General features: G+C 41.0%; 2 protein-coding genes across 2 annotated transcripts in view; both read left to right on the top strand.

Moving 5' to 3' along the window:
- Positions 1 to 3,418, top strand: part of LOC307119371 (putative ferric-chelate reductase 1) — a 23,569-nt gene extending 20,151 nt beyond the window's left edge. The window contains exons 15-16 of the mRNA XM_079805605.1: positions 2,314 to 2,339; positions 2,460 to 3,418. Coding sequence (XP_079661731.1) covers positions 2,314 to 2,339; positions 2,460 to 2,549 — 116 coding nt within the window. The 3' untranslated portion in view covers positions 2,550 to 3,418. The remainder of the gene's footprint in view (positions 1 to 2,313; positions 2,340 to 2,459) is intronic.
- Positions 3,419 to 20,413: 16,995 nt separating this feature from the next.
- LOC307119367 (putative ferric-chelate reductase 1) lies at positions 20,414 to 51,082 on the top strand. The gene is made up of 16 exons (XM_079805600.1): positions 20,414 to 20,543; positions 20,660 to 20,837; positions 37,811 to 37,947; positions 38,094 to 38,191; positions 38,298 to 38,397; positions 39,046 to 39,237; positions 39,660 to 39,761; positions 39,857 to 40,001; positions 42,742 to 42,855; positions 42,945 to 43,060; positions 44,722 to 44,808; positions 46,732 to 46,823; positions 46,903 to 46,961; positions 47,045 to 47,185; positions 49,887 to 49,912; positions 50,019 to 51,082. Exons 2-16 carry the CDS (start codon positions 20,660 to 20,662, stop codon positions 50,106 to 50,108), a joined length of 1,677 nt encoding a protein of 558 aa, XP_079661726.1. The 5' UTR covers positions 20,414 to 20,543; the 3' UTR covers positions 50,109 to 51,082.
- Positions 51,083 to 72,089: the final 21,007 nt, after the last annotated feature.

The raw sequence follows: 72,089 nt of genomic DNA, 5'->3' as shown, positions 1-72,089 counted from the left end.
CAAATGTGGTAGAGCAAATGCTTCATTCAAGCGACTGGTTATTGTGGCTACTTCTTGAACAACTGGACAAACTGTCCAAGAACAGACAGAAACCCGGTCTGAAAGTCTGCTTTCTTCCGCTTCTGACTGGTGGAATGCCAACTCTTGCCTCCTCATCTCTCCTCGGCCTGGCTATCCAGTAACAGCTGAATATATTGGTCAGTTCTTGTCCATGCTGCAGGGTTAGCATCCTCCATGTCCCTCAGTGCATCAAGAAAGTCACAGTCCCTTTTCCTTTTCTCCAAGTAGAAAAATTGCACAGAAACACATGGAAATTAATACACAAGGCAACCATGAAACAATAGAAACCATCAATTAATTATTTAAAGTGTTTTCACTACAAATAATGAACAATTGTTTGCCCAGCTTGAACAATGCCCAGTGTGCAATTTGTATCATGGGCAATGTAAGTTTACAATTAAAAACAACAAAACCATTAAGGATTACACATCAGTTTTTAAATATATACACATTTTTGTCAGCTTTATAACGTACTGGTGACCGCGGGGGAAAACACGCTGGTCTCCGTTGCCTGCGATTCATCAGGGCCACTCGTTACGTCTGGAAAAGCACGTAGAAAAAAGTTACTGCAACGTGTTTAAACACTGCAACGAGTTTAATAGATGATACCAAGATGATATATTTACCTTCAACCCACTCGGATTCCTGGATGGTTTCCAACAACGCACTAGCCGAGTCTTTCGTTACCGCTGCGCCAGAAAAGGACGGTCTGTGTCCCAGCAACGCGTCCATACCACTTGTTGATACGCCGGTCGGAACCGCTCCGGTTGTTATGATCCTTTAATTTCTTGTAATCTTGTCTAATTTCTTCAACTTCTCTCTGCACTGTTTTCCAGTGTGACTGGAACCGAGTCGATATCTTCAGTTATACCTTTTCATTACGGGTCGCCGTTTCCAGTTCCCGCTGGATGTTCTCCTCCGCATATATGCTCAATAAAGCCTGAACCTCGTCGTCGGTCCATCGGTCGAATTTTTTGTTGAACTCCATTGTTGCAAAAAAAATATTTACTGAACGCAAAACCCACGGAACCCACCTCGCAAAAGACTTGTAAATATGGCGGTGGAAAAAAAATAGCTGCGAGAGCTCAACCAATCAGCATGTTCAGCGCCCAAGTCCCACCCCCGAAAGTTCGGGAACTTTTGAAAAGTCCCACCTCGCAAGCAGGGCCGTTTGGAGGGGGAAATATTTACCCGGAACTTCATTTAGACCCTGGTTCCTGCGGTCGAAACACACCGAGTTCCCCCCCAAAGTTCCTGGTTCCGGGGTAAAGTTCCTGCGGTGGAAACGCGGCTTTAGTATGATGTTCCTAATAATCCTTTAGGTGAGTGTATATAGCTTAACTACTGAATTTAGTGGGCCCCCCTGGGCAGTGGGGGCCCCTATAATTGTCACCACCTTTCACCCCACTAGCGACGGGCGCGCCGATTGCCAACAACACACAAACATTAGATGCAGTTTCAAACAAGCGCTTGCAGAACTCCATTGCTGCTCTGGAAAAACAAACTGCATCCACTGTTTCCTTAATGCTGGGTTATTTGGGAAGCTGAATAAGGTTATCTTTCCCTCAACCAGAAACACACTTCTTTAGTGACATTGTTGATTTCGTGGTTTTAAAACAAAATGACAGAGCTGGCGACGGCTTCCATAACCCGAACGAAGCTCGTTGATGGACGCGCTCTTGCTCTCGCTCTGGTTGATGTGCGCACGCACGCGCTCATCCGGGAGAAGTGCCCATACAAGGAATTCTGCCCTTTATGAAGTCATACAAGGCCATACTCAAAAAAAAAAAGATAAAAAGAAAAACCGTATTTGAATCCTGAAGGAGTGTATTTGGCACAGAAATACTCATACGTCATACGTCCAATTCGTTTTTTGAAATTTTGGCCATGTTTAGCATGAGAAACTCTTTAGCAGTGTAAATAAGTCAGAATGCATGAAATATCATTAGACCCCCACTTTAATAAACATTTCTTATTATCAATGTTGAAAACAGTCTTTGAAAGTTCAAAAGAACTGACATCTTGACATTTGTAACATTATAAATGTTTATTCTGCCACTTTTGATCACTTTAATGTGTCTTACTGACCCCAAACTTTTGAACAGTAGTGTATATTTATATTTGTATATCATATTATTATTGATTTCTACTTTTTCTAGGAATTCCGATTTTGGGAAATTATTATCTGAAAATGTATTATTCAAACAATTGAATGCATAAAATATTTATAACACCCTTGTCGTTTTATTTTAGATTCTGAGATTTTCAGTTGTGGATTGGTAAGTCCAAAGTTAAGACATATGGCCTTAATCTCCTAGATAATTTAGTAGGCTACATTTAAATAAAAGGTGATCTTGTAAATTTCATGTTTTAAAGTATAATGTTTTATTTTTTGTTAGATGAAACCTGAAGCAATCCTGCTCTTGGTGTTTGTGTTGGGAAACCTGGCCTTCTTGATAGCACTTCTTTTTGGAATAGGCACAACTTAAGTACACCCAATATGCATCAGCCTTCCTCACTGGTTGAGGCCATTTTTTGACACTTTCGTTTCATGAGTATAAGTATAGTTTTTTATATATGTATAATATATGATCATATGATCCTCTACACAATTTTTTGTTCATTTTTTTTAAGTTAATATAGCATTTTTCTGTGCTAAAACCAATTAGAGATTCACCATTGTGCCTTTGAGTGTAAGAAGTGTAAGTGCGAGTTGCTATTAGGAAACTGTTCTTTACTGTACTGTAAGTTGCTCATTGAGATGGAAGAACAATAGTGAAATCATCTCGGTCTCTAATTACAGAGGTCAAAATTTTTTTATTGTTATTTGTTATAATTGTTATTCAATTGTATTTTATTTTAAAACTGAAGTAATGTTAATTTAATCATTTAAGAAGAATATTTTAACTTTTATACTTATTTTTATATAATTGTATGTATATAGACATTATATTATGATTGTAAATGAAGTGTACAAGTCAAACAGCCTTCAACCACTAAATGGCAGTGTCACCACAGGTATTTAAACAACTGTGTAACATTTTGCACATTTCCAAGGGATATGAACTCTGACATTTATTCAGATTAATAAATGGAACATTTTGTTTACATTTTGGATTAATAATTGCTGAATTGGACATGCTAAGATGTATGAATGATTTTTTTTTTAAATTGCTTAACTTAGTTTGATTTGTTAATGCAATGTAAAAACTTGTTGTCATAACTGATATGAATGATAAACTCACATGTATGATAGAAATCAGGAAAAAAAATATGTTTTATAAGCATTGACTGTCAGGGTTTGTTGAAGGGATGAGGCGAGGACTCAGATGCAGAGAAAATATGGGCTTTTAATGATAAAAATAAAACAAAAAACAAGACAAAACAAACTACCCCGAGGGGGAAAAACAGACTTGACTAGGCTTGACTTGAAGGGAGCAGGGAAACAGGAGGTACATACGACGACGATTCAGCACTGGACTGCAAACACAAGGAGATTAAATAGGGAACAAACAAAGGAGGGTAACGAGGGAAGACAGGTGGGGCAAATTAACCAATAATCAGGAAACAAGGTGGGCGGGGTTAGACAATGGACACGAGCACATGGCACAAAGAAAAACTTAACAAGACACGTGCTCACACCAAACATGACATGAACATGCAGCTAATGAGAACTCACCAGCTGCATGTTCACACAAAACATGACAACATGACGTAGCACGTAGCCAGTGAAAAACACCAACCACGTGCTACACAACATAAGACAAAACATGAAAGCACACGGCCGATGTAAACATGAACCGTGTGCTACACAGAACACACAGACAGAAGAGCACACGCTCACATGACAAAACAAACACGCGGAGCATGAATGTCCGAATCCCAACACAAAACTGAAACCCAAACTAGACCGAAGTGCTGGGATCCGAACACCACGCCCGCACACAAAACACAAGGACAGAAGAGCACGCAGCTTGAGCATGCTCAAAGCTGCGCGCTCACACAAGACAAGACAAACAATACAGGAGTGTCAGGGCTCTGTCACAAAACCATGAATAAACTAGACAGAAGTGACAGAACCCTGACACTACCCCCCATCAAAAGGGACGCCACCTGGCGTCCCTAACGAGGGACACCAAAAACAAGACAGGAACAAGATAACACGACAGATACACAGACGAAACACAAGACAGGAAAATCAAAACACAGAGACAAAGAGGGGAGGGAGGGGAGCCAAGTCAGAGCCAGCAGGACAGTCCAGAGAGTCTCCAGCGTGGACCAGGGAGGGACGGGTGGGTTGAGCCAGGGAGGCTCAGGCAGGCCTGGAACCCCAGCAGAAGACCAGGGCGGAGCTGGAGGGACAGACCAGGGTGGCTCCGGCCAATCAAGAGCCCCTGCAGACAACCAGGGTGGTGCTGGAAGGACGGACCAGGCAGGCTCCGGCGGGTCAAGAATCCTGGCAGAGGGCCAGGGTGGGTTTGGATGCTTGATTAGGGCCAGCTGAGCAGGAGACTTGAACGAGACCGGCAACACAGGAAACTTGAGCAAGATCAGCAGAGCAGGAGAACTATGTGGGGTTGGCAGGACAGGCAGATCAGACCAGACTGGAATCAGGGTGAGGAAGGGAAAGCTCACAAAGACGAAAGCTCCAAGGGAAGCATGGCCAATGCAGTGGGCACAGGGAAAAGTGTTCTCTGGGACAGCAGTCTCTGGTACGGCCTCTGTGGCTGAGAGAATAAGCGGCTCTGGGGGGACCTCCTTGGCCAAGGCTGGCTCTGGGGACTTGGGTGCTTGAGCTGATGAAGTCAGAAGGGATATTTGTGTGGCCCAGACACACAGAAGGGCAAAGGCATAACAGGACAGAGTGGCTTCAACAGCCTCCGTCGCCATATCACGGAGAGCGGGTTGCTTGGCGACAGCCTCTATGACCATATCAGGGAGAGCAGGCTGCTCGGTGCCGGCCTCCAGGCAGGCAGTGGGCTCTGGGTGGCAGACTGATCCAGAGTCAAGAGAATCCCTGTGCTTATTCCAGGCCCGCAGGACAGCCAAAGCATAAAAGGCAAACACCGCCCTCTTGGCCATGGCAGGACTGACAGGGAAAGTTTCTGTGGCTGTGACAGGGAGAGTGTGTGGCTCAGACATGACCTCTGTGGCTTTGACAGGGGAAGCGGGCAGCTCTGGGACCCCTGGGCTTGGGAGCTCAGTCGTGTCCTCCTGGACCACCAGACTTGAGACCACCAAAGTCAGGTCCTCCTGGACCACTGGACATGGGACCACTGAAGTCGGGTCCTCCTGGACCACCGGACTTGGGAGCTTAGGACTTGAGTCCTTGAGAGCCATTGAAATTGGCTGAGCGACAGGAGCCCTCCTTCTCCTGCGCTTACGAGGGTGAGGCGATGTGGGGACAACCGCCTCTGGGGAAACTACAGCATCCTTCGCCACCTCTGGGGGAGCTGCAGCCTCTTTAGCCGCCTCTGGGGGAGCTGCAGTGCTGGCGGCTGCATCTGGGGGTGCTGCAGCCTCTTTGGCCGCCTCTGGGGGAGCTGCAGCGATCACAGACACCTCTGCAGGAAAGACTGCAGTTTGTTCAACCACCTCTGGGTAGGGGGCAGGTGAGGTGGACCCGTTCTTCCTCCTCCCTCTCCCCGAAGGGGTCATCGGAGGACTGGGGACATGACCATTTGTGAGGAAAAGTGGGGAAGGACCAAGAGGTGGAAGGCCACCCTCTTCTCCACGGTGGTATACATACCCCACAAACTGCCAGAAAGACAATATCCCCAGCATTGCCATCTCCCAGGCTTTGACAGGCTCATTAAGGCTGCTGTTAAAAATGTCCTTGAGCACTGCATCACCGATGTTGAGCCCCTCCGCTGCAAACACGAACTGGTAAGCAAACTCCTTCACGCTGGCTCCCCCTTGCCGAAGAGAGTGGAGTTTGCTACATTGGTCTGCCATCTGATGAGCGGAAGGGCAGGGAGATGGGAAAAGGAAGATACCCATTTCTCTGCTGAGTCCTCTTTTGGCTGAATCGTTCTGTCAGGGTTTGTTGAAGGGATGAGGCGAGGACTCAGATGCAGAGAAAATATGGGCTTTTAATGATAAAAATAAAACAAAAAACAAGACAAAACAAACTACCCCGAGGGGGAAAAACAGACTTGACTAGGCTTGGCTTGACTTGAAGGGAGCAGGGAAACAGGAGGTACATACGACGACGATTCAGCACTGGACTGCAAACACAAGGAGATTAAATAGGGAACAAACAAAGGAGGGTAACGAGGGAAGACAGGTGGGGCAAATTAACCAATAATCAGGAAACAAGGTGGGCGGGGTTAGACAATGGACACGAGCACATGGCACAAAGAAAAACTTAACAAGACACGTGCTCACACCAAACATGACATGAACATGCAGCTAATGAGAACTCACCAGCTGCATGTTCACACAAAACATGACAACATGACGTAGCACGTAGCCAGTGAAAAACACCAACCACGTGCTACACAACATAAGACAAAACATGAAAGCACACGGCCGATGTAAACATGAACCGTGTGCTACACAGAACACAACACAGACAGAAGAGCACACGCTCACATGACAAAACAAACACGCGGAGCATGAATGTCCGAATCCCAACACAAAACTGAAACCCAAACTAGACCGAAGTGCTGGGATCCGAACACCACGCCCGCACACAAAACACAAGGACAGAAGAGCACGCAGCTTGAGCATGCTCAAAGCTGCGCGCTCACACAAGACAAGACAAACAATACAGGAGTGTCAGGGCTCTGTCACAAAACCATGAATAAACTAGACAGAAGTGACAGAACCCTGACATTGACAAGTCTTTTTATTGTTTTCCCATGTGTTTAAATAAAACGAATTATCTAAAGAGTACTACAAATGCTATGTGATTTTAGTCAATATGTAACTGTGTTCGCATCCATTTTGCCTCTAGTGACATATTTCTGAGTAAAACAGGATATTCGGCAAGAAATTGGAAAATAATTGATTGTTAATAGTGTTCTAAGAGGACTTGATGTCAGCAAAAATAAATATTGTTTGCATTAAAGGAACACGCCGACCTTTTGGGATTTTAGCTTATTCACCGTATCCCCCAGAGTTAGATAAGTCCATACATGCCATTCTCATCTCTGTGTGTGCGTAGCCTAGCTTAGGGTGACCAAACGTCCTGTTTTCCCAGGACATGTCCTGTCCTGGCCCTAATATAGCAATTTTCTATCCATACAGAGGGGGCATACTTTAAATGTATTGAAATGAATAAGGAATCTTTGAGTAAACTTCGAATATCATTTGAGTATCTCATTGCCGGGCCGAGTGTCCTGGTTTTCGGAATCAAAATATGGTCACCCTATCCTAGATTAGCACAAAGACTGGAGGTAAATGGCTCCAGCTAGCCTACTGCTCAATAAGTGACAAAATAACGCCAACATTTTCCTATTTACATGTTGTGATGTGTATAGTTACATTGTGTACTAAGACCGACTAAGACCTGAAAATAGGCTAACTTCCGTCAACGTGACAACCTGCTTGACTATTTTCAGGCGCTGCGTAATATCATTGCGCCGCTGCACCCATGGTACGGCGGCAAAGTTCCTTTCATTACGCAGGAATGAGAGTATAGTTCCTAGCCATATCTGCCTAGAAAATCGCAACTTTACATTTTCCGTCGGTCTTAGTACACAATGTAACTTTACACATCACAACATGTAAATTAGGAAAATGTTGGCGTTATTTTGTCACTTATTGAGCAGCAGGCTAGCTGGAGCCATTTACCTCCAGTCTTTGTACTAAGCTAGGCTAGCGGTGGGTGCGTCAGACAGAGTTATGGCACGCACGGAGATGAGAATGGTATGTATGAACTTATCTAACTCTGGGCGATATGGTGAATAAGCTAAAGTCCCAAAAAGTCGGCGTGTTCCTTTAAGACCAGGAATGTGTGTGTTGTAAACCTTAAACAAACTCCATTTTGAACAATTTATGCCTTCACTTTACCTCCCTGTCTTGATGAAACATTGCACAAAGAAGGGGAAAGAAAACTCCTAGCTACAAGTATATTATGGGTTGATGATGTTCACAATAGTCTTTAGGAACGCAGCTCTCACTGCGGTGCTCTGGTGGTGATTTAGCAGCTTGTGTGAAGTCAGCTGGTTGGCTTTCATCTTTTACAGTGTTGTGCCTCACGGTTCTTGCTGTTTCAGCACAGGCCTCCTGGTGTTTGGCTGGTAAACGTGGAGGGCAGTCGTGGCAGCTCTGAGGAAACAGGAAAAAAACACAATACTTGCACTCTGCTGTGTGCCCGATTCACAGGCCGACTGTGTCGGGTCAGGGGCCGTCCTTTCAACTTGCTTTGAATCAGAGTCGCTGCTTTCAAATTCACCACAGCAATAATATTTCATATTGGTCATCTCTGAGTTGCAAAAAAGACTATTTTATGACAGTTTTGTCCAAATCAGGAAGTGATATTTTTTGCTTTTGAATTATTGTCATTTTCAGGTGGGATTTAGTTTTAGTTTAGTGTCATTCACACCAATGTTATTTTACTGTTATTTATATACTATTATATTTTTATTAATATCTTAGCTTTTATATTTGTTTTAATTTTAATTTGTTTAATGTTTAATATTTGTTTTTGTCATTTTAACAATATTACTATTTAGGTTTCATTTTTCGTTCAGTGTTTTTCTCCAGTTAGTAGCCTAATTTTAGTGCTTCAACAAACTTACTTTTTTCATCTAATATTTATATTTTATTTTATTTCAGAGTTGATTTAATTAAAAACTACAATATTGACCTCTAGTGGTTAAAAAATGTAATTGCATGTGTCTTGCTGAAGATCATTGCTTTGGTTGTGCAGTGGCTATGATCCTCTGCGTGGAACAATGTAGTTCTAGGCACTGGTAAGTAATATGAAATTCAGCCAAAGTTAAAGGTGCAGTATGTACCCCCCAGTGGCGGCTGGTCAATAGAGGGCGCTGGGGCGCCGCCCCCATCAAAATTCCAGAAATATACATGTATACAAAAATGATATAAAAATGAAATAAAAATAAAATAGTTTACTCATAGGATGTGCCGGCTGTTAGTAAGAGCCTCAGCATTTAATAAAAACTGTCTTTGATCGGTTAACTATTTTATATGTTCTTCAATATGTTTCATGCGGTTTCATGGGCGAGGGACACCGGACAAATGGTTGTCTGAGTACAAAAATCTACGGACAGCATGTGACCTGAAGCTGGTCTCTAATTGGTTTCTTAAAGATCCTCCTCCGGACGCAGGTCGCTGCGTCCCTGGCGAATCAGAATTGGATGCGTGTTATTTTATCCAATCTGATTGGTTCTCGTCACCTGTCATTCAACTTTCCGTTCTTGGCCACTAAAGCGAATGTGCGCGGGCGACACAGTCACTCCGACTCCACCAAAACCTTGTTAGGATGATAGAGATGGTAGCAGTTAAACCAAATTCTTTCTCAAGGCGTTCGCTGGAAGAAAAAAAAAGGATAAAGGATCTCTGACCAACGCGATTTACAAATCCAGCAGCAGGCCCGTGACAGAGGATGAAGCTGCAATCGGAGCTCCACACGCTTGTTATGAAAAACGTAGGTGGCTGGCTGGATGTTTTGTTAGCAATGCCCTTTATTGCTTTCCCTGTCTTTTAAGTTTTGTGGACAACAACAGGGGTAAGAGACCTCAAATATCTGACTGACAAATGCAAACGTCATGACACTACTGAGATGACTGACTTTGATCAGAGAGTCATTGAGAAATTTGCTGGCCAGAAAGAAAGGAGAGCAAAATGTATGTTCAAGTAGTCAACATGCTATTCTGTTGTTGCTGTTATCTTTTGTTTTTCCTTTCCTCATTCAATTATATGTTGGAAATGAATGTGTAAAAAGACACAAGTGAAGACACTGTTTTCTCTTTAATGCTTGAATTTAGTCAACATGCATCTTGATACCCCGCAGAAAAAAAAACGCCCCCCCCCCCCCCAAAAAAATATTTATCACCAGCCGCCACTGGTACCCCCTAAAAAATAAGAAAAAAGAAGAACCAAAAAGGGTTTTTCACTTCAATACTGTTGCCGTGGGCTGTTTTTCAGGTCCGCGGGATGAAGCAACCCCAATTATGTGGTATTTAGCCCCAGGAATGCGAATTTTACCAGGTAACCCTGCTAAAAAAACATATTTTACCCCCCAAACGCGATTTTTACCGGAGAACCTCACCACAATGTAAGTTGCTGAGTTGATTTATCCGCGTTTTAATATGCTCTCGTTCATAGAGATTTTTAGATGGATGCTGAGGCTTTTTAGGTCAGGTAGAATCTACGATCGCTCACCCAGTTTGTTTGCTTGTGTGCTGGCTTCCATGGCAGCAATGTGCTGTTTTCCACCAACTGGCAACCTGTGGTGTCGAAATACTATTGGGTAAACTGCTAATTGTGCGCACGATTTACTCATTCGCTCCCTCGATTTGCTAAATCGTGCGCACAATTTATAAATCAAGGGAACGAATTAGTAAATCGCGTGAACGGTTTAGCAAGTCGAGGGAACGAATTAACTTTTTTTTTCTTGCAAGTCATGTGCGGGGCTCCGCACATTTCAAAGTAGAATAACTGGCTGTAGCGTTGTTTTTCTGAGAAACAAGTAGGTGCACCTTTCACACGTTTTCTACATATTTGCAAGCACATTATGGTATTTTATGCTTTAGTAAAGTGAAAAAATTACATACAGCACCTTTAAATAGGCCTATAGTTTAGGGGGGGAGGAAACACATTTTGCTCGTTTGAATCTACAAAGTGTTAATGTCAATGTTTATAACATGTCGCCTGTCCGACTTCTTGACAATTGGGTTGGTTAGATTTCCGCTTGTTATTTAACCATTTTCGACGCATGCGTGTGATGCTGACACAGGAGCTGGCCAATGTAAACTAATGAGTCACATGGACTATTTTAATGATGCTTTACTACCTTTCTGGACCTTGAAAATGTTTATTAAATAGCTGTCTATGGAGGTAGGCTACTCATCACTGGACTGCTATTTTCCTCCTGGTCGGCAGGTGGCGCCTCTCACCAGGCTCCTGCTGAACACCTGTGTTTTGCCCTATTTAAGTGGGTTTGTGCCATGCGTTAATGTTCAGTCTTGAGCCTATGCTACCTGTTGTCAGCCGCAAGCTAAGTCTGTATTGGTTTATGTTTTTGGATCATTGTGTCTGTTTTGTTTTTCTCTGTTTCTTGGAAGCCCGGCTTCCTTTGTTTTGTTGTAGTTTTTTTAAGTAAAGATTGTCTTTTGTTGAAGATCAACGACTCCTTGCTTTTTGTCACCTCTGCCCTTGGATTCATTAACTGGGGACTTGGCTCAATCAGTAAGCTCAGTGACTTTGAACATTAGGAGCGTCCCCACCTAGAACAGGCCTGTTACAGGAGGGGTCAGAGAGCTCTCAGATTTAATAAAAAATATCTTCATTTGTGTTCCGAAGATGGTTGGGACTGACATGAGGGTGAGTAATTACAGAATTTTCTAAATGAAAATTAGCCCATGATTTACTCACCCTCATGTCATCCTAGGTGTATATGACTTTCTTCTTTCAGACGAATAAAATCGGAGTTGTATTTAAAATGTCCTGGCTCTTCCCAGCTTTATAATGGCATTGACTTGTTGGTTTGTTTTTGAAGTCCATAAAAGTGCATCTATCCATCATGCTCCACACTGCTCCGGGGAGTTAATAAAGGCCTTCTGAAGCAAAGTGGCATGTTTGTGTAAGAAAAATATCCATATTTAAAACTTTATAGACTAAAATAACTTGCTTCCGGCAGTCAGTGGTACGCAAGTCGACTTGCACTAAAAGAGTAACCCGGCCTAGACTATAGGATAGGAGCATTGCAAGCTTTGACGCCTTCTGCTGATGAGGACAAACTGCTTACCATATGTTTTCTTATAAAGAAAAACAAATTAAGACATAAAACACAACGTCTGTTTTTGGACAAGACCTAATAGACAAGACACTTAAAACACTGTTGTCACAGTATTGGTGTGGACAGAATTAAAAAGGCATGAATCATTCCTGTACCTTTCACCTAAATGACTTATCAAATGTAATTAATTTTAACTGTTGTTTAGAGACATGCACAAAAGAAAGGTGTATCTATGACTGCTGTGAAATCCACAGCTTTAAGTTAGAAAATGTTGAAGTGCATTTAGTTTTGTAGTTGGGGTAAGACTCACTTTTCAGGTTGAGGCGTCATGTCCACATCATAGACTAACCAGAAAGGTCGTTTGAATCTACAAATTGGTAATGTCAATTGGGTTGTTTTAAGCAAACATTTAACCCAACCGCTGGGTTAAAATGACCCATTCACTGGGTTAAAACAACCCAACTGCTGGGTTAGTCCATTTTCAACCCAACTTGGGTTGTGTTTTACCCAGCATTTTTTTGGTGTACACAAAACGTACCAGGTGTGCAGCATTTGTACTCTAAACGGCTCTCCAAACAAGTGGAGATTGAGTACATTTTCCAGAATAGTTGTTTGTAGTGCGAAGACTTATTTTTCCAACATGCAACACCTGAGAAATGCCTGTTATGATTCATAACGCTCCGAAGCTTCATAAAGCAGTGTTTTGAAATCGGCCATCACTATATAAGTCGTTATTTAGTTGTTGTTTTTTGCGCACCAAAAATATTCTTGTCGCTTTTATAATATTATTATTGAACCACTGTACTCACATGAACTGATTTAAATATGTTTTTAGTACATTAATGAATCTTGAGAGAGGAAATTTCATTGCTGGCTATACAGGCATCACTGAGTCTTCGGATTTCAACAAAAATCTTCTTCTTACGGGTGTGGAACGGCATGAGGGTGAGTAATAAATTACATTATTTACATTTTTGGTTGATCTAACCCTTTAAGTAAAAGTAGGCTACAAATAACCAGAGACATATTTACTTCAGTAAAAGTAGAAGTACCACAAATAAAAAAAATTAACTGATTTTAAATGTACTTTAAGTAGCCTATTATAAATAAAAGTACTTGCATAACAATTTATTCTCTTAATGTCTGTTTTCCTAATAATAATAAAAACAGTATGGGCTGTGGCATTTTAATTAAGTTAGTTTTGGGTTAATGTATTTTTGCTTACCATCTGTGGCCCACTTTGCTTAGAAAGAGTACTATTTCCTCCAGAGTGGAGAGCGCCTTTCTGAAGATTCCATTCATTTCTGAAGCTCATTCCGTTCAGCGCCGCGCGCTCAACCCAGAATGCCCTTTGAGACATAGGCTGGTTTGAATATGGGCCTATCCGAAATAAGTTGCTAGGGCTGCCCCCAACTAAAGTTTTTTTTCCCTCTAGTAGTTGTTTGTTTAAGATGTTGTTCACGCGGCGCTGGTGTCTCCATGCCATTGTCTGCTATATATTTTTTTTATTATTTATTAAATCCAGGCAATTGATTGATAAAACAACGACGCAACGACGCCGACCCATGCTGGCCTTCTGTGACAGGTCCTGAACGTCACTCACAGGAACAGGCAGATGATCGCATCTCTCTTTGGGCCTGGCATCCAGGGGAACGCCTGTAAACTGAGAAGCCAGAAGCTCCTGCAAGTTTTATCATGTCATGGGCTTGTCCTGTGATATGGCACACAGCTCTTTGTGTAAAATGAAGCTGTTGGTCACTGCGATATCCAGGAAGTGCTGAAAAATGGTCATGTACCACTTCAGGGTTTTACAGTGCACCGACTTTGTTCCCAGCATCTGGTCAGAGGTTTCAGCCCCCACCATACTGTACTGTTGAACTGCTGTTGGCCTGGGAACAGGGACCCTCTGTTTTAAGAGTCTGAGGTGGTGAAATTTCAAACATAATCGGGAGCTTTGGCTTTACATCGCATGCGATCTACTCGTACAGTGTGAGTAGGTAACCTTGCTGAAATTGTACAGTGTATGCCCAGCTTAAGATGTGTCGCCGACGACACATCCGGTTTATTAAAAGGGTTAATAAAAACATTCCCCTGATCTTATGTATGTCACTGTTCTTCCAACACAACGTCTCCCATTTTAAAAGTTTAAAGCACATCGTTTTTGATTATTCTTTGGTCGTTTTCTAACCTTTTCACTTCAAAAACTCAAAGTCCCAAACAGTCATGAATTCCTTTGAATGGGGGGATAGTGTGGGAGGATGATAAACAGATGGCCAAAACAGGTGTCCAGGGGCCTGTACCATGAAGCCGGTTTAGCTGTCTAGCCAGATATGTTCAAGCTTAGTTTGTGCCAATCCTGGGTTTTAGGTACCATTAAAGTGGTTTGGCTTTTAGCAGTGTTCATCTCCATATTAACTTGTGCTCCACAGCTAACCTGCTCCAGGGCAGGTTATGTTCTGGATTAGAGATCTCAAACTGAAATTGGACCAATCAGCTGTGAGCAAAGTGACACACCTTTGATGCAATAAAGTCACTCCCCTGTTTCTACTCCAAATTAAAGGTCACTAGCAAACGGTTTTTAAAGACTAAAGCGTCTGGCTCTTAACAATGCTTGTTTCTAATAAAAAATAATTTTGAATGATTTAGATATAATTTATTTATTTATTATACCCTTAATCAATTACACATGTATCATTTTAATGAAATCATTAATAGGCACTTTGTTAAAATTAATATAAATAGCCCATATAAAGGTCATACAAATAAGCTTTAAAATCAATAAATAAAGCTATAAAAATTACTACATGTGAGCTTAAATATTCAGTTCTCTCTATATATCAACTAAACTAACATCATAACTTTTACTTGTATTGATGTATAAGATTTTATTTTAAGTTGTCCTCTTTCATAGACATCTATTTTGTTCTTCCTGTGTAAATGTGTTTAAATTCTTAATATTTTTCAATCATGTAATATTCTGCAAAAGACAGAATTGAATCTCAGTTTGACTGATCCACAGCGTGTGATTGGCTGTTCACTACTGATGTCACAGCTAAATTCCTAAACTCCGGATCAAAGCCAGAGTTGACAGAGAAAGCTGATGATCAGCATCATGGGACCAACAAAGCCTGAATAGATTGGTTTGGTTTTGTCAACTCTAAAGTAATCCTGTAACCCTGAGTTTGTTAAACTACCATCATGGTACAGGCCCCGGGTGTTTATGAGGGCCATCAATCAATCAATCACATTTTGACACATGGTGCCATTTATTCTCTCTCTAACATTCCTTTCATTCTTTAAATTCATATAAACATACTCTTTGACCTCTTTGACCTAAACTCTTTGACCGGCAATATGGGCGGTCTTTCCACAGGGCAATAAAAGCTTGTTTTTCTGCTTTCATGAACACAACAAACTACGCATCATATGATGCTATACATATTTTAGTCTGTCATCCGTCACAGAGTAGATGCACCACAATTTCATGAGTTATTTTTAATCTCAGCTTTATAGAAGAGCTTAATAAAACAATCCATGCTACATACAAGATGTTCAGTGTAAATGAAACTCTCTATGGTGCAGTGTTGGCTTTGTCACCTTGATTTTCATTCCCTTTCTTGTTATTGAGAAGAAGAAAACATTTTATTGTAAGAAAATGCTGATTTAGAAATCCAAAAATTCCTATACATTTCTTCTGCATTTGATTTCCCTACGTCTTAGACATTGAAAGATCAACTTTGTCTAACCTACAGTCGTTTTACAGAAAATTGAGAAAACATTAACATTGCAACTATATACATTATTTACGCTACATTGGAATTACAGTAATGTGATTTCTCACTGGCAATTTTTATTGATTATAATAGCATCAGTTATATTATTGAGGTTAAACTGATGCTATGTTTATTAGAAAGGACAAAAAGAAGTGCATCATTCACTATGGCAGTGAGGATGGTCACTTTTTTTTAGAACAATACTGAAGAATAAGTAATTATTTAACTTTTAGAAGTTCCAAATTAATCTTCACAAGACAATTTAACTTAAATAGATGTGAAATTGGCCATTAAGTAGATAAATGAGTACAATTTCTCAAACAGTTTCCCTCTTTTTGTTTTATAAACTTGTTTTCTGTTGAAAATATTGCCCTCCCCTCTCAAAGGTGGTTACAAAATGTCTTACAAAAATGTAAATTCATTTTATTAATGCATCTTTTTTTTTAAATCATATCTTCATATGTATTTTTTACGTTGTGCAGCCTTAGCAAACAAATCATCAATTGTCAGCAAATCTAAAACACTTATAGACAAATTTTGTTTACCATGTCTTCAAAGGTTAGACAAATTCTGTATCTGAACTTAAGAACTTAAGAAAACAACCTAGTTATGGATTTTGTTAAGAATCTTAAGATTAGCAATTTTAATGTAGGCTATGTGCTGGTACACGGTAATATGATATATATCACAATAATGAACATGAAGTGTTATGGGCACTTCAAAATACCTTCTTTTTTATTATTACGAATTATTCTGATTTTTAGAATGCATTTTAAGATAACTTTACCCATCAACCGTTTAAAATTGTGCACCAATAAAATACTTAATCTGGACAACAAGCCCTAGATATCGTTTGAATATGTTCTGATTGTTTATTATTCAGTCACACTTTAAGGCTCCACTATTTAACTATTTAACAGCTCATTTCGGCCGCCTGTATCCGGGATCTTGTCCTTTCGGTCATGACCCAAAGCTCATGACCATAGGTGAGAGTAGAAACGTAGATTGACAGGTAAATCGAGAGCTTCGCCTTACGGCTTAGCTCTTTCTTCTCCACAACAGACCGGTACATCGACCGCAATACTGCAGAAGCTGCACCGATCCGTCTGTCAATCTCCCGTTCCCTCCTCCCCTCACTCGTGAACAAGACCCCTAGATACTTGAACTCCTCCACTTGAGGCAGGAACTCTCCACCAACCTGAAGTGGACAAACCACCCTTTTCCGACTGAGGACCATGGCCTCGGATTTGGAGGAGCTGATCCTCATCCCAGCCGCTTCACACTCAGCTGCAAACCGTCCCAGTGCATGCTGAAGGTCCTGGTTAGAAGGGGCCAACATGACAACGTCATCCGCAAAGAGCAGAGACGAAACCGCGTGGTCCCTAACTAGAAATTCTGTCCATAAAAATTATGAACAGAACCAGCGACAAAGGGCAGCCCTGCCGGAGTCCAACATGCATCGGGAACAAGTCTGACTTACTGCCGGCAATGCGGACCAAACTCCTGCTTCGGTCGTACAGGGACCGGACAGCCCTTAGCAAAGGACCCCGGACCCCATACTCCCCGAGCACCCTCCACAGGATGCCGCGAGGGACACAGTCGAATGCCTTCTTCAAATCCACAAAACACATGTGGACTGGTTGGGCAAACTCCCATGAACCCTCCAGCAACCTGTAGAGGGTATAGAGCTGGTCCAGTGTACCACGGCCCGGACGAAAACCAGACTGTTCCTCCTGAATCCAAGGTTCTACTATCGGCCGTATTCTCCTCTCCAGTACCCTGGCATAGACTTTCCCGGGGAGGCTGAGAAGTGTGATCCCCCTGTAGTTGGAACACACCCTCCGGTCCCCCTTCTTAAAAAGAGGGACCACCACCCCGGTCTGCCATCCCAGAGGCACTGTCCCCGACCGCCACGCGATGCTGCAGAAGCGTGTCAGCCAAGACAGCCCCACAACATCCAGAGACTTGAGGTACTCAGGGCGGATCTCATCCACCCCCGGTGCCTTGCCACCGAGGAGTTTCTTGACCACCTCAGTGACTTCAGCCCGGGTGATGGACGAGTCCTCCTCTGAGCCCCCAGCCTCTGCTTCCTCAATGGAAGATGGGATGGCGGGATTGAGGAGATCCTCGAAGTATTCCTTCCACGGTCCGACGACATCCCCAGTTGAGGTCAACAGCCGCCCATCGCCACTGTAAACAGCGTTGGTAGGGCACTGCTTCCCCCTCCTGAGGCGCCGGACGGTTTGCCAGAATCTCTTCGAGGCCAGCCGATAGTCCTTTTCCATGGCTGAACATGGTGTTCGTTATGGACAAACCGTAACTAGCACAAAAGTCCAATAGCTGAACACCACTCGGGTTCAGATCAGGGGGGCCGTTCCTCCCAATCACGCCCCTCCAGGTGTCACTGTCATTGCCCACGTGGGCGTTGAAGTCCCCCAGTAGAACGACGGAGTCCCCAGTCGGAGCACTTTCCAGCACCCCTCCCAGGGACACCAAGAAGGCCGGGTACTCTGCACTGCCGTTCGGCCCGTAGGGACAAACAACAGTGAGAGACCTATCCCTGAGCCGAAGCCGCAGGGAAACGACCCTTTCATTCACCGGGGTAAACTCCCAACACATGGTGGCAGAGCGGGGGGGCTATAAGCAAACCCACACCAGCCCGCCGCCTCTCACCATGGGCAACTCCGGAGTGGTGAAGAGTCCATCCTCTGTCGAGGAGTGTGGTTCCAGAGCCCAAGCCGTGCGTGGAGGTGATTCCGACTATCTCTAGTCGGAACCTCTCAACCTCACGCACAATCTCAGGCTCCTTCCCCGCCAGTGAGGTGACATTCCATGTCCCAAGAGCCAGTTTCCGTGTCCAGGGATCGGGTTGTCTAGGCTCCTGCCTTCGACTGCTGCCCGATTTTCTCTGCACCGGCCCCTTACGGTCCCTCCTGTGAGTGGTGGGCCCACGGGAAGGTGTCCCCATGTCGCTCCTTTGGGCTGAGCCCGGCCGGACCCCCCGGCCACTATGCGCTCGCATACGAGCCCCAACCCCAGGCCTGGCTCCAGGGTCTCGGTCCTCCTTTTTTTTGTCATCATTAGGGGTTTTTGAACTGCTCTTAGTCTGACCCGTCACCTAGGACCTGTTTGCCTTGGGAGACCCTACCAGGGGCATATAGCCCCGGACAACGTAGCTCCAAGGTTCATTCGGGTACTCAAACCCCTCCACCACGTTAAGGTGGCAGTTCAAGGAGGAGCTATTTAACATTAGTTAAGTTAATTCATTAGTTAACATAAACTGACACAAAAGAAAATTGCAACATGAAAATGTAATACCATTACATGCCTATAGCAGGCCCACATTCTGTTCATTAGGAATCTGGAAGCAAACTTGTGCGTTTATCGATTCAGCAAAACTAGCCTACAATAACAGGTATGTCTATTGAGTGAGTTTACAATGGGTAAACGCTTTTTGACTTTCTCAGTTTGTGTAAATCCACTTGGGGTTCAGAGTATTTATTTTTTCCCACATTGCACACAAGTCTAGTACAATTATGTGGTTTTGTTTCAGTGTACACTTTTTTTCTTGATTTACCCAGAAAGAATGTAAGTGAAATGTGACAACATGCCCCATAGGTGGGGTACATTGTAAACTGAACTTATGGCAACTTAAAATGTTATCTGATATATTAAAAAAATATCTATGACAAACTAAAATATTTTGTCAATAAAATACAATTATTAACTTTTTAGAATAATAATAATGGCATTAAACTGGCATTTAATCAGTAAAAATAAACACATTTCTGAGTTTGACAACACACACTGCAAAACAGCTAAAAACATAATAATAATTAAGCATTTCTGAACATTGACTTAGTCTTTATTGACATTTTTCTCATGATTTCTCAATAGAATTCATAAAAGTATAGAATATATAATAGCGTAGTTCTAATAGGGGCTCATTGTAAAGCAGTGTTACAACACACCCCACCTGCGCAACTGGGATTTAACCCCGGCTCATGTCTTCTGCTGGTTAGATCAGCATTTAAGAACTATCTCAACTGTTAAATAACAGATATAGCCTAAGATTACAATAATATCAGATTGGTCTTATTTTAGCCTAAATAAACACAAAAAACAGAGATGAAAAATTAACACAAGTAAGAAATGTACTTTTGCTATTGTTAAATAATTAAAAAAAATAATAATTCTCTATATAGTGTTGATATGGCAACTAGTAAATACACTAAGTTTCGTCATCATGGCATGTGTGGAAAGTGTTAAACCATGCGTGTTAGGCTACAACTAATCCCCCGCTATGTCACATCAGTTCATGAGAAACTCAGCATCGACCGCCCACTGTTATGGCAAGCCGTTTTAACTTTTATTCATTCACAGGAATTCTTGATATCAACAATTCAATTTTCACTAGTTAAAATGCTAATTATTGATTATCAGTAATTATATTTTCACTAGTGAAATGTCACCATGGGCTGCCATTCATTTTCAATTGTTGATATCAACAATTGAATTCTTGATATCTAGAATTTAATTGTTGATATCAAGAATTCAAATCCTGTGAATTAATAAAAGTCAAAACGGCTTGCCATACACCGTTGCATTACAGCATCTACCTATACAGGTAAGCCCTGCCCACAATGACTATAGCCTATTTGCAGAGAAGAGGAGACTGGATTCTTGAGCCCGCACGCACACACACGCGCGCGCGGTTTCAGCCAAAACAAAGACGAGGACAACAATATCATCAGATTCCTCACCCACCAAATTGCCCAAAGGTTGTTGTTTTAATCCATTTCTTTTATTTTTCTCTTCTCTTCCCCGCCGCTGTTCATTGATACTCTCGACGAAGACTTTATTACTTAGCCTATAGTGAGTTTATAAATCTCCTCAGATGTTCCTGTGTGTTCTCCTGGCGTGTGTTGGGATCGTCCAGTGTTATTCTAGTGGACAAGTCGCCGGAGCGTGTGGATCTTTGATGCCTAGTCACGGCGTTACCGCTCAGACCAGCCCTTCTCCGTTCAACGTCGCTACTAGCAAGACCACCTTTAAAGAGGGAGATGAAATCACAGGTGAGGCTGTTCTTCTGCAACTGTTTTGTAGGACATACTTTGCATTTACAAACTTACAGCTGTTTAGGGTATTCATATGTTGAGTGTTAATGAATGTTTTATTTTATTTTGTAAAGCCTAGCCTACCGTAAATATTTTAAATTTAGTAGAAAATTATAGGATGCTCGTTTTTTCAAAACTTAATTGGTGGGGGCCTATACTTCCAATTATGCTATGCCAGTTTTGATGACTGTATTATTATTATTATTATTATTATTATTATTATTTGTAAATTAGTGCTATCAATCGATTAAAAAAAAAATAATAAAAAAATGAATAGCGATTTCACAGTTACTCTCCAAATTAATGTAGAAACAACTTGACACAAATGATAAACATTCAACATAATTGAAATACAGCATAATTGAAAGCTATCGATTGCAACATTTATTAGGCTTAAAAAATAACTTTTTATTTAAGTGAACTTAAAACAATGTTCACATAAACCGTTTATAATAAATGTCATATTTGGGTCAATGACGTGACGCCTACATTTTCTGTCCGATTGCATTTTTTTTTTTCAGTTAAAAACTGGTTTAAATGCATAAAAAGATACCATATATATGTAGTAGCTCTCCGATATGTATGTACTCACTTTCATTTGTCAAAAGACATTAGTTATTTGTAATTTTTCTGTTATTTAAAGTGTCAAAATATCATTTGGTGTGACCGTCTGGCCATAACATTTTTTTTATTTTCTACACTATTTGGCATTATTTCCAAAGTGTTTTGTAGTCCTGTAAAAAATTGCAAAGCATTTGTTTTTTTATTTCTTTCATAATATACAAACAAACGTTGTCCGATGATGTCCATTTTATGAAATATCATGTGGTGCGACCATCAAGAAACTACCAATTTTTGGACTTTTATGTTGAAATCCAATTAAAGATAGGAAGTTGCATCATATACCAATTTGGGCGAGTCATCGGTGGATTTTGAGAGTTTGTTTGAAGAGCAGTTTTGTTTTGTTGTTTATTTTGTTTGTTTTTGTTTTTTGAATGACTCTGAGTTTGACTGGATTAGCAACAACTGTACCGTGGATGCAACAATTATGGGCGAAAGTACGGATGGAGATAGTGAAGGTATGTCTTGGCAGGATGTAACTAGAAAGAGGAAAGATAGGAGTAATAGCTCTGGAAGTTGAACTTTAGGTTTAGAGGTGGATGACATGAATAAAAAAACAAAGGCTGCAAAGTCAAGTGTGAGGAAAGAGGATGAAGAAACGGAATGGAAAGTAATGGTAACATTTAAAAAAGAAGGGGTACATTTTCACCTATTTAAGCTGACGAAAGCTATTGAAAAAGAAATGGGGTAAATTAAGTTTGCCAAATACTTAAGCAACAGGAGGTTCTCTTTTATCATCCGTACCTGACCTCTGCAGAAGCATCTAATTGCACCAAGTCTGACAAGACAGGCAGGAGCGCGCAGCCAATGCCCGGTAAGGCCCCACCCCTTACCTACGGGCATATATAGCCTGCATGCGCTACTGTACATCAGTTGACATTCGCTTCTCGCGATCTCTGCACTGACACAGCTGGGTCGAATTTGCTCTGCTCACTTATTGTCTGCAGGAGGAAGTATCTTAAGATCAGCCAGTTTCTATGTTTCTGCTCTCTGAGCCGCCCGCTCGTCTTTCGTGTTCCACGGCTGCCGCCACCAGTTTTTTGCCGGTATGTCGCTCTCTATTTCTGCTTCTTCCGGCAATAGCTTATCACAGGCCTGCCCGGCCGCATTTGTGGTGCTCTTATCGCAGCTAAGTATCTTCACCCTTTCTGCGTGGTTTGTTTGGGCCTCAAGCACACGGAAGAGGCCATAGAGAATCTGGAGAACTGCAGTCACTGCCTGGTGCTTAAGAAACTCCTGCGACGCCGCCTTAAAGTTGCTGCTACCCAGTGCGGCGAGCTCGACTTTTCGGACTCGGATGTGACAACAGCGCGGTGACGACAGCGCGCCACAGGGGACCTCCCGGGGCAAGACTACTCTTGTCTGGGCTGACCAGCCAAATCCTGAGTTCCCCGAAAAGAACATCTTCGCAGGCAACCCCCTGCTCATTGACGATCCGGGCGGGTCCGGTGATGACGACGACGCGGGCCTTCTCGGGGTCTCAGAGGACAAGGAGGCCATCCTGCCCTCTGGTATTCCCCAGGCTAGCGCCCCCGCGGCCTTGCCTCAGTCCATCCTCCTGGACGTGTGCAGAGTTTTTCCTTGGTCAAAAATGGTCTTCTGTGGTGACAGACATGGTCATCCATACACACACACACGCACAGTAAAAAAGTACCCTACCCATGTGATCTGCAAGCGCAATACTGACAATACATTTTTAATAAATTCAAAGAAAGTTTGTAATTTTTTTAATCTTATTTTGATACCTTGATGTTTGTTTTTGTTCCTCATTTTTACACTATTTACAGATAATTGTTTTGGTATATAATCATATCAATATTAAAAAGTAGTATAACATTTTTTTTTCTGCCATATACAATTTCATAAAATTATCAGCTAGCTAATAACAACTTTGTTCTGGGTTCACCTCACTCCAGTCTAAACTAAATGATTTATAGGCTATTTATTTTACTTCACATTGTGAACATAAATAAGCTGAAAGACTGTGGGTAATTAAAACTAACTCTTACACCCACTCTTGCTAAATTGGGTAAGCACACTTTGTTCTCATTTCAGAAGTGTTCAGAGTAAATGATTAAACTGAATCGTGAGTTCAGTGTTGGACAGATCAGTTGTTCTAACCAGTCGTTAAAATGATTCGGTTCCAAGGAGTCATTAGGTCGCGAATTGGACATTAGCAGACGCGAATCCCGTGTGTGCGAATCCCGTCTGTTAGAACATCGCGAAATATTTGTCAACACACAGAAAACACTTCATAACTGGACAGGATTTGTTTCCCGTTTATTGAAAGTATGGTTTATGTCAACTGGTCATAGAAGAGTCAACGTTTTTTGAGCGCAATTCACACCCAGCGGTAATTAAAGGAAAACATCGTCTGATAGCGCCACGTGCAACATGAACTCGGTCTTCCAACCTTTTGATTTTGATTAACGTAATATGTGAAATATTACAAACCTAAGAATGCTTGTTTTGAAGACAGAGAGCGTGTGAGCGGGGGAGGAGCTCTCTGATCGTTCTCTCTGTCACTCAGTTAACTCAAGCGCAGCAGTCATCTACTACATCAATCATAAATCACAATAACTGATCAAATAAGGCTTTGGTGGGACAAAAATTTGTTTTGGCGGCTGCCAAAAAAATTTTCATGTAGGAAAAACCCTGCGTGTGTCAGCGAGCGGCTGCTCATCTCAACATCGAGTGGCCAGCTCCACAGAGCGCCACTGATCAGGAGAGGGATTATTATGACGGCAAAGTGCTGGGAGCTCCCCCCGGCCCGAGGAAACAACTCTTTCCCGTTCTTCCAGTGTGCGCTAAGCACATGAAGCACTACTGGAGCGACCCGCTCGACTTTAAACATGGTCTTGCGAGTCTGGAGGTTAAGGATATGGCGGCTCTCGGCATGGGTGAACCGCCTGCTATTGAGCCCTCGATCGCCAGGCACCCCAACCCAGTCCAGGGAGGGCTGCTCACCCGCCCTAAGCCGGTCCTTCCAAACAAGATGGGCTGTTTTTCTGCCTCGGTGCACCAGGCCGCTTATAAATCCTCTGCCTTGGCTGTTAGGGTTCCCATGATCTAGATGAGATTCGGACAGACGTCTCTGAACCCATGCATGCCGTCCCTAGTTTCACCACGTCATTGCATCACAAATAAGCCAGCTGGGCCTGCACGAAGCCTGCACAGCTCTGGTGAGTACACTCGCGAGCGTGTCTGCTTGGCAAAATGTTGCACCCGAATGGGTGATGCGCACAATATGGGGTTATCGTTTGCAGTTTGCTATGAAACCCCCACGTTTCAGCAGCGTTCTCTTTTCACACACAGAAGAGAGCTCAGCCCACGTTCTGAAGGATGAAATCTCCTCCCAAAAGGTGCTATTCAGGTGGAACCCCCTGTAACAAATTAGCTCTGAGGGGAAATATGAATAATTATTCATAATTCATTATGATTATTAATTATGATTAATTATGAATATTTGAATCAGTTAATTAGATTAACTTGATGTAGCTACATTTACATTACAATGATTCATCGGACATAATAGATACATAACACGATACATACATGATAAGAGGTAAGGTTAAAGTGGTTGGAAGGAAAAGGGTCAGAACAGTTATGCAAAAAAATCTAGAACCTTTGTGAAGAACCACCCTTAATAAACTTCTTTGTCTGAACAAAGAGTTGACAGTTTTACTAACTACACAGTGATTTCTGTTTCGTACTTTACTTGCATTTAGCCTGAGCTGTAGTAGACCGTCCAAGGTGAAATCATGAATATTTGTATTTGCATACCATAGTATGCAATTCTGAAACATAAATCCAACAGAGATTGAATTAATACATAGACCAAACCCTATAAAAACAAGTCATGAGATGGATATATGTTTATATATTTCTCAAGTGGTTATATATAGGCTATATGGATTTAAGATGGTTTATTTGTCTTTTTCAGAAAGACAGTTTCAGCTCTCTGCACATTCCTTTGAGTCGTAAACCTTATCAGCTCTTCCTTGCTCTTATGGGCCTTTTCGGGGGATGGGTCCATAGACTTTCAGAGTGAACTCTACGGATTACTTGTTAAATTGGACAAATAATTGTGTCTGAATTGTCTCAGTCGCTACACCCCCGATCTGATAAACTTGGGTTTTTATTCTCGTTATTTCCTGGTCCCTAAAAAGGACAGGTCTCTCCATCCTATTCTGGACCTCAGGGTGTTGAACAAACATTTGAGGAAATACAATTTCAGAATGTTAACTCATGGTTCGCTCACCCGCGCTATAAAACGGAACGGTCACAGCGGACTTTACTCCCCAGAGAATGTCTGGTCTACGGATTGTTGACATACATTCGAAGGAAAGGGTGCTGCAGCGAGCACACCACATCTCTGGGTTTCAGGGTGAATGTGAACAAAAGCAATTTTATACCCAGCCAGAATGTGATATTCCTGAGCATGGAGCTGCACTCAGTCTCCATGCCGGAGTGTGTTCTCTCGCTGATGAACTGCCTGTTGCAGTTCAGAGAGGGGGTGAAGGTGCAATATCACACATGTCTCAGGCAACAGGGTCTTATGGCTTCATCTATCCAGGTTTTGCCACTAGGACTTCTGAAGATGAGGGCGTTCATGAAATGGGTTTTGTCACTACATTTCAGCCCGTTACACGATCTTTGCCACTCTGTAACAGTGCACAGTGCATTGTTTCATGGGCTCCTCCCCACAAAGGGGATCCCCTGTCTAAGCAACGCCTTTCACATTGGCTTGTGGACGCTATAGTTTTGGCTTACGAATCAAATAGAGTGCAACCCTCAGGGGACATCAGAGCTCATTCCATGAGGGGCTTAGCCGCCTCTTGGGCTCTGTTCAGGGGAGTATCACTGCAGGATATCTGCTATGCTGCCAGTTGGGCTTCTTCCTATACGTTTGTGCGTTACTATAGGCTGGATGTCACCAGAACCTCGGTAGCACATTCAGTTTTCAGCTTCTTAACTCTGCCTTTCCTGCTTGGACACCGCAGTTACGTGTGTGTGTCGGTGTGGCGGGTTTATGATTATGAGACGTGTCAAGCACCAACCCTTGGGGTGACCGTCTTTTTCTGGCTAACTGGACCTCACTGTGAGTGTATTGGGCAATCGGGGAGCTGTCCATGTCTCTCCCATAGGTGGATCTCGAACACGAGATGATGAAAGAAAACAATAGGTTACTGTCGTAACCCCGGTTCTCTGAAACAGAGTGGAGAGATCCACCAGCCTTGCCCCGCTTGCCGCACAAGAAGCAAATATACTTACTGATGTACAGTAGTGCACACAGGCTATATATGCCCGCAGGTAAGGGGCGGGGCCTTACTGGGCATTGGCTGCGCGCTCCTGTCTGTCTTGTCAGACTTGGTGCAATTGGATGCTTCTGCAGAGGTCAGGTACGGATGCCCTTCCCATAGGTGGATCTCTCCACTCGATGTTTCAGAGAACCGGGGTTACGACAGTACCCGTACAGCAAGCAACATAAGTCAGCCTGTGGGAAGATGTCCAATCGAGATTCTATCTTATCCTCCTGGGACCCAGAAAAAAAAAGTTTTTTGAATTTAGTATTTTTTTATGTCATTACATTGTTTAGAGCATAAGAAACAAATGGAAAAAAAACATTTTTGAAAAATGATATTTTATTCATATGTTATGATATGTCCTCTGTAGTTGACACCAGGACTGAGTTGTTAAAAAAATTAAATGACATGAAATTGCATGTATAGGCAAAAACAATGGGATTTATTTTTAATTCATCAATCAATTTTTGAGGTTTCAGGGTTTTTTTTAAACAAACTTTATTTAAAGATGATTCTGAACTATGTTATGAAAGATATAATGAAATGCATTCATATACCATTTTACTTTATGAAATATGTGGGTAAAATGACAATACTTGGATTTTCCCATTCAATACAATGTCTCTATTCACTGCATCTAATTTGCATATTAATGTGTTCTTGGTGCAACATGTAATGAAAAAAGAAGTGTAATAATGGGAGGAAAAATTGGCAACATTTTCAAAATAATATCTAATATTTCATAGGAATATTGATATGTCATTTCTTTCCCTGTTCACTTGTTATGTCTCCAAAATGCCTGATAAACATGATTTAAATCCTGGTGTCCACTATAGTGGTCATTTATGAAATCAATGCCCTGTTCTGTAACAGAAAGTCATATTTTGATTAGAAACCCCATTACATTTTCCTGAGATGTTGATTTATAACAAACAATTTGAAAATTAATCAGATTTAAATTATAATTAAAAAATATGATCATATTTCCATAAGAGTGCTCAACATTAATGTCAGCCATTTTTAAAGACCAAGAAGAAGTTGTTGTCCTGGTGAAACCTCCAAACATTTGGTATCCCTGCAAAGCCCCGAATGTGCTCTTTACTGGACATCCAGACTGTGACATCTGACATGTATGATGTCAGAGAAATTCACTAAAATATAATGTCCACTACAGTGGACAAAAGTCTATTCTTGGGTCCCAGGAGGATACACATAAAAACAAAAGCAAACAGAAACAAACACATGTTGCAAAAAGATTAATGAGGGTACACTGATTGTGGATAAAATCAGCTTTGTGGCTTTCATATGTAAGACTGTGAATGTGGCAATGCAGCAACAGAGAAAAGGTGACAGAATCAAAACAATTGTACAGACAGCAAAAGAGCTGTTGGGGATAAAAGATATTAAGGCTGAAATGATTCATGAGATGCTGAATCCTACTAATTATGCTGGATTGTCTCAGGGTGATTAACGTACTTATGGTATTTCATATCTCACAATGGAATGCCAGAAGTTTAATTGCGAATGGGCAAGAGTTCAAAAAGACCATAACTGATATGGATGTTAGTCCTGATAGTATTTGTATTTAAGAGACATGGTTAAGACCAGACTTGGAATTTGTCATGATGGGGTATAGTTGTGTTAGTTGTGATAGAATTGGATCACAAGGTGGAGGATGTATAACGTTCATTAAAGATACTCTAGCATATAGAAGAATAAATGTCTCAAATTAATATGAATATGAATTTGTAGTAATAGAAATATGTAGTCCCAGAGGACACATTAAGCTAGTCAATTTTTACAATCAATGCAAGAAGTTATCAAATATTTTAAGGGTGCACCGAAATAAAAATTCTTGGCCGAAACCGAAAACCGAAAAAGAGGAAACCAAGGCCGAAAACCGAAACACCGAAAGAAATTATGCCAATTATTAGTACCATTGCATTTATGGCTATGACTGTGTACTAACTTTACTAAAATCAAGGCATTGCAATTGCTTAAATTAATATTAAAGTTTCAAAGAATAAATCAATTACAAATTATGCCAATATTTATTTAGCACATTGCAACAATGCACAGTATAAAATAAAATTCATACTAAAATGTTTAACCCCACTCGTGTGTACATTAAATAATAATGTACAGGCCTACATAAAGGTTTTAAAATGAAATGTTCTCTAATAAAAACAAAGTGCATTTAGGTCTAGTGCATTTTAAAATTTTCTCTGTAGGACTACTACCAGTGCATTCAGAAGTGCACTTGCTTAAAGATACAACTATTTTCTCTGTAGGCCTTCAACATAATAGTGTATCAAAACAAAGACTGCCATAGCCCATATGTTAACTGTAGAATAGGGGTGTAGCGGTACACAAAACTGACGGCTTTTTATTTATTTTTATTGGTTTACTGAAAATAAAAGTATCTGTCCTTAAATGAATTAAATTATAACTAAAAGTTTATTGAATGTATTGCTGTAAACTATATAGGCAGCCCTTAATTGCACTTTAATATTAAAGGTTAACAACAGAGCCCAAACTATTAGCCTAAATTCAGTTGCTATTTATTTTTAGGTCTAATAATCAACACTCAAATAACACACAGTATGCAAACATGTAAACTTCACATAAGGCAGTATTTGCAATAACTTCTAAATCTAATTATAAAATAGATTTTTATCCAATTCGTTGTTGAAATATAATCATTTATACACAATGTGTCATTTTCATGACAGATTTATTTAAACATACATGAAATAATCAAGATATCATTAACAGGTTAAGTAGAATATAATGAATATATAGGCTAATATAGAGCATATATTTAGTGAAAGAGTTGATTTCTCTAGTGAATAAAATTCTGTGGACACTGAATGACTGCCTGAGGTAAATGTGATGCTAAAGTTACATGACATTGTTTAGTTTACAAGCAGGTAGGCTATATTGACGTCTTTCCGCCATTGAAACACTGATTGAGCGATTACACCACATATGATACGTGACAGTAAGTTGTAATGTATCCTCAACAGACCTTAGATGTTCATTCATGTTTATTCTTAAGGAAGAGATGATCGATCGCGCTCACAGATGATCGCGTTCACGCGCGCGCCGCCGCCGCTTGAACTGTGATGTGATCAGTGATGCCACATTAAAGAGCGTCAAAACGGCATTTGTCTTCTGAATTTCGTGATACATGTTGATCGATGTTGGTGTGGGAACTCGGATTGAAGTGTGTTCCGCGCTTAAAACATGCCCACTGTTAAAGATTGCATTCGGAAACCGTTCGGTTTCACAGTGAAGTCTGAGCTGCTGCACTGAACCAATAGTATCCAGTATCCAGCCTGTGCATGGAGCAGATGTGGGTGTTTCTCAGATATTCTGAAATACGTCCACACCGCAGGCATGTTGCTTCAGACAAGCACGTGCACGTCGCGGTTTCTGTTTGCGTCATCACAAAATTTCGGCCGTGTTGTAAAGTCACTTTGATGAAAGTCTCTCGGCCGAAAATTTTCGGTGGTCGAATATTCGGTGCATCCCTAAAATATTTCAAGTTATTATACCAAGTGTTGGCAGAAGAGAAATATGTTGCAGAGATTTTAATTCTCATAATACTCTATGGAGAGGTGATTACACAGATAAAAATGGAGAAGTAGTTGAAGAATTAATGGATGAGAGATCACTTGTTTGTCTTTATGATGGAAGTGGTAGCCTAGCTACTAGGGTAGATATTAGAAGAAATTCAGTATCATGCCTAGATCTTACTTTAGTCTCTGGAAATATGAGTAATTCATTTGAATGGAAAAAAAATGATCTGTGGGGTATTTTGAGTTTAACTTCACATTCACACTCTGGGGACATCAGAGACTTATTTTACATCTTGAAAAAAGGGGCATTATAGGACCCCTTTAAGATCTTCCGCTGCCGAACATGACGCAGATCTGACACGCTGTCACGCTCATTTTCTCACTCTTTAAGACGTTATTTAACTCATTGAAGAATGCTCTTATGAGAATACTCGACAAAACAGGCATCATGGCATCATTCTGTGTTATTGTTCGTTCAAGCACAAAAAGAGAGCTTGATACTGTGCGAGTCTTTCTGTGCGTCTCGTGTGTGTGAGGACATTTACAGACTGCACGTTCTCTTTGTCTTGTCACGCTTGAATGGTTTAAAAGCATTTGCATGAATAAGAACGTGATCATATAATGTAACGTTAGCCAAAGAATGACAGAAAAAACGGATGCTGCGTTAATTGCGTTAAATATTTTGAACGCGTTAAACTGAGAAAAGTAATCACATACATTGCACGTTAATTTTGACAGCACTAGTGTAAATTGTCATAATAAAAACTGAATATGTGTCCAAACTTTGTGGTAGTGTACACGATAGGCCTACTCTTTATAAAATATTGAAGTATAGGCTAATGCTGCTAGTCTAATAACCAGACTACATAATACTATTGTAGCCTATATATATATATATATATATATATATATATATATATATATATATATTAAACATGTATTTCTATATTTTAGACATTAAAGAAATACTTATGACCACTGAATGCTGTCATTGACCAATCAGAATCAATTTCAGAGCCTTATTAAATAAAAACATGTGTAACGCTTACAATAACATTTTGATTTGTTAACTACATTACTTAAAAGATGAACTAACAATGAAACCGTACTTCTGCATTAACAAATGCTAACAATTGAAACCATATTGTAAAGTGTATACTATATCTAAAGGGTTAGTATACACAGAAATTAAAATTGTCATCATTTACTCACCCTCATGTTGTTCCAAACCTGTAAGACTTTGATTCATCTTTGAAACACAAGTGAAGATATTTTTCATGAAATTAGTAGGGATGCACCGAATCCAGGGTTCGGGTTCGGATTCGGCCGAATATTGGGCTTTTTGACTGGGTTCGGTTTCTGCCGAACCTCAGAATTTATTTCCACCGAACCCGAACCCTAGGCTTGCACTATGCGCGCCCCGCTGGTCGAACTTAATGACGCCGCTGTTGAAAGTGAAAATGGAACTCATGAACAGAAAACGTGGCAGTATACTTTAAGTCAAAAGAAGGCGATTCAAGTTGAGCTACGCGTTCAATTTGCAATGCCGATTTGTCTCGTGATGACAAGGACCCTAAACAACAGCCGCTGTTAAAACATTTTCATATGAAACATCCGAGAGAATACGAGTTGTGCAAGATTCAAGATTCAAGATTCAAGAGTTTTATTTGTCACATACACAGTTATATACACAATATACAACTGGCAGTGAAATGTAAACAGGTCCGCTCCATGGACAGTGCAAATAACAGTTACAAGAAATTAAGAAATTAAATAGAAATAGAATAAAATTAGAATAAAAAGTATTAACATAAGTAGAATTATAAATAAATCAAGTAAAAGATAAAAATAGGAAATAAGATAAAAATAAAAATATAAAAAATATGTGGATATGATAAGTGAGATAAACTGTAGACTTAAAAATAAGTGGTTAACATAAAATATATAATATGTATATATAAAGAAGTATAATGTGCAAGGTTTATTACAGGTTGTTACGCAGTAACAATAGGGACGTAAAGTGCAGTGCAATTGCAGTATGTGGATGTTAATGTTAAAAGACTGTATGTTTATGTGTGTGCGGGGGTGAAGTGAGTCACGTGACTGAGTTCAGGAGTCTGATGGCCTGGGGGAAGAAACTCCTCCTGAGTCTTTCAGTCTTTGCCATCAGGCTACGGAAGCGTTTACCAGATGGCAGCAGGGTGAAGTGAGAGTTTGCAGGGTGATTAATGTCTCTGATGATTTTAGTAGCTCTACCTCTGCAGCGTTTGGTGTAGATGTCCTGCAGAGACGGGAGAGCTGAGCCTGAGATGCGCTCGGATAAGCGCACCACTCTTTGCAGGGCTTTGCAGTCGTGACTGGTGCTGTTCCCGTACCACGCTGTGATGCACTGAGTCAGGACACTTTCTATCGCCCCTCGATAGAAAGTTTTCAGGATGGCTGGTGAAACCCTGAATTTCCTCAGCTGGCGCAGGTGGTACAGTCTTTGCCTGGCTTTTTTCACCTGTGTCTGGATGTGTGTAGTCCAGGTCAGATCCTCGGAGATGTTCACACCCAGGTATTTGAAGCTGTTCACTCTCTCTACCGGTGTCCCGCTGATCATGAGAGGGGAGTATGACCGATGCTGTCTCTTCCTGAAGTCCACAATCAGTTCTTTGGTCTTGTTAACATTCAGAGAGAGACAGTTGTCCTGGCACCATGATGTCAGTTGCTCCACTTCGTCCAAGTATGCCGTCTCATTGTTGTTGGAGATGAGACCCAGGACAACAGTATCATCAGCAAACTTGATGATGGAGGTGGAGCTGTGTGTGGACAAACAGTCATGGGTGTAGAGAGAGTAGAGCAGGGGACTCAGCACACAGCCCTGTGGAGCTCCAACACTCAGGGTGATGGAGGTGGAGGTGAACTGGCCTACTCTCACCGCCTGGGGTCTGCCAGTGAGGAAATCTTCAATCCAGAGGCAGAGAGAAGAATTCAGGCCTAGATCCAGGAGTTTGTGTGTTAGCTTAATGGGAACTATGGTGTTAAAGGCTGAGCTATAGTCAATAAATAGCAGCCTGACATAGTTCCCACTTTTGCTGTCGATGTGAGTGAGGCAGGAGTGAAGGACGTGAGAAATGGCATCTTCAGTCGATCTATTGGGACGATAGGCAAACTGAAGAGGGTCCAAAGTGTCAGGAATGGAGGAGCAAATGTTGTTTTTAATGAGTCTCTCAAAGACCTTCATGACTAAAGATGTGAGAGCCACTGGACGATAGTCATTTAGGCAAGAGGGTTTACTGATCTTAGGTACAGGGATGATGGAGGATCGTTTGAAGGAGGTGGGGACAACAGATGTAGCAAGGGACTCGTTGAATATGGATGTAAAGAGCCCTGCGAGCTGATCAGCACAGGACCGCAGAACACGACCTGAAATACCATCCGGCCCAGCAGCTTTCCTGACATCCACACGTTTGAGTGCCCTCCGAACCTCGTCCTCCGAGACAGAGATCACGTGACTGTTGCAGCTCTGAGGGACTCTCTCTGACGCGTCACTCGCCGGAGTCGCGCTGCCGCGATTACCATCAAAGCGAGCGTAGAAAGAGTTTAACTCGTTCACCAGCAACGGATCAGCTCTCACCTCTGCAGAGGATTTAGTTCCAAAAGCACAGATGGTTCTCAGTCCCTGCCACATCCGCCGGGAGTCGTTGAGTTGGAAATGAGATTCCACTCGGTCTTTATAGCGGAGTTTTGCGGCTTTAACGGCGCGCCGGAGGGCGTAACAAGAAGCTTTGTACTCCCTCATATCCCCCGTTTGGAGACCGGCATTGTAAGCGGTGGTGCGCGAGTTTACTGCAGTGCGAATTGAACTGTCCACCCACGGTTTCTGATTAGGGAAGGACGTTATAGTTATTGTTTGTGTGGCTTGCTCTGTCAGTGTGTTAATAAAGCAGAGCGCCACTTCTGTGAACTCGCTGACGTCTTCAGAACTCGCGCGGAACATGTCCCAGTCGACGTCATCAAGAGCTGCCTGTAGCGTGATCTCTGAATGGGATGACCAGCGTTTGACTTCCCTCCTCACCGGGGGCTCTTGAACGAGCCTTTGTTTATATTCCGGTGTGAGGAAAATGGCGGCATGGTCCGATTTGCCAAAAGCTGGCTGTGAACGAGCTTTGTAGGCGTTCTTAAACGGAGAGTAGCAATGATCCAGTGTGTTTGCTCCTCGTGTGGGACAGGAGACATGCTGGTGAAAGTTTGGCAATACTTTCTTTAGGTTTGCTTTGTTAAAATCACCCGCGACGATGAAAGCAGCGTCGGGGTGTTTGTTTATGAAGCCGCTGGTCACATCATGGAGGGCAGATAAAGCCAGCCCCGTGTCTGCTTGTGGTGGAATATAAACGGCAGTAGCGATGACCGAGGAAAACTCCCTCGGCAGGTAGAAAGGCCGGCACATGAGAGTTAAATGTTCCAAGTGAGGCGAGCAGGATCGCGAAAGAATGGAGATGTTCCTAGGATCGCACCATTTCTTGTTTATCATGAAACACACTCCACCGCCTTTAGATTTCCCGGCCTCGGCTGTTCTGTCCATCCGAAAAACAGAGAAGTTCTCGGACGGCGTCACGGCTGTATCCGGGACCGCTGGCGTGAGCCATGTTTCGGACAGACAATAGATGTTGCAGTCTCTCATGTCCCGTTGAAAACTTATCCTGGCTCTAAGATCGTCCATCTTATTCTCCAAGGATTGGACATTTGCGAGCAAAATGCTCGGGAGAGGAGGACTGAATGCTCTTTTTCTCAGTCTGTTGCGGATCCCAGCGCGTTTCCCGCGGTGTTTTTTGAATCTTCGCCGTCGACTCGAGTGGCCATTGGTCAACTCGGCGTCCCGGCGAATCTCAGATGGAAGATTGGAGAAAGTGTCCTGAAACAGGTCAGTGTAGCGGTAACCAATTTCCAGAAGTGTTTTGCTGTCGTAGCAGATCAAAGCAGATGATCCGTTGGAAAAAATAGAGAGTAAAAGAGAGTAGAATAATAAATAAAAGCAAAGTCTTAGCGGAGCGACCTGAACGGCGACCGAGCACGGCGGCGCCATCTTTGACCCATCTTTGGCCATCTGTGCATGAAGGAATCTACAGACAGCAGCCAAAAAGTATTTTATTTTACCGTGCAAACAGCCTATAGATCTATAGATCAGATAAAATATAAATAAAATTAATAAAATAGGCCTATATATACTTAAATAATTACCAAATTAAGATGACAAAACAAAAATACACTGAATCCGTTAGCTTTGAAGAACCGGAATTAGGTAAATAGGTAAATAATATACTATATATCTTTACATATATAGCATACTATTCTCTTAAAACCATAATTTCTTTATTTTTATTAACCCAAATAATGATTCATCCGCTAGGTTGCACGTGAGGGGGAAAAAATAGGTTCCTTCCACTTAAGAGTTGAGCTCTTTTTATTTCAATAGGCTATATCTCTTTACATAAATACTATTTTCTACTTTTAAAAAAAATAACTTCGTTATTTTACTAACCCAGTGTTTTGTATGTGAATGCTGTTTCAAGTGAATATAACCACAGGAGTGAAGCACAAAGCTTTGTTTAGCCTAGAAAGGAAATAATGGTCAGAGAGCACTTTTTCATTCTGTTTTGCTATCTGGATATGGTCACTCGATTTTCCGTGAATTTGAACAATAGGCCCAGTCCATTTTATCCCAATGGACATGGACATCTCGTTTCTTTTCCCAACTCTTCACTCGCGTCGCACCCATGTTCGCAGGGGATTATAAACGTTTCTTCCTTTCGTTTGCTTATAATTAAGTCTATTATAACTATTCACATCCTTTACTGTGGGAAAGTATAAAAAACACTGTAGGACGAATACCTTTTTACTTCAAATGTTATTTAACACAGTTTGTTCTTGTTATTAAACTTGGTACGGCGCGTCAAGTTTGGTTTATTTGAATAGCGCATTTCACACACACACGCCGGTGATTTTAGTTTAGTTTTCTCTGGCAGTGAATAATCACATTGCCTAAATGTCTTGACCCTGTGGAAGATAAAATCCGCTCTTCAGACCTTTTACAGCAAGTGTTGCTTTGCAACATCAGTAGAACATATGAAGACGAAGATATTCGAGAAGGTGTCTATTCAGTGTCCCATTCCTCTCAAAGCGCAGAGCGGTAGGCTATATGACGCATCTTTGCGGGGAAATAGTATGAATCAAATATTTTTCTAACTAATATTTAATTTTCATATATTCTTGAGGTTACCATTATTTACTGAAAATCGTTTAAATGTTTTATAGGCTGTGTTGTTTCACTGACGGAAGTGCTAAAATAAACACGCATGCTTATGGATGTTTCAGCCTCAAATGATTTCAAAATGTAGGCTATATAGGCTATCTGGCATAGACTACAGTATTTAAAATCGCATATGCATTAGTTACATTCTCAATTTAATTTACAGAGCAATTCCTGCTAAGTTTTTAGTTTAACTAATACTATAGAAGTGGATTAGTGTGTGTCGCAGACTCGCAACGGGGGCGTGGCATCACGATGGTGGCGCTCCATCTTGATGTCGGCACAACCCTAGCGCGCGCCTCCTGCTCTCCGTTGGGTTGTTCTTTGAAACGACAGAGGACGACTCGGGGTAATTTTTCTATAAACCATCATGAAATAGCTGCCAGAAGAACATACACGACAATGTTTCCTTTAGTAAACTTGACCAAAACTGGTCAATAGGATCCCTACACTGCTGTGGACGTTGTTAACTTCATTAATGTGTTTACTGTGATAATGGACTGCGGACGGGAGTAGGATTCGGTATTCGGTTTCGGATTCGGCCGAATCTTAACCAGTGGATTCGGTATTCGGCCGAACCCCAAAAATCTGGATTCGGTGCATCCCTAGAAATTAGAGAATTCAATCCCTACAATGAGTCCACGCAACAACCACTTTGACGCTTCAAGAAGTTCATAAAATTAATACATGTGAATTGAGTGGTTCAGTTCAAATTTTCTGAAGAGACTTGATCATTTTATATGATAAACAGCTTTTATTCACATAAACATTCAACGCATGTAACATCTCATGCGTAAACCACTCAATTCATATGGATTAGTTTTACGATCTCTTTATGAACTTTTAGAAGAGACAAAGTGGAATTTGCTTGGGCTGTCAATGTAGGGAAAGAAATCTCTCAGATTTAATTAAAAAGATTTATGTCATGAAGATGAATAAAAGTCTTTCAGGTTTGGAACAACATGAGTGTGATATTCATTTTTGGGTGAATTAAACCTTTAAAATAGTTAATAAATACTGAATATCTATGAATATTCAGTAATGAATATTTCATATAAATATGAAATCTATGCTTGTTCAGGTTCTTTCTGTATCTAAGGAAATTCCACTTAACTGTTTCTTCTTTCTCAGTAACTCTAAATGCACAATCAGGAGATTCTTTTGGAGGGTTTATGTTACAAGCAAATGAAGTTGGATCGACTAATGCCATTGGTGCTTTTAGTGTGGCGGACAGTGCTGCACAGGTCATCAACTGCGATACTGTTGCAGTGAGTTTTTCTACATTTATATTTTGATTACATTACTTGCTTCCATTATTAATAATCATAGCATAGGATGACATTGATGTATTTTTAGTTTTTTGTAAAAAAAACAAAAAAAAAAACAGCATTGACATATGTTATATTATATTCAGAATCGTGCAGTTTCTCATACATCAGCTTCTAGTAAGACTTCAATTCAAGCTAAATGGAAGGCCCCTGCATCTGGACTGAACAGCAATATAGAGTTCAGGTATAATTTTTCCTGTGTCATTAAATGCATTGTTTTATCATTTGTATGTTATTACATAGTGTGATTTTTATTTTTATTTTTTATTTTTATGGAATTTTCTTTTCAGAGCAACATTTGTTAGAAGTAAGAGAACTTTTTGGGTTGGTGTCAAGAGCTCTCCTGTTACATATAGTGGTACTCCTGTAGCTCCGACTGTAGCTCCGACTGTAAGTTTTGCTTTTTTTTCTACACCTACAAAAACATAAAATCTAGGAATATGTCGATCTGTTCTCGCACACCGATTAGGCATAACATTATGATAACAGGTGAAGTGAATAACACTGATTATCTCTTCATCACGGCACCTGTTAGTCAGTGTGTGGGATATATTAGGCAGCAAGTGAACATTTTGTCCTCAAAGTTGATGTGTTAGAAGCAGGAAAAATGAGCAAGCGTAAGGATTTAAATGAGTTTGACAAGGGCCAAATTGTGTTGGCTAGATGACTGGGTCAGAGCATCTCCGAGACTGCAGCTCTTATGGGGTGTTCCCGGTCTGCAGTGGTCAGTAAAGTGGTCCAAGGAAGGAACAGTGGTGAACCGGCGACAGGGTCATGGGCGGCAAAGGCTCATTGATGCACGTGGGGAGCGAAGGCTGGCCCGTGTGGTCTGATCAAACAGATAAGCTACTGTAGCTTAAATTGCTCAAGAAGTTAATGCTGGTTCTGATAGAAAGGTGTCAGAATACACAGTGCATCACAGTTTGTTGCGTATGGGGCTGCATAGCCGCAGACCAGTCAGGGTGCCAGGGTCATAATGTTATGCCTGATCGGTGTATGTTGTTTTATATTCAGCACAAATTGCTCTGTTCATTTCAGGTTCCATCAAACTCTGATTGTGGGAAAACCAAAGTCTGCTTCAGTCAGCCCAGCAACTGTGACCCAACTACCAGCCCAGGCTGTTACTTCATGGCAGTTCAGGCATCATCTAACCAATTAGAATTGATCATCGAAATTTTTGGCCAGGCTGATGGATACGTCGCCATTGGGTTTTCAGATGACCAGCAAATGGTACTTGCTATGTCTCGCTCATGAGATATGAGCGGGCCCAAATTAAATCTGCAGACCTTTACTTAATTTGTCTAAAAATATTTAACAGAGCAACCGTCATGAAATGTGGAATGTGTAGAACGTCGGGAGTGATGGGTGCTCCAAATTCTGTGCACAGATTCCATGTGGGCCTGGATGTCTGTTAGGTGTCTATACACTGTAAACATTCAAGTGGGTGTTGCCATGTCGGACGTATTATATTTCACCCGAAACATGAGATCCATCTGTTGAATCTTTTCAGGAGAACTACCTCTTTCAGCACTGACTGATTATTATGCATTTCTCAACAAACATCAGCAAAATTCATGTTATGTTGTTTTACCAGGAACAATGAGACAACATTGTTCATGTGGTTTTAAGAAGTGGTTTGTTTGTATTTCCAGGGCAATGACGACATCTACATCTGTGGTAAGGACAAAAACAGCGTACTCCAAGTTCAACATGCTTTTTCCACAGGAAGAGTTGCTCCAACTATTCTTTCACTGGTACAGCTCACTTCCATTCTTCTAGTGCGCCACCATTTCCAGCTGTTGTTTGATCTAATATCATCACTGACACGCATATTCTACATGATTTACAGGGGAATGTGTCTAATATCAAGACAGCGTTGACAAATGGAAATATCAACTGTTCTTTTACTTCTCGTAATGCCATTAGCACGGGAAGTAGAGCAGCGTCCACTGGCCAGTACTACCTCATGATTGCTTCCGGACCTTCCAGTCAAGGTCTGTGGTTTATCAGATTTGATTTAAAATTTCTGTTGTATAAAATCAAAGATTTAAACAAAAACTGTCAAATGAAATGCAGTGTTATTTTAGTATAATTCTATTGTAACGGAGGCCAGCAAGTAGTCGCTTTTTCATCTGATATGTATATTTTATTTTATTTTAGCTTTAAAGAAAGGAAAATTAAAGGGTTCACCCAAAAAAGAAAAATTGTCATTATTCACCTCATGTCGTTCCAAACCCGTAACACAAATTAAGATATTTTTGATGAAATTGGAGAGCTCTCTGAACCATCCATAGGCAGTGACATCATTGCAACTTTCAAGGTCCAGAAAGGTAATAAAGACATTGTTAAAATAGTCCATGTGACTACAGCGGTTCAACCTTAATTTTATGAAGAGATGAGAATACATTTTTGTATTCTGACAGAATTACAGATTTTTCATTTTTGGGTGAACTAACCCTTTAATTGTTATTTTAAAACAAAAAACAACAATGATGTAATGCTTTCATTCTGCTTTAATACTAAAAGGGATAGTTCACATAAAAAATTAACATCGTCATTCTATACGCACCCTCATGTTTCAAACTCTAAGAACATTTGTTTTTCCATGAAACACAAATCAAGATGCTTAGCAGAATTCTGAGAAAGTTTAAATGTACCCAAGGTAAGATTCAGTGAATACCCATATAGCATGTAATCATTGAAACAATGTTGAGTCAGTGTTGATGCGTCAACCCCAATTACATTGAATTAACGTTACAAAGTGATGTTGCTGTAGCATCACTCTTGTTAATGTTGAAGCAAAACTGATATTTTCAATCAATGGTAATAATATTGATTCAACATTAAAAAGTGATATTTTTTCAAGAGCTCTTTGGCACTGTTGAAACAATGTTGAGATTTCAACCACAAATCAATGATAATACCATTGATTCAATATTACAAAGTGATATTTTTTTATATCACCTTTGCACTCTCAGATAATGTTGAAGCAATTTTGAGATTTGATGTTGAGAAACCACGATCAGCAAGTAGCGATTGGCTGGCAGCAAGACAGCAACGTAATGGCATAATATAATTAAAAAAGCCACCTGGCAAACAAAACTTGACAAATAAAAACCAACAAAAAACAACACATTTCTTGACCTTTATAAGGAAACAGCCAAGCGACCAAAACAACATAAAAGTTATAATAGATAAATGAAATGTGCACTGTTTTTAAACATGATTCCCAATTATTTATATTCACGATTTTATAATATTTGTACACCCTTTACATTTTTATTTCAATTTTCTAATTGGCAATTCATTTAATTTTTAATTCAATTTGAAGCATATTCATTACGTGACAGCATTAAAGTTTCTTAAGGGTCAATATCAAATTCTCTGCATCTCCAGCGCTGCATCAAGACACTCCCATAATATGTCACCACTCAAATTAATGCACAGCTGAGATTGATGTTACTGCGTGTGTGTAAGGCCCCGTCCACACGAAGCCAGAGCTTTCCCTATCCAATCTTTTTTTCCCCCTCGTGTCAAGAAATCTCTGCGTACACACAAGAGCAATGAAAACGACTCAAAACGATGTAGTATACATGCCAGACCAATATGTGGCGCTGTAATTCTGCCACAGAAATTGAGTTGTGGCTAGAAGGGGTACAGCAACGGTAGGAAGTGAGGCAAAATCTCATGATAAAATAACAATAAATAAATGTGCTACTTAACAGATGTGTTTTATTAACACCCTTACAATAATGCAAATACAGTAATTAAATGACGCAATATTGATGTGCGCATGCCCAGTGCCCGTAGTTGTATCCCTTAGTCTTTCCCACACGGGACGTGGTGTGATGACATCACCGTTTCACAAAATATACGGATTGGCTGTACACAAGAAAACGCAAGGGTGTCATTTTCAGATTTATCCACTCTGGGACCCAGTTTCAAAAAATATCAGTGTCATGCTCCCAAAATGTCGGATCCGTGTGGACAGGGCCTAAGACTCCAATAAAATTATAAAGTAATTATTCTATCAAAAAAAAAAATCTCTCAATGAAGTAGCGTGTCTATAGTATTATACACAACATTATAATATTATTTTCAAATACATTTTTATATTATTATTGTTTTTATTTAAAATTATTATTGCCCCTAGTTCAGTAAGGAACTCTTGTAATAAAGTAGCAGTGATTGGGACACATTTTTTGTAACGCCACTTAAAAAGATGCAATCTAATCCTGTTTACATGAAATAAGCCTGCTCGCGAGCAGGTTTAAGTTTACGGACCTATTGCTATGACAGCAAGTCCAGGATGAGCATCGACGAACCAAACTATCCAAGATCATGCCAAATCGTCAACAATCAAATCCCGCTAACTGAGTTAGCGACGCACCTTACCAATTTACCCAATAGTGTTTTGACACCCCGTGTTGCCAGTTGGCAGAAAACACAGCGTACTGCAGTCGTGGAAGCCAGCAAACTGGGTCAGAGATCACAGATTCTACCCGACCTATAAAGCAAGCATCGAGTCTGAGGAGGAGGGGGTGGGGCAAACAATATTTTGAATTCGGACTGCAGTACCCATTTCAACCACTAGCTGTCATTCTTACATACGGCACCTTTAATGCATCTTCTTTTGTGTTTTCTGGAAGAGTCGCTGGTTGGGAACAGCGTGAGGGATAGTGAATGATGAAAGCATCTTAGGTCCTTTAACTGAAGAATTACCTTCATTTGTAGGTAACATCCAAACCCACACAAAAAAATTTGTCAGTGGCACCAAGGCTAATATACTGAATCCATCCACGGTCACCTCAAAGGCTGAAGAATTCCCACCAATCCTTAAAGCCCATGGTTAGTACATCATGACAGACTGCCACTGGATCCACATTAGAGCCTCACTTCAGCATTACTGTGGTCCTAATGCTACTGATCTGGTTCAGGTGCCCTGATGTTAATCGCCTGGATGACCACGGGCAGTATAGGCATGATCATAGCACGCTATTTAAAGGGAGTTGCCAAGGGCCAAGGTCTTGGCGGTAAAGATTTCTGGTTTGCGGTAAGTCTTTTATCAGTTTTTACACTCACATTTTTTCACATTTTAACCATATTTCAAATCGCATGTGGATTTACGTGTATGCATTTGGCTTTAATCCAAAGTGACTGCCATTGCATTCAAGGTATTCATGCATTCCCTCAAACCCATGGCCTTGGCATTGTTAGCACCTTGCTCAAGTCTTCTGTTTAAAGAAGACCTGTTATGCACTTTTTCAAAGTCTTGGTTTTGTTTTTGGGGTCTACTAGAGTAGGTTTTCATGCTTGAATGTTCAGAAACATTGTTGCAGGCGGTAACAGTAATGTTCTGTCTAGTTCCTTTCTGTATGAAGCCCCTCCTTCCAAAATGCTCAATGTTCTCTGATTTGTCACCTGGACCAGTGTGCTGTGATCGGTCAACCGCTTCAAGCGTGTTTTGGAAATGTCACTCCACTTACCATAACCGCAAGTTTCAACACGGTATTAATGAAACTCAACCATGCCTCGCCCCTTTTTTTGAACATGCCTTGGGTGGGAATTACTTATATTTACTTATTCTTATATTGGGTGGGGATACTGTGACGTGTACGTTCCCAGGAGAAAACTCACTACTACAATGAAGGTGTTTCAGGGAGTTCAGAAACACTGCGCACCGATATAGAAAACAACTCCCTTAGTGTCTTTGTGCTTTGTGCAGACCTTTTTCATGCTCAAACAGCAACATTACACACTAAAGTTGAAAATGTAAAAAGGCATAAAAAAATCAGACCTGAATGTCAGCTGGATCAGATTTGTAAAAATATGGATTTTGGAATTTCATTTTTTGCTGTTTAGACCTTAAGCAACTAAACAGGTTTGATATGAAAAAAAAAAAACCCTAAACTAAACAAAGCCAGAGCCCTTCCATTATCTACCTCATCAGCTCATTTGTGAAGTGAATTACATGAGTCATGTTGACATATGTTTCATCAGCATGACAGTGGAAAAATCTCTTTGATAAATGCTCTGCAGTAATAAGTATGTGTGCAGTTAGTGCAAGCAAGATAAGATAAGCAAGTTATGGTGTGTGAACATCACTTGTCATTAAAGGGATAGTTCACCCAAAAATGAAAATTCTGTCATTATTTACTCACCCTCAAGTTGTTCCAAACCTGTATGAGTTTATTTGTTCTGCTGAACACAAAAGAATATTTGTTACCAAGCAGATAGAGCAACCACTGACTACCATAGTATTTTTTTTCCCTACCATGGTCAATGGTTGCTCTATCTGCTTTGTTACAAACATTCTTCAAAATAACTTATTTTGTGTTCAGCAGAACAAAGAAACTCATACAGGTTTGGAACAACTTGAGGGTGAGTAAATTATGACAGAATTTTCATTTTTGGGTGAACTATCCCTTTAACAACAGTTATTGCATCATATAGCCCTTAACAGATTACAGCACAGTATAACTTTTAGACAACAGTTCTATGAATACAAAGATAATATCAAGAAACTTACGTTTCAGCACAATATCAGCACTCTAAAATAAATGGACTGTATCTATCAAATGTGCATTCAAAATGTCTGATTCATCTATTTTAATACATTTTCATTTTGAATAATATGTTTTTATAAAAATGATGTAATGTACAGGAAGTTTAACCAAATGATTAACCATAACTGGTTTATTTGTTCTTCCACAGGCCCACGTATCTCTGATGCTCCTGTCAATCATTGCCACAGCCATCGCATTCATACTGGTGTTTTCTAATGCGCAGGATTGGTCTGGGGTAAACTAAAATAATTTATAAATTTACTATATTGCTAAAAGTATTGGGAAACCCCTCCAAATCATTAAATTGGATCACAGGTGTTCCAATCACTTCCATGGCCAAAGGTGTATAAAATCAAGCACCTAGGCATGCAGACGCTTCTACAAACATTTGTGAAAGAATGGGTTGCTCTCAGGAGCTCAGTGTATTCAAGCGTGGTACCGTGATAGGTTGCCACCTGTGCAATAAGTCCATTCGTGAAATTACCTCACTACTAAATATTCCACGGTCAACTGTTAGTGGTATTATAACAAAGTGGAAGCAATTGGGAAACAGCAACATGTAAAATCACAGAGCGGGGTCAGCGCATGCTGAGGCTCACAGTGCGCAGAAGTCAGCAACTTTCTCCAGAGTCAATAGCTACAGACCTCCAAACTTTGTGTGGTCTTTAGACTAGCTCAAGAACAGTGTGTAGAGAGCTTGATGGAATGGGTTTCCATGGCCGAGCAGCTGAATCCAAGCCTTACATCACCAAGTGCAATGCAAAGCGTCGGATGCAGTGGTGTAAAGCACGCCGCCACTGGACTCTAGAGCAGTAGAGACGTGTTCTCTGGAGTGACCAATCATGCTTCTCTGTCTGGCAATCCCATGGATAAATCTGGGTTTAGTGGTTGCCAGGAGAACGGTACTTGCCTGACTGCATTATGCCAAGTGTAAAGTTTGGTGGAGGGGGGATTATGGTGTGGGGTTGTTTTTCAGGGGTTGGGCTTGGCCTCTTAGTTCCAGTGAAAGGAACTCTTAATGCTCTTAATGACAATTTCATGCTCCCAACTTTGTGGGAACAGTTTGGGGATGGCCCCTTCCTGTTTCAACATGACTGCGCTCCAGTGCACAAAGCAAGGTCCATAAAGACATGGATGAGCGAATTTGGTGTGGAGGAACTTAACTGGCCTGGACAGAGTCATGAACTCAACCCGATAAAACAGCTTTGGGATGAATTAGAGCGGAGACTGCGAGCCAGGCCTTCTCGTCCAACATCAGTGCCTCTCTAATGCACTTCTAGAAGAATGGTCAAACATTCCCATAAACTCACTCCTAAACCTTGTGGAAAGCCTTCCCAGAAGAGTTGAAGCTGTTAAAGCTGCAAAGGGTGGGCCAACTCCATATTAAACCCTACGGATTAAGAATTGGATGTCATTAAAGGTCCCATGGCGTGGATTTTTTTAAATAATTTTTTGTTTCCTGAGGTGTACTTGTATTGTTAGTATGATTTTTACATCACAAAATGTCATAATTTAGAAATAAAAGGCATTTGTTATATTTGAATTTTTTGTTTTTGTTTTGTTATATTAGCCCTCTGGCTTGAATGCTCTGTTTGAAGGGGCATGTCTGCTGTGAGACTTCAGTGAAAACGCCCATTGTTGTGATTGGCTGATATCTTTGCATTTTAAATGAGTATTAGATTACGTGGCGGAGGGGGCGTGGTTTAGTGAGGTCTGCAAGCACTGCAGAGAGAGAGACGGACTGGGCACTCGTGGACCAGAGAGACGGAGAGGTGGAGAAAGATTGATGAGAAAGTTATATTGTACTGAGTTGTTGAGAGCGCTGAGAGCGCGAGTTTATTTTGTTTGTATCTGAGAGTTCTGAGTAAACACAAGTCCCAGTCACGCCGACCCTGTCTTCTTCCTCCTTATTCTACGAACTTTGTAACATGTGGAACACCCCTCGAATACTTTTACTAAGTTTTTGTTTTACCATTACAGCTGTCGAGATGAACAAATCGTGAAAGTGTTGATTATAGCATTATTTTTTAGATCTTTACCCATTACATGAAAGGCTGCAGTGATCAGCATTGATTTAATTATTGAATTAATTCAGATGTTTGTCGTGAACTGTTTTGTCCTGAAATACCGTGATGCATTGTTGTATCTGTGTGTGTAGGGAGCTCATCCTGTCCTGGGCTGTTTGGTGATGATCCTCAGTCTCATTCAGCCCATAGTTGCTGCTTTCCGCTGTGACCCGCAGGACGAGCGGTGAGTAACTTCACTTCTTTTATGCAGATAGGTCTTGGAAAGGCAAGTGTTATTATTAATCTGATGGTTTTCTTTGCAGGAGGTTTATTTTCAACTGGGCCCATTCCTTTATTGCTTTAGCAACCAAAGCCATCGCAGGTATGACAACAACTTTATTATCTTCATCTCCATCTTCCATTTCCTCAGATGAAAACAATATCTCTTTTTATTCTGTGACACAGTTGCTGCAATTTTCACTGGTTTGGCACTGTTTGAAGAATATAAGACAGATGGATGGATGTTGAAAGTTATGGGAGGTTTTATAACCTGGGAGGCCTTGATGTACGTTCTTCAAGATCTTAACTTCCGCGCCAGGAAAAAAGGTAACGCTGCATTCATGCTGGTAAAGTTACATGAAAACACCAATGATGTCAATTAAAAGAAGCATAACACCCTTCTTATTGATTTATTTACTCATTTTTTTATTTATTTTTATACACTACACTACCTTTCAAAAGGGATGGTAAGATTTTTTGAAAGAAGTCTCTTATGCTTACCAAGGCTGCATTTATTTGATCAAAATGACAGTTAAAAACATGAATATTGTGAAATATTATTACAATTTCAAATAACTGTTTTCTATTTTAATATATTTTAAAATGTAATTTTATTAATGTGATGGCAAAGCTGAATTTTCAGCATCATTACTCCAGTCTTCAGTGTCACATGATCCTTCAGAAATCATTCTAATACACTGATAACACACACCGTTTCTGCTAGTCTCATGTTAATCTTGAGTACCTATTGAGTAGTATTGCATTTTTCATAACTCTGAAGAGTCTTTAGTTTTATCATATTTATAAAAGACAGATACGCTGTAACGATTCTTTCTGAATACAGCCGAACTCGTGGAGGAGTGAAGTGGCCGGAGCTAAACACTCACAAGCGCACACAGGGCAGTATCAAGATGCATGTTGACTAAATTCAAGCATTAAAGAGAAAACAGTGTCTTCACTTGTGTCTTTTTACACATTCATTTCCCACATATAATTGAATGAGGAAATGAAAAACAAAAGAAAACCACAACAACAGAAAAGCATGTTGACTACTTGAACATACATTTTGCTCTCCTTTCTTTCTGGCCAGCAAATTTCTCAATGATTCTCTGATTAAAGTCAGTCATCTCAGTAGTGTCATGGCGTTTGCATTGTTCAGTCAGATATTTGAGGTCTCTTACCCCAGTTGTTGTCCACAAAACTTCAGTACTAACACTTTGAAATAAAAGACAGGGAAAGCAATAAAGTGCATTGCTAACAACACATCCAGCCAGCCACCTAACTTACGTTTCTCATAACAAGCTCCGAGTGCAGCTTCATCTTCTGTCACTGGCCTGCTGCTGGATTTGTAAATCGCGTTGGTCCGGTTCGGGATCTTCCAACGAACGCCTTGTGAAATAATTTGGTTTAACTGCTGCCATCTCTATGAAACTAATCATCCTAACAAGGTTTTGGCGGAGTCGGAGTGACTGTGTCGCCCGCGCACATTCGCTTTAGTGGCCAAGAACGGAAAGTTGAATGACAGGTGACGAGAACCAATCAGATTGGATAAAATAACACGCATCCAATTCTGATTCGCCAGGGACGCAGCAACCTGCGTCCGGAGGAGGATCTTTAAGAACCAATTAGAGACCAGATTCAGGTCACATGCTGCCCATATACTCAGATATACATCCATTTGTCCGGCGTCCCTCACGCATGAAACATATTGAAGAACATATAAAATAGTTAACCCATCAAAGCCAGTTTTTATTAAATGCTGAGGCTCTTACTAACAGCCAGCACATCATATGAGTAAACTATTCTATTTTTATTTCACTTTTAAATCATTTTTGTATACATGTATATTTCTGGAATTTTGATGGGGCCGGCGCCCCAGCGCCCTCTATTGACCAGCCGCCACTGGTCTCACTTCCACTGTAACTTTGCTTCTAACTTCAACTGTTCTCAGAGCAGCCTCAACTGTGATTGGTTCTGTTTACTAGCTGGGGTGTTATTGGGTCTCTCTGCTGAAATAATTAATAACCATCAGACTAAAGTTTTAGGGAGGGGGGAGAGAGGAGATTTGGAATACTTTTTAAACTAAATTGCATGTTTTTGTGGTTTTCATTTAACTATCAGGCATACAAATGTATGTATTAAAACTATTCATAAGAGTAGAGGAATATATAGCATAACTACTGAATTTAGTGGGGCCCCCTGGGCAGTGGGGGCCCCTATAATTGTCACCACCTTTCACCCCACTAGCGACGGGCGCGCCGATTGCCAACAACACACAAACATTAGATGCAGTTTCAAACAAGCGCTTGCAGAACTCCATTGCTGCTCTGGAAAAACAAACTGCATCCACTGTTTCCTTAATGCTGGGTTATTTGGGAAGCTGAATAAGGTTATCTTTCCCTCAACACACTTCTTTAGTGACATTGTTGATTTTGTGGTTTTAAAACAAAATGACAGAGCTTCAATAACCCGAACGAAGCTCGTTGATGGACGCGCTCTTGGTCTCGCTCTGGTTGATGTGCGCACGCACGCGCTCATCCAGGAGAAGTGCCCATACAAGGAATTCTGCCCTTTATGAAGTCAAAAAAAAAAAAAAAACTTATTTGAATCCTGAAGGAGTGTATTTGGCACAGAAATACTCCGTCATACGTCCAACTCGTTTTTTGAAATTTTGGCCATGTTTAGCATGAGAAACTCTTTAGCAGTGTAAATAAGTCAGAATGCATGAAATATCATTAGACCCCCACTTTAATAAACATTTCTTATTATCAATGTTGAAAAACAGTCTTTGAAAGTTCAAAAGAACTGACATCTTGAAATTTTGTAACATTATAAATGTTTTTCCTGCCACTTTTGATCACTTTAATGTGTCTTACTGACCTGTGTATATTTATGTTTGTATATCATATTATTATTGATTTCTACTTTTTCTAGTAATTCCCATTTTGGGAAATTATTCTCTGACAATGTATTATTCAAACAATTGAATGCATAAAATATTTATAACACCCTTGTCATTTTATTTTAGATTCTGAGATTTTCAGTTGTGGATTGGTAAGTCCAACGTTAAGACATATGGCCTTAATCTCATAGATAATTTAGTAGGCTACATAAATAAAAGGCGATCATGTAAATTTCATTATGTTTTATTTTTTGTTAGATGAAACCTGAAGCAATCATGCTCTTGGTGTTTGTGTTGGGAAACCTGGCCTTCTTGATAGCACTACTTGTTGGAATAGGCACAACTTAAGTACACCCAATATGCATCAGCCTTCCTCACTGGTTGAGGCCATTTTTTGACACTTTCGTTTCATGAGTATAAGTATAGTTTTTTATATATGTATAATATATGATCATATGATCCCAGAAGTACCTCTACACAATTTTTTGTTAATTTCTTTAAAGTTAATATGGCATTTTTCTGTGCTAAAACCAATGAGAGATTCACCATTGTGCCTTTGAGTGTAAGAAGTGTAAGTGCGAGTTGCTATTAGGAAACTGTTCTTTACTGTACTGTAAGTTGCTCATTGAGATGGAAGAACAATAGTTGAATCATCTCGGTCTCTAATTACAGAGGTCAAAAAATTGAAGTTATTCAATTGTATTTTATTTTAAAACTGAAGTAATGTTCATTTAATAATTTAAGAAGAATATTTGAACTTGTATACTTATTTTTATATAATTGTATGTATATAGACATTATATTATGATTGTAAATGAAGTGTACAAGTCAAACAGCCTTCAACCACTAGATGGCAGTGTCACCACAGGTATTTAAACAACTGTGTAACATTTTGCACATTTCCAAGGGATATGAACTCGGACATTTATTCAGATTAATAAATGGAACATTTTGTTTACATTTTGGATTAATAATTGCTGAATTGGACATGCTAAGATGTATGAATGAACTGAAGGTATACACTGTACAATCAACTTGGATGTTAAACTAATTTAAACTTAAATTACATTGAACTGAGTTGAATCTTGTATAACTTTATAAAAAAAGTTTAAAATTGCTTAACTTAGTTTGAATTGTTAATGGAATGTAAAAACTTGTTGTCATAATTGATTGATCATATAATTTTTTACAATGTAGTTCAACTGGACAAATCTGTTAGTCACATGTATGATAGAAATCAGGAAACGATGTTTTATAATCATTGACAAGTCTTTTTTATTGTTTTCCCATGTGTTTAAATAAAACGAATTATCTAAAGAGCACTACAAATGCTATGATTTCAGTCAACATGTAACGCTTCGGTTACTAACGTAACCTCGGTTCCCTGAGGAGAGGGAACGAGTATTGCGTTTGCTAAACGCTACGGGGATTCCTTTTCCTCGAGATATTGAAGCAAATTTTTATCCTAAAAATACCATGTAAAACGTAGTGCAGCTGCACAGCTCTCAGCAGGAAGCTGCTGCGTGCTGATTGGCTGTGCCGCTGCAACTGCAGGAACCTATGGCGAGACCGCTGGGCGTGACGGACCAATCAGGTCCCTCTATATTCCTGCCACAAGGTGCAGCAGAATTTGCATAGCCAAGGGTATATAAGACCCTGTCTCGCCAGGGTTGTCAGGTTAATCGACTGAAGCGACTCCCTGAGCAAGCGAAGCACGGCAAGCAAACGCAACGTTCGCTCTTTTCAGGGAACCGAGGTTACATTAGTAACCAAAGCGTTCCCTTTCGAGAGTACTCTCGTATTGCTAAACGCTACGGGGAACCAATGCAAAACGGCGTGCTCGCTTAACGGCTCTGAAAGCCTGGAGACACCATACCCAAGCCGACCTCAGTGGGTACGATATTATGGAAGTCCCAATATGAGCCAGACCTAAGTCAGGCCATTTAATGAGAATAACACGCAAAGATACGTGTAATATATATATATATATATATATATATATATATATATATATATATATATATATATATATATATATATATATATATATATATATATATATATATATATTCGAATAGTTTTTAATAAATGAATTTCGAAGGTGAAAATTAATATTCGAATAAATAAAAAAATGTGGGAAAAAAATGCCCGCGGTAGTAGAGGCGTGGCTGTCTGCTTTGCGAGTGGGCCTGAAGCCTTGTGTACTTTGGTGCTTGTGTACTCCGCAGCGCGAGCCTCCGCTGACTGCGCGCGCTCCTCCCCAAACAGACGAGGTGTTTATATTTGACAGATGGCGACTCGGAGTAATTGTTCTATAAACTATCAGGAAAAGCGTCGAGAAGAAGTGGGCTAATGTACACAGGTGACGATATTTATTTTAGTACACTTCACCGAAAACCACACTACAAAAGAATCATGTAAAACAGATCAAAATAAACCTATTACTTGTGACATGAGAACAAAATGTATGTAGAAATGTAACGTTAACTTATACAACTCAATTTATGATATCTAAATGTTTCCTAATTTCACTAAACACTTTAGTGAGTTTTCACTTAGTTTCGTGAACTTTTCTTTATTAAACGGGCTTTTTATGCTTTTGTAGGCTCGTTTTGTAAATATAAGCAACTAATTTGTATGTGCAAACTGGACCACCCTACTTTGTATCGCCCGCCACAAGCTCTCTGTCTGCAACACGACAATAGGACATAACGGAGAAATTACTTTTGTTCATTTGTAAGGACATGAGAGCGATCAGTGTGGTGGATGGGGCAGGCTGGAGTTCTGTCAAGCAATGGAACCGAGGTACTGACTGAATAGATATTGCATGAATGAAGGATAAATGCACTGCTTACACTGGTTTGATTATTTACCGTTTCATGTCAAGGAAAAGTTCCATGTTTACCACAGCACAGCTCGCTCGGAGCGTTCAATAATATGCTGTAAAACTTATATTAATATTTGTTTCAATCACTGAATGAAGCCTGCTATATTTGGGACAAGAGTCGCGACCTTAAATTGCTTGCACAAAACTCTTGATCAGCTCTCAAAATGTGTTTGTTCATTTAAACCGTTATGCGCAGAGAGCATGAAGCCGAGAGAGAGTGAGGTCTGCAGTCTTTAGCCATTAGTTGATTTACTTGTTTTTGTGTAGGTAATATGTTGTCAAATATGTTTAAACTTAAATAGACTACCTATATAAGTAGTTATGTCTCTTTGTATTCATTTGTCCTGTTATTGAGGTAATGCGCGTCATTGATAAAATGCGCAACCAGATGTTCGAATAGTTCGAATATTCGTGCTTTTTTTAGAGGGAATATTCAAACGTAATTTGAGCAATTTTGACAGCCCTAAAATATATATATATATATATATAATGTGTATATGTATATGTATGTGTAGACCAGACATAGTTGGGCCAAAGAATATTGAATGACCAGACAATTCGAGTCGTATAAGGAATGTGCTTATGGCTTATACAAATACTTAACCCAGACCAGACTGTTGAGCCTTAAGGGGTTAATGTGTATTACACAGCAAGAAGCCCAGCCTGTAAGGCAGAGACATCTAAATGATAAAACCTGATAAAAGTGGACGGGGAGGCCTAGCCTGCCGCCGCACAGATATCATTCATAGAAATGCCAGTAGACCAAGCCCACGATGAGGCCATGCCTCTAGTAGAATGGGCTTTGACGCCTATAGGGCAGTTGAGATCTTTATACTCGTAAGCCAGCAAGATAGCATCCACTATCCATCGTGACAAGGTCTGCTTTGTAACCGTGCAGACGCGGGTGCGGCCGCCCAAGCATACAAAGAGCTGTTCAGTTTTTCTGAAAGCAGCGAAACGCTCTATGTATATTCTCAGCGCTCTGACAGGACAGAGCAAATTAGCATCTTCCTCATCTAACGACGATGAGAGTGCTGAAAGTGAAATTACCTGAAAGTTGAAAGCACTTTAGGTACATTATCCATGTCTTGGTTTGAGGATGACTTTAGAGTCGTTTGGCCCAAATTCCAGACAAGAGGCGCTCACTGAGAGCGCGTGCAGATCACCCACCCGCTTAACTGATGCGATCGCTAGCAGAAAAGCGTTTTTTAGTGATAGGAGCTTTACGCTCACCGAATGCAGAGGCTCGAATGTTGAGCCTTTCATGGCATCCAGGACCGTGGACAGGTCCCATATAGGGACTGAAGGGGGACGAGGTGGGTGAAGCCTACTAGCCCCTTTAAGGAAGTGCACGATAAGATCGTTCTTTCCCAGTGACAGTCCGTTCACTTGAATGTGGTACGCTGCTATATAGTAGCCACATAAACTTTGAGCGTGGAGGGGGAACGACCCGCGTCCAGTAGCTCTTGTATAAAAGTAAGCACTTCTGACACTTCGCAATTATGTTGGGTCAGGCTTCGTGCTTTACACCAGTCCGAAAAGACCATTTGCCTGAATAGAGCTGCCTGGTCGCGGGGGCTCTAGCTTCAGAAATAGTGTTTAATACATTTTCAGAGAGGTTCTCATGTACCTGTTGATGGGCCAGACATGAAGCGCCCATAGATCGGGACGGGGATGCCAGATCTGCCGTTTCGCCTGCATGAGGAGGTCTCTCCTCAGCGGAATTAGCCACGGGGCTGTATCTGACATCCAACTTAGCAGCGAGAACCATGGTTGATTTCTCCAAAGCGGGGCTATTAAAAGCACAGCGCACTTGCTCTCCCTGATCCTCTCTATGACCTGAGGTAACATTGAGATTAGGGGAAAAGCATAAAGAGGGAGGTTGGGCCATTCGTGGGCCAATGCATCCTTGTGCTTGGAGAAATATATTAGGCATTGAGCATTGTCTTGTGAGGCGAAAAGATCCACTTTTGCCTCTCCAAACCTGCCCCAAATTGTCTGAATCGTTTGTGAGTGAAGAGACCACTCTGCTGGGGACACTTTGTCCCTGGACAGCATGTCCGGACCCAAATTCAGAATGCCTGGCACATGAGTCACCCTCAGCGAGCTCAGGTTGTGCTCTGCCCATATTAGGACTTTTTCCGCCATTGTGTGTAGACCGATAGATCTTAGACCGCCCTTGCGATTTATATAGGCTACCACTGACCTACTGTCCGTTCGGATCAGGACATGGTGGTGCTTTATGTACGGAAGGAAAACTCTTAGCGATAGCGTGACCGCTTTCATCTCTAGACAGTTTATGTGAAGGCTCTTTTCCGAGTCTGACCAGAGACCGGAGACTGGCCTGCCCTCGTGAAGGGCTCCCCAACCTAGGTTGGATGCATCTGTCGAGATAACTTTCCACTTCGTAACAGTGCCCAAACTCACACCCGTCTGATACCAGACAGGATTTTTCCAAGGAACCAGAGCCAACATACAGCTGTGGTCTACCTTGATTTTTAATCGACCCGAGAGCCATGCGTGAGCTGGAACGTGGCGATTCAGCCAGCGCTGTAGGGGGCGCATGCATAACAGACCTAGTCTGAGAACTGCCGCCGCCGAGGCCATGAGACCCAACATCCTCTGAAAGTGTTTGAGAGGAGTGCGTGCACCGGACCTGAGGGAAACCGCTCGGTTCTGAACAGAGAGCGCGCACTGTGACGTCAGTCGCGCGTTCATCTGCAGTGAGTCTAACACTGTACCCAGAAACAAAACGTTCTGTGTGGGAGACAATGAGCTCTTTGCCACGTTGATTCTGAGGCCCAAGCATTTTAAATGGTTGAGAAGCCAAGATCTGTGGTTCAATAACTGTATCTCTGACTGAGCTATTTTGAGCCAGTCGTCGAGATAGTTGAGAATTCTCATTCCCTGAAGCCTCAGCGGGGTTAGCGCCGCCTCCATGCATTTCCTAACGTGCGGGGAGCCAGAGATAGACCAAAGGGTAGCACCCTGTATTGGTAAACTTTCCCCTCGAAGGCGAATCTCAAGAACGGCCTGTGATGGGGGGCTATTTGTATGTGGAAATAGGGATCCTCTAGATCCACAGTGAAAAACCAATCTCCCGGGCGAATGTGCGCGAAGATTTGTTTCATTTTCAACATTCTGAACGGGCGCTTCATAAGGGCCTTGTTCAGATGTCTGAGATCTAGGATGGGCCTGAGAACACCGTCCTTTTTTGGTACAAGGAAGTAATGACTGTAAAAGCCTGACTCGCTCTGTGAGGGGTGTACGGCTTCCACCACCCCTTTCATTAACAGTTTTGAGATTTCGGTTCGAAGCACGTGACTTGTGACGCTTCTCACCGTTGTCTCTTCCACGGCGCGAAAGCACGGTGGTCTGCGAGCAAACTGTAGCGAGTAACCTTGTTCTATTATGTTCAACACCCATTTTGAAATGCCGGGAATGGCCCACCAGGCCTCGGCCTTCGAAGCCAGGGGCTGAATTAATTTGTGGGGCGAGTCGCTGAGTAACAGGGTGTTTCCACCTTCTCTTTGCGCCTCTGGCTAGGGCGGCTTCGGCGGCTCAGGTTTCGACACATTGCTGGGTCGGGGACCTCGACACTCCGGCGGTCTGCTGCGGCTCGTAGAGCGGGAACGCTGTCAGGGCTTAGAAACCGCGCAAGGCTGGTGAGCTGGTGGGGCCGCCTTGGTGGGCTGGGCTGGTCCAGCTTTAGTGTGACGGCTAGCAGAGGAGCTGGAACGCTTGGGCAGGAAATGTTGCATTGCCTGTGAAGCCTTTTGCGCCTCGGTGAAGCGTTCTGTGAACCCAACCACGGAGGGACCGAATAGTCCTGAAGTCGACATGGGCGCGTCCAGGAAAGCGGTCTTGTCCGAGTCCTTCATTTCAGTTAGGTTGAGCCACAAATGGCGCTCCAACACCGTCAAGTTGGCCAAGTCAGTGGCGCCGCGCAGGTCCTTCAGAACCTCGGTATCAGGGACAGACTCATCCAGGGAACGGAGGAGTTTGGCCTGGAAGACCTGAAGCACCGCCATAGAGTGTAGTGCTGAGGCCGCCTGGCCGGCGGAGGCGTAGGCTCGACCGGCGAGGCTGGAAGTAGTGCGGCAGGCCTTAGATGGGTGCACAGCTTTTGACTGCCATCCTCCGGCGGAGGGCGGGCAAAGGTGTGCAGCGACGACTTCCTTGAGGGGAGAAAGAGCGTGATATCCTTTTTCCTGAGCGCCATCGACCACAGAGAGCGTGGGAGCCACGAGAAATAATCTGACAAACCTGGCGAGACAGGGTCTTATATACCCTTGGCTATGCAAATACTGCTGCCCCTTGTGGCGGGAATATAGAGGGACCTGATTGGTCCGTCCCACCCAGCGGTCTCGCCATAGGTTCCTGCAGTTGTAGCGGCACAGCCAATCAGCACGCAGCAGCTCTGCTGAGAGCTGTGCAGCTGCACTGTATTTTACATGGTATTTTTAAGATAATAATTTGCTTCAATATCTCGAGGAAAAGGAATCCCCGTAGCGTTTAGCAAACGCAATACGAGAGTACTCTCGAAAGGGAACTGTGTTCGCATCCATTTTGCCTGACATATTTCTGAGTAAAACAGGATATTCGGCTAGAAACTGGAAAATAATTGAATAGTGTTCTAAGAGGACTTGATGTCAGCAAAAATAAAAATTGTTTGCATTAAAGGAACACACCGACCTTTTGAGACTTTAGCTTATTCACTGTATCCCCCAGAGTTAGATAAGTCCATACATTCTCATCTCTGTGCGTGTGTAGCCTAGCTTAGGGTGACCAAACGTCCTGTTTTCCCAGGACATGTCCTGTTTTCAAGTCCTGTCCTGGCCCTAATATAGCAATTTTCTATCCATACAGAGGGGGCATACTTTAAATATATTGAAATTAATAAGGAATCTTTGAGTAAACTTCGAGTATATTTTTAGTATCTCATTGCCGGGCCGAGTGTCCTGGTTTTCGGTAATCAAAATATGGTCACACTATCCTAGCTTAGCACAAAGACTGGAGGTAAATGGCTCCAGCTAGCCTACTGCTCAATAAGTGACAAAATAATGGCAACATTTTCCTATTTACATGTTGTGATGTGCATAGTTACATTGTGTACTAAGACCAACTAGACCTGAAAATAGGCTAACTTCCGTCAACATAACCAACGTGACAACCTGCTTGCACAGAGAGCGTGCTGGGGATTATTTTCAGGCACTGCGTAATATCATTGTGCCTGCTGCAATCATGGTACGGCAGCAAAGTTCCTTGATCACTACGCAGGAATGAGAGGGATAGTTCCTAGCCATATCGGCCTAGAAAATCAACTTTCCATTTTACGTCGGTCTTAGTACACAATTACCCCTTTTCCACCAAGGCAGAGCTCTAGATCGGAGCCAGAGCCTAGTTTCAAATCAGTTCTTTGTGTTTCCACACCCAAAGCCCCAGCTCCGAGCCAGGAAAAGTGGTTCTTAAGTAGCACCAAAACATTTCTGGGCTAGAACAGGGGCACGTTCAAAGCTCAAACCAAACTTTTAAAAAAGTTAAATAAATGGGATTGGGATGTTGTCTTTTATTCTGGACGGCAAGGGCAGTGATTGCATGTATTGCAGTATTAAACACGTATTTATATCGATTTCATCAGGCTCCGAAAATTCCTCAAAAAAGAACACAAAGAATGGCCTTCTCGGCTACCATAGTTAAAACTCTTGCGTCAACAGAACCGGGTGTTCAACGCAGCACCGTTTCCGTTTAAAAAACGTTTTGCAACATTTGTCGGGGCTGAACGCAGCCCAGGGCTAGAAGTAAGAACCGATTACGTCAGGCGCTGGGGGCGGGGTCAACAAGACGAACACAAACTTGAGATCCTCCATTTTTGAAATAGCAGCTAATGGAGCTAACAGCTGCTGCTCGTTTGTAATCTCCGCCTATACAAATTACGGCGAACTGCATGAATGCGTTGGATTCGCTGTGTTTTGATGCCGATGTAGGATCGTAAAGCCTTGTGAATCAACAGTAACGCAACGTTTGCATTGTTGATGGAAGGCTTGTTCGCAGCGGTGCTGTGCAGAGACCGATTGGCGTATGATAACGAGTCCAGCGAGAGCATACGACTCCTTATGCTTTGATTCACTCATGCGTTTTTTATCATACGTGGATTGGTGTGCGCAGCGCCGATGCATCTCAAACAAGCCTGGGGTGTTTGTGTTTCCCGCTGCCCAGGGTTGCCAGGTTTTCACAACAAAACCCGCCCAAATGCTACTCAAAACATGCCCAATCGCGTTTCAGGGGGGCTTCCCCGGTAAAAATCACATTTGGGGGTAAAATTAGTTTTTTTGGCATGGTTGCCTACTAAAATTCGCATTCCCGGGGCTAAATATTACATAATTGGGGTCGCTTCAAGCCGCGGTCATGAAAAAAAGCCTGCGGCATAACCGCAGACATGGCAACACTTTGGCGCTGCCTCGCTAGCGTTGCTGAGAAAGATGAGACGCATACAGTGACGTAAGACCTGGCTCTGTTGTGGCTCTCAGCCCGTGGAAAAGCAAATGGTCTTAGAAGGCTCCTCAGTCGAACCAACTATGAACTGGGACTAGCTCTGGCTCTGGACTAGCTCTAGCACTGCCTTGGTGGAAAAGGGGTAAATGTAACTTTACACATCACAACATGTAAATTAGGAAAATGTTGGCGTTATTTTGTCACTTATTGAGCAGCAGGCTAGCTGGAGCCGTTTACCTCCAGTCTTTGTGCTAAGCTAGGCTAGCGGGGTGCGTCAGACAGAGTTATGGCACGCACAGAGATGAGTGGTATGTATGAACTTATCTAACTCTGGGGCATACGGTGAATAAGCTAAAGTCCCAAAAAGTTGGCGTGTTCCTTTAAGACCAGGAATGTGTGTGTTGTAAACCTTAAACAGACTCCATTTTGAACAATTTATGCCTTCACTTTACCTCCCTGTCTTGATGAAACATTGCACAAAAAAGGGGAAAGAAAACTCCTAGCTACAAGTATATTATGGGTTGATGTTCACAATAGTCATAGGGAACGCTGCTCTCGCTGTGGTGCTCTGGTGGTGATTTAGCAGCTTGTGTGAAGTCAGCTGGTTGGCTTTCATCTTTAACAGTGTTGTGCCTCACGGTTCTTGCTGTTTCAGCACAGGCCTCCTGGATTTTGGCGGGTAAACGTGGAGGGCAGTCGTGGCAGCTCTGAGGAAACAGGAAAAAAACACAATACTAGCACTCTGCTGTGTGCCCGATTCACAGGCCGACTGTGTCGGGTCAGGGGCCGTCCTTTCAACTTGCTTTGAATCAGAGTCGCTGCTTTCAAATTCACCACAGCAAAAATATTTCATATTGGTCACCTCTGTGTTGTAGCCTAAAAAATACAATTTTAGAGTTGATTTAATTAAAAACTACAATATTGACCTCTAGTGGTGAAAAAATGTAGTTGCATGTGTCTCGCTGAAGATCATTGCTTTGGTTGTGCATCGGCTATGATCCTCTGCGTGGAACAATGTAGTTCTAGGCACTAAGGAATATGAAATTCAGCCAAAGTTAAAGGTGTAGTATGTACACCCTTAAAAATAAGAAAAAAGAAGAACCAAAAAGGGTTTTTCACTTCCACACTGTTGTCGCGGGCTGATCTTCAGGTCCGCGGGATGAAGCGCAATTGACAATGAAAGCCACACTAGTAGCAATGGACAGACCGAGGGTGCGTCTCAATCAGCCCACTTGTTCTGCAGGAAAGACTCGGGAGAATTATATCGACAATAGTGCATTTAATAATAGCTCAGCAAGCTAATAATATACAAAGTCAATTTGGCGTAGGCCCCGTCCGTAGGCATAATCCGAGGGTATCGGATCTGCAATTCCTGCCTGAAGACGAGGGCAGGGGCGCAGCCGACCCCCCGGGAGGTATGGACAGGACCATCCTGGTGGTGGTGGGGAGGATGGGGGTAATCGTCGCTTCAGATCTGCGTAATCGTCGCTTCAGATCTGCGTAATCGTCGCTTCAGTATCTGCGAACTCAAACATGTGTAAGTACCGGGCTTTTATACGGTGAGCATGAGAATATAATTGGGTTAGAATGAAGGCAATAAGTGACGTAGTAATTGAGTCTTCCCAGCAGAACTTATGCTAGAGCTTTCATTTCAGTAGCCTAGTCAGGGCACTGATCAGGGAGTCAGCCCATTGACTTATGTCCTGATCAGTGCCCTGACTATACTCACTTAAAAATGTGGTTGGTATAGCACCTTCCCAACTGTGGGTTATTTAATGCATTGGGTTAAAAGTAACCCAACAGTTGAGTTTACTTTTTATTTTTATTCATGTCATTATTTTAATAAATAAAATACACATTTTCAAATACAGATTGTTTATTTGTATAAAACAATACATATGTTTTAAAATATATATTTTAAATGTCAAACTAAATATTGGGGAGTCTAGCATTTAATGTATACATTAAATTCAAAATACACACATAATAAACATAATAATTAAAAATGTACAAACAGCACACATTCAAAACCTATATTTAAAACCTACACAAAAATGTACATAGAATAAACATACATAAAATGTGTAGCCTACATACAACACACATTAAAAATGAACATTAAATTCAAAATACACACACATAATACACCTATTAAAAATGTACAAACAGCACACATTCAAAACCTATATTTAAAACTTACACAAAAATGTACATAGAATAAACATACATAAAATGTGTAGCCTATACAACACACATTAAAAATGAACACTACATTTAAAACTACACAAAATTGTACAGTAATATTAAATTCAAAACCTATACAAATTTGGACAGAATACACATTCATAATATTAAATCCTTTCAGAAATAAACAACTTTATTAAAAAAATCTACATTGTACACATTGATGTGTTGTAAATATACCTTAAGGAAAACAATGATGATCAAAGTTCTTAATGAGGTAGCAATGTGTTGAATGAACTCCTGGATATATTCAAGTTCGTATGCTGCAAGTTCTTTGGATAGTTTGTCATAGATGTATAAAAAAATCTGAAACAAACATCCAGTGCTTGAAATAAGGTCTTCTGTTCAACTGCCTCCACAATGAAAATGAAAAAACCTGCAAGTTCTCTTTGTCCCCATGCATCAAGTTATGTGGATCCTGGCTTGTCTCACTGTTAAGCTAATGCACCACGTTAGTTCCAACCTTAAAAGAATAAATAAAGTTCAGTTGGCATGCAATGTGACAACATCAGTGTTAATAATACGTCCAAGTTACAATGAAGCAGTGCTGTACTGAATTAAAAATTGTCACTCTAATTAGTCATTACACCTGCTGTTAAAGCGATAGATCACACAAAAATAAAAATTCTGTCAATTTACTCACCCTCATGCTGTTTCAAACCCGTAAGACTTTGTTCATCTTCGGAACACAGAAAGGCAGTAAAGACATTAAAGTAATCCATGTGACTCCAATAGTTCAACCTCAATTTTATGAAGTGACGTGAGTATAGTCTATCCCTTAACCATAATTTACCACTTTATTTACAAAATGTTAATTTCAATGCATGTTCACGAGAGCACCTTGATGCATGAAGATTAATCAAAAATAAATAAAGCCACAATGTGTCACATTTGTTAGATAGCATTTTTATTCAAAAATATTATTTGCTCTGCTGTTGAAGGACTTAGCCGACTTCTTTTTTTACATATCATTTCTCCAGCCTTTGAAAAAAATCCTCTCACAAGGGACACTTTTGGTCCACAATTTGGTCAGGGCCGGCCCTGGTTTCCCTTATCTTGCCTGCATCAGAGGGCTTCTGTTTTTTATGACACTACAATTCGGCAGTCCGTCATAAATTATCAGGCAACCGTGTCTACACCTGTAGCGAGCGGCCAAGCACCCTAAAAAATGAAAGCAATCATGTCTACATTAGATGCGGCGAGAGGCAACGCGACACAACAAATTCCATAAATTAAACTGATCGCGCGTTATATTTCTGACGCACTTCAAGTAGCTCGGCGGGGGAGATTGATGAGGCAGACCAGGAAGAGGCGGGGGACTTAGTTAAGTTTTTTTGCGCTTTATTTGGTCATATTTCAAATTAATATGAATATAATAGTATCAGTAATACATTTTGGCGCCCCTATGGATGAGTGGCGCCCCTAGCATTTGCCTATTCCGCCTATGCCACGGGCCGGCCCTGGTCTGTTGTTTTTCTGTTTCTTGGAAGCCGGCTTCCTTTGTTTTGCAGGGTTGCCAACTTTTAAGGTCAGTATCAATTCATATGTATATAGCCTACTGTATAAGGGAAAATAACACTATTTTACACCTATTTTAAACGTTTCTTGGGTTAAATTATACATGCTCGCATTCAATAATATTCACTTGTGTGTGCTTATATAAGTATCATTAACGGGCGTAGCACAAAATCCCAGGCCCTATGCATAGACAGTCCTGATGGGCCCCCATGTTCCATGTTAAAATATATTCCAGACTTTTCAAGGGCCCTCTCTGCCCTTGGGGCCCTGGTAATCAGTACTGGTTTTACCCCCAGTCCGACGCTCCCGATCATTAAAAATATTAGGATATAAGTTATTAACGTTTTAAAATTTCACATTTTAAGAAATCTAGTGTTTGATCATATCTAAATATTTATTAAAATGCAAAACTGCAATACTTTTTTGAGCAACTAGATTAGATGCATGTATATTGATTAAAGAGCCATAAAGGCACCAACTGGGTAATGGCATTACAAATGAAAATTCATTATTTTTCTAGCCACAACATGACTCTAATTTGCCTCTTTGAATTGGAATTCTCTTTTTTACCTTAATTACTACACTAATTGTAATCTAAATAAGAAAAATATTTTAAGTGGTCATAAATTGACAATAATTATTGCACAAATAGTATTTAGTACCAAAAGAGCTCCTCAAAATATTCAATAAATATTATTAAACTAAAATATAGAACATTTATTTAATTGAAAAATAGTGATGGTGTATGGACACATTTGGCCATCAATGAGTATAAGTGTGACCAATTAGGAAGGAATACCTGAGGGCTAAATGCAAGAAAAACATTAACATTAATGTAAACAAAGTTGCATCTGCATCATTCTCCATTATAAAACGATCCTGTATATGGTTGACGTAATAATCAATGCACACTATGCTGTACTGTTTACCAAAACCTGCTGCAAACATCTGTATAGTGAAGCTGTTGTGTGTCCGCTTAAATAAATAGAAAGATTTATAAGCCATTCAAATGTATTGCCAGAGCGCTAGAAGTATTGAGAGCTCCGTGAACCATGTGACCACGCGCGCCGCCGGGAGATGAGAGCATGTCGCAACCTCTGGCTTCAACTGTATGCCACATTAGCGCCAAAACAATGTTTATTGTTTGAATTTCGCATTAAAACTTGAAAAAAAATTTAAAAGCTTAGACTTCGTTTAATACCAAAAGCAGGTTTGGCAATTTGGCGTGAGATTAAGTTGGGCAGAGTGAGACCGAGCCTGAAAGCGTGTTAGAGTTGGCAACCCTGTGTTTTGTTGTAGTTTTCTTAAGTAAAGATTGTCTTTTGTTGAAGATCAACGACTCCTTGCTTTTTGCCACCTCTGCCATTGGATTTATTAACTGGGGACTTGGCTCAATCAGTAAGCTCAGTGACTTTGAACACTATAGGGACCCGTGTTTGATCCCCACCTAGAACAGGCCCGTTACAGGAGGGGTCAGAGAGCTCTCAGATTTAATCAAAAATATCTTAATTTGCGTTCTGAAGATGGTTGGGACTGACATTCGGGTGCGTACAGGCTTTGACGCCTTCTGCTGATGAGGACAAACTGCTTGCCATATGTTTTCTTATAAAGAAAAACAAATTAAGACCTATAACACAACGTCTGTTTTTGGACAAGACCTAATAGACAGACACTTAAAACACTGTTGTCACAGTATTGGTGTGGACGGAATTAAAAAGGCATGAATCATTCCTGCACCTTTCACCTAAAATGACTCAGCAAATGTAATTTATTTTAACTGTTGTTTGGAGACGTGCACAAAAGAAAGGTGTGTCTATGACTGCTGTGAAATCCACAGCTTTAAGTGTAATAGTTAGAAAATGTTGAAATGTATTTAGTTTTGTAGTTGGGGTTAGACTCACTTTTCAAGTTGAGGCGTCATGTCCACATCAGACAAACCAGAAATATGTCCAAAAAGAAAGATAATTTGTTTAGTCTTAAACCCTCTCATGTAGAATGACTGTCATTTAAAGGGTAACTAAACCCAAAACCAACTTTGTTTAGTTAATGATCTGTAATACTGGGGCTATATTAATGCTGTTCATTGATTCGAGTAAATGTTTTGACATTTGGGTATAAAGTGATTTAATTCTATAAAATATGGTGTAAAACCGCCAAAGTGCTGCCCTCTTAAGGTTGAACGGTGGCTACTGCAGTTGAATTTTCCTATTGGACGTTGTGGTACATCGTGACCAAGCGGCAACCTTTGTTTCTCTTGAAGCCAATACGGAAGTGACATATACTGCAATTCATCGACTGGCCGCTAGGGACAGGCTCCAGAAGGGAGCAGAATCTCATTGAGCCCCATGTTAAAATGGCCAGCTTTACAGCAGATTAAAACATGTTTACAGCCTGGTACAAATTGTGATTTTGGTCTATATTGCTCATTCGTTTAAAGTTCTGCATAATTAAGGGCGTGGCCACTTCGAGTGACAGGTGGATAGCCATTTATCTGCTGTCTGTTAGTCATCGTGTCACTTCAGCTCCGCCCTCGTCCCGCCTTTTTGCCCATTTTCTGTTATCCGGGAGTGACGAGCGATGTAATGTAATGGTCAGTGACATCATCACTTTGCGGTATAATATCTATATCGGTTGGGTTGGTTCCATGTGATATAATTAAATCTAGTGTGTGATTAAGACGATGAGTGGGACCAGTGACGTTTTGCTTGACCCCAAAGGTGTTTAATAGATCTGTTAACGCAGCCCCTAACGCATCATTTGTGTTATCTACGTGTATGTTAAAATCTCCAACAATTAATGCTTTATCGACGTTGACCAATAGATCTGAGAGAAAGTCTGCAAACTCTTTTAGGAAATCAGCATAGGGCCCTGGAGGTCTATATACAGTAGCCAAGGCTAGAGATAATACGGATTTCTTTCTTACATCTAAGAGCGTAACATTTAGCACTAGTACTTCAAACGAATTAAACCTGACCTGTTTTCTGAGTAACATTAAGAATATCTCTATAGATTGTTGCAACACCGTCGCCACGACCAATCAGACGGGGCTCATGCTTATAACAGTATCCTGGTGGAGTAGACTCATTTAGACCGAAATAATCATTTGGCCTAAGCCAGGTTTCAGTAAGGCAAAGTACATCGAAACTATTATCTGTGACCATTTCATTTACAATAACCGCCTTAGGTGTGAGCGATCTAATGTTTAGAAGACCTAGTTTTAGAAATTGTTTTTTTTCACTAATATTGAGATTTTCTGGTTTAATCACAATTAGATTTTTCCTAGATCCTACAGTAGATTTAATGTTTGACCTCACTAAACGAGGAATAGACACAAGTACCAATGTAGAACATTATATAGAAACTATGTCAATTAAGTTAGGACAGCAAAGACTGTGATTTGGACTTTGACCTACTAGTCATATGGTGGTGTGTAACGCCCTGGAGATGTTGTCCGACAGAAGAGCCGCTCTGATTCTGCTGGGGTGAAGGCCATCAGGACGGAAGAGCCTAGGTCGCTCCCAGAACAGATTCCAATTATTTACAAAGAGCAGCTTCTGTTCATTACACCATGACATTAACCATTCATTTAGAGCAAATAATCTACTGAACTTTTCATGTCCTAGTCGGTACGTGGGAAGTGGTCCAGACACGATGATCGTTGCTTCAGGCGATGTTCTGCGCACCGTCTAGACCAGACTTCTGTAGTCCTTCTTCAGAACCTCCGTCTGCCGCAGCCTGGTGTCGTTCGTTCCCGCGTGCAGCACGACAGCTCAGATGCGCTCGTCACCGTTCAGGATTTCGGGAACCTGCGCAGCGACATCGAGAACACGAGCACCAGGAAAGCAGTGAGTGATTACCTTGCCTTTACCTGAGGTAGCGTGGACATGCCGGACGATGGAAGTACCGATGACCACAGCGTCGCGTTCCGTCTCGCGAAGAGGGGAGAAGCGGTTCCGTGTGGAGATCTCGAAGACCGGGAGGGGCGAAGAGGTCCTAGCTCTGGTCCTGGCTCGCGTCTTCCGCTGTGGAAACACCCAGGGTCCATGGTGCTGTGTCGGTGCCGGAGTGAGCGAAACCAGGGATGATGATCGCGTCCTGGGTGCTTGGGTCCTGTGCAGAGAAACACGCGGAGTAGACGAGGTCGGAGTCAAAAGGTTACTATCCACTGACTTGAGAGCATCGGCGCGTGATGTTTCAAGCGCTGTCCGTCGCTCTCTCAGCACGGCTTGTCTGTCTAGTAGGCCGCGAATCTGCTTCTCCAACGACTCCAACTCCAACTGCACCGAATGCAGCTCGAACGTGTCCTCACCTGCACTCAAAGGTAACATTAGACACACATCCGAGTTATTTGCCATTGTAGCAGATGTGCTACGATGGCGAATTGTAGGTTTCAGTGGTTATCGGGTGTAAACAAGTTACCACGCGTGCAATGCTAGCGGGCTACGGCTAGTAGCGGAAGTTCGGATATAAGTAGCGATATCAAAGCAATCCGATTGTTTTTTATAGAGAATCGTATCGGAGATATGTTCACACGCTGTAAATAATAGAAAGTATTCGTTTGTAAGCGAGTGTTAAGAAGAAAATCAAGGATTATGAATCAATGCGACGGAGCTCCAACACAAAACAACGCACTCACAACGCGCTCGACCTTGGCAAGCTCTCTGTTGTCAGGTAAGTATGGCCGTTGTTTGAACGGAAGAGGTATTTCATAATGTCCTTGAGCATTTTTCTTTATGCCTTCTTTTAGTTTGTCTAGGAACATGATATCATCTTGAGAGATGGTCTTGTCATCTGATGTGACATCCTTAAAGTCCGACTCAAGTACACGGATAACATTCACAGGTGTCAAAGCAGGTATCTCCTTTGTGACTATTCTGTGACAAAGACGGACTGCTGTTGATTCATTGAAGCCTGGTGTGGAGCAGCCCACGATACTCCATCCTAAGTCGGTTAGAATAGCATAAGGTTCATCATCTTTACTTAGTATGACTTGCCTGGGAGCTAGCAGTCTGGGGCAGTTGTAGCCGATCAGTAAACCAACTTCACAGCTGAGAAGAGGTGACATTTTGTCTGTGATTACCTTCAAATGACTCCAGTTCTTTGCCATTTCTTGCGTTGGTATGTGATCACGATTGACAGGAATACACACCTTGGTGTATACTGGAGGAAGATTGATATGTACTGAGGAATTGTACCCTCTCACACGAAGATCAGATACTCTTTTACTTTTAATGATCATGTTATCTCCCATCATGGTGGTAAGTTTGAGTTTTATTGGTTAACTATCCACTTGCAGTACATTACTCATTTCTTCATCAATGAAAGTCGTGTCACTCTGAGTGTCTAACAAAGCGTAGACAAGCTGTTCATTGGATGGATTTTTCACAGACGACACCCATACAGGGACAATCATAGATGTAATGACTGAATGACCTTCACTTGCGATATTAAGTGACATGGCATCCGTAATTTCACTCTCATGTCCATGGTCATTGCTTACCGTTGGTTGTTTTCTGTTTCCGTGATTATCATAGTTGTAATCATGAAGATATGTGGCATGTCGCAATTTTCATACATCATATGTGTGGCGCCGGCGACATTCCTTAGCATAGTGAACTGGTTTCATGCACCCATAAACAAGTTTATTGTCTTTGACATAGGACCTTGTGTCTTTCAGAGACTTCTCCATGAATTTTGGGCACTTGCACAGTCATCTTGACACAACATGCATGGCCCTTTTAACTGTTCTTTAGCCACTGTCGGTTTATCACTGTTTACTGTTGTTTGAGTTTTAAAGACAATTGCCTTGTTTCTTTTGAGATTCGTCTCTCATGAGGTGGCTTGTGTGAATATAGAGAATGTAAAGAAGTGATAGGATTACACACTATTTCTCCCTCTGTTGACATGAACTTAACAAAGTCTTGAAAGCTAGGAAATTCCTTGCCGTCAATAAGTGATGTTGTGACCTGGCGGTTCCACCCGGAGGCTGCCCAGTCAGGAAGTTTCTGTACCAGCTTTTGGTTCTCCTCACAGTCGTTTAATATTTCTAAGCCTTTAACGTGAGGTATGGCTTGCAGGCATTTAGGAAGTCTGAAAATGTTCTCAGGCCTTCTGGACCGTATTCTAGGCCACTTTGACAGCTTTTCCCGGAATGCTCTTTGAATGACGAAGGGCTGGCCGTATCTTTGGTTAAGCTTGTTCCAAGCATCTTTAAATGCTTCTTCATCATTTCGATAAAAGGTGCCTTCAAGATATTTGTGTGCTGAGCCACTCACATACTTTTTCAAATAATACAGTTTTTCAGCTGCTGAGATACCCTTCCTTTCTATGAGTGACATAAATGAAGCTTTCCAGTCCACAAACTGAATTGGGTCTCCATTGAACACTGTAGGCTCTGGAATGGGTAACCTGTTGATGGCTATGCTATCCTGAACTGCTTGAGCAAGGCGAGACACTTCACTGTGAGGTGTTGACTGGACAACATTGTATTGCTGATGTGTCTTGGTACTTAGAGATTTCGTTTCTCTGACTTTCATGTTCGTTCTGTATTGACTGACTCTTTGTCTCTTGCTTTATTCCTTCATCATAAGATTGTACTCGGGCCTGAGCAACCTCTAAATCCTTTTCTATCTGCAGCCGTTCTAATTCAAACCTTTGAGTTTCTAGCTCTTTTCTGAGCTGCTCTTCTAGAGTTCTTATTTCTTCCTTTTGTTGTCTTTCCGTTTGCATCATCTTGTATTCATCCTCTTTCACAGCCAGCTCTGCCGCAGCATCTGCTCGTTTGCTTGCTGTACAAGAAGATCCAGAATAAAATTGTGAATATTAGTTGATATAAAATTCACCAGATTTATGAGTTTTACAGTTGAAATTACAAATTTTTTTTCAGACATTTTTTTCTCTCACACACAGAGAGAGAGAGAGACACACACACACGCGCATATGGACACTCATTCCTGTTACACAGTCTTCATTCCTGTTACCAAGTGTTCATTCCTGTTACAAAATTTAACTTTTTTTTCTTAAAAAAAATAGTTAAACCACTGTTTTCATCAGTTTTGTTTGGTCCATCATTTATACAATTGTTTAATAAAACTAATTATTTAAAAAAATAATAAACTTGTGGCTTAGGTCTTCTTTAAAATGAAAAAAATTATTATTATTATTATTTTTTTAAATACACCATGTCTTCATATAGAGTGTTTTTTTTAATCACACATATTAATTATTTGAACCTATAACCAACAATTTCTTTAAAATATGTACTATCTTGAAGGGAAAACAAAGGAATTAATTCACATGGTTTTAAACATGCTTTTTAAATGGCACAGGAGTTTTGGTAACAGGACTGAGAAAACATACATCCATCTTCTGCTTAGAAACCTTGTAAAGAACTAAATAAAGTTACCTGAGATTGACCAATACACATTTTGAAGAGTTAAATATGTGAGGTATTAGTTTCAGTGTTGAGAAAAAATTAATAATAAAGTTTAATTTTTAAGAGTTACAACAAGCAAATGTCACCCATTCGGTGGAATGGCTTATTGACATGAATTTTTCAAGAACCTGTTCACCCAAATCTTTGAACAGTATGCAATAACAGTAATATGAACATTATTTGGTTTGAAGATTGATATAATTTTGTATTGCATATAATGTGTGTGCTCTGTGGTGACTAAATTTTAAATTTTAAATTAAAAATTAGAGAGTTGAACAAGTTCAACTCAATGTTCCTTATTTCATTTACTTTTCTATCTTTCTCTCTCTTAGGAGTCAGTGAAGACGTTGTCCATGAAGTTCTGCCTATGTGGTTCACGTCATGAACAAATTTGTTTTTGTGTATGTTCAAATTCAACTGTTGCAATATGGTGCTGGTCATATAATTAGAATATCATCAAAAAGTTTATTTATTTCACTAATTCCATTCAAAAAGTGAAACTTGTATATTATATTCATTCATTACACAAAGACTGATATATTTCAAATGTTTATTTCTTTTAACTTTGATGATTATAACTGACAACTAAGGAAAATCCCAAATTCAGTATCTCAGAAAATTAGAATATTGTGAAAAGGTTCAATATTGAAGACACCTGGTGCCAAACTCTAATCAGCTAATGAACTCAAAACACCTGCAAAGGCCTTAAAATGGTCTCTCAGTCTAGTTCTAGGCTACACAATCATGGGGAAGACTGCTGACTTGACAGTTGTCCAAAAGACGACCATTGACACCTTGCACAAGGAGGGCAAGACACAAAAGGTCATTGCAAAAGAGGCTGGCTGTTCACAGAGCTCTGTCTCCAATAGGGTTGGGTATCGTTTGGGTTTTTTTCGATTCCGGTGCCAAACCGATACTTTTAAAACGGTTCCGGTGCCTAAACGGTGCCTGAACCGATACTTAAAACAAAAACAAAAAAAGGCCACAAAACGATGTGGATGACATTAAATGGCTTTTTATTTATTTATTTTTTATTTAAATTGAACCATTTATTAAAAGTTTAATGTATACTTAAATGTATGAATATAAATAAATACAAAACACAATTTACTTATTTACAAATTATAATTGACTTATTTACAAATTCACAGTAAAACCTAAGCCACCTAACCCAACTACAGCAGGCCTAATATAACTCTAAATAACAGTTACAGTAATAACAGCAGTAGGCCTAGTCTGTATTCTTGGTATGCTACTAACCAGATTCGAGCTTCAGCTTTATTTTGAAATATGATGATATTCTCTGGCTAAATATTTTAGAATGCATCGCCTTAATGTTTCCATGGTGACGCGTCATGTTTCTCACATGACACACAGCAGCCACAATAGTGCGGACAGCTCAGCTGTATCGGGTTTATTCGTTTTATTCAAAATATTCACAAACTTCTTAACTGTGTCACGAACTATCTGATATTCAAATGTGTGAGTGAATGTGTGTTAGTTGATCTGTAAAGCGCAAAAAGCGCAATGTTAGTTTGTGCCTCAGAATCGGATCTGTCCGATTTACAACACTTGAGTGCATTCTCGTCTCACGAAATACATGAAAGTAAGTGACCAGTGAACTGGAAGAAGAATAGAGTAAACAATATAGTTACTATATAATGTGCATGTATCTGATGTGAATAAAACACGTAACGTTAGTCTTATAATCGTCTGAAAGGATTGTCATTGCCGCTTTCATAGACATCAG

The sequence above is a fragment of the Gobio gobio genome (genome assembly GCF_949357685.1).
Source record: "Gobio gobio genome assembly, chromosome: 23".
Lineage (NCBI taxonomy): Eukaryota > Metazoa > Chordata > Actinopteri > Cypriniformes > Gobionidae > Gobio > Gobio gobio.
The sequence above is the reverse complement of the archived record's forward strand: the minus strand, read 5'-3'. Positions and strand labels throughout refer to the sequence as shown.

Excerpts from the sequence above, each read along its gene's own strand:
- LOC307119367 (XM_079805600.1), top strand. The coding sequence starts at position 20,660 with ATGTTCCTGTGTGTTCTCCTGGCGTGTGTTGGGATCGTCCAGTGTTAT. Across the intron at positions 20,838-37,810 it reads AGAGGGAGATGAAATCACAG|TAACTCTAAATGCACAATCA; the intron begins GTGAGGCTGTTC and ends CTTCTTTCTCAG. Across the intron at positions 37,948-38,093 it reads TCAACTGCGATACTGTTGCA|AATCGTGCAGTTTCTCATAC; the intron begins GTGAGTTTTTCT and ends TATTATATTCAG.